The 71,408-nt window shown below is 42.0% G+C and overlaps 2 protein-coding genes across 3 annotated transcripts in view; one reads left to right on the top strand and one right to left on the bottom strand.

The window, feature by feature from the left end:
- Positions 1-2,246: 2,246 nt before the first annotated feature.
- Positions 2,247-40,634, bottom strand: LOC142374140 (microfibril-associated glycoprotein 4-like). Of its 2 annotated transcripts, none has more exons than XM_075457675.1 (7): positions 40,540-40,634; positions 40,357-40,451; positions 39,900-40,058; positions 38,040-38,078; positions 36,630-36,726; positions 34,762-34,932; positions 2,247-2,612 (listed from the first exon to the last, which is right to left on the bottom strand). In XM_075457675.1, the coding sequence occupies exons 2-7, from the start codon at positions 40,360-40,362 to the stop codon at positions 2,359-2,361; spliced, it is 726 nt and encodes a 241-aa protein (XP_075313790.1). In that variant the 5' UTR covers positions 40,363-40,451; positions 40,540-40,634; the 3' UTR covers positions 2,247-2,358. The 2 variants fall into 2 exon arrangements, with proteins under 2 accessions (XP_075313790.1, XP_075313789.1); XM_075457674.1 differs by having other exon boundaries at positions 40,357-40,454; positions 40,540-40,627.
- Positions 40,635-65,979: 25,345 nt separating this feature from the next.
- LOC142374301 (stonustoxin subunit beta-like) overlaps positions 65,980-71,408 on the top strand; it is an 8,584-nt gene continuing 3,155 nt past the window's right edge. The window contains exons 1-2 of the mRNA XM_075457908.1: positions 65,980-66,091; positions 69,371-70,834. Of these exons, the coding sequence (XP_075314023.1) occupies positions 66,001-66,091; positions 69,371-70,834 (1,555 nt within the window). The 5' untranslated portion in view covers positions 65,980-66,000. The remainder of the gene's footprint in view (positions 66,092-69,370; positions 70,835-71,408) is intronic.

The following is a 71,408-nucleotide window of genomic DNA, read 5'->3' on the forward strand; positions in this document are numbered from 1 at the left end:
TATTCTTAGTTTACTTGGTTTATTTCTCGGTTTATTCTTAGTTTACTTGGTTTATTTCTCAGTTTATTCTTAGTTTACTTGGTTTATTTCTCAGTTTATTCTTAGTTTACTTGGTTTATTTCTCAGTTTATTCTTAGTTTACTTGGTTTATTTCTTGGTTTATTCTTAGTTTACTTGGTTTATTTCTCAGTTTATTCTTAGTTTACTTGGTTTATTTCTCAGTTTATTCTTAGTTTACTTGGTTTATTTCTTGGTTTATTCTTAGTTTACTTGGTTTATTTCTCAGTTTATTCTTAGTTTACTTGGTTTATTTCTCAGTTTATTCTTAGTTTACTTGGTTTATTTCTTAGTTTATTCTTAGTTTACTTGGTTTATTTCTTGGTTTATTCTTAGTTTACTTGGTTTATTTCTCAGTTTATTCTTAGTTTACTTGGTTTATTTCTCAGTTTATTCTTAGTTTACTTGATTTATTTCTCAGTTTATTCTTAGTTTACTTGGTTTATTTCTCAGTTTATTCTTAGTTTACTTGGTTTATTTCTTGGTTTATTCTTAGTTTACTTGGTTTATTTCTCAGTTTATTCTTAGTTTACTTGGTTTATTTCTCAGTTTATTCTTAGTTTACTTGGTTTATTTCTCAGTTTATTCTTAGTTTACTTGGTTTATTTCTTGGTTTATTCTTAGTTTACTTGGTTTATTTCTCAGTTTATTCTTAGTTTACTTGGTTTATTTCTTAGTTTATTCTTAGTTTACTTGGTTTATTTCTCAGTTTATTCTTAGTTTACTTGGTTTATTTCTTGGTTTATTCTTAGATTACTTGGTTTATTTCTTGGTTTATTCTTAGTTTACTTGGTTTATTTGTCAGTTTATTCTTAGTTTACTTGGTTTATTTCTTAGTTTATTCTTAGTTTACTTGGTTTATTTCTCAGTTTATTCTTAGTTTACTTGGTTTATTTCTTGGTTTATTCTTAGTTTACTTGGTTTATTTCTCAGTTTATTCTTAGTTTACTTGGTTTATTTCTCAGTTTAATCTTAGTTTACTTGGTTTATTTCTTGGTTTATTCTTAGTTTACTTGGTTTATTTATCAGTTTATTCTTAGTTTACTTGGTTTATTTCTTGGTTTATTCTTAATTTACTTAGTTTATTTCTCAGTTTATTCTTAGTTTACTTGGTTTATTTCTCAGTTTATTCTTAGTTTACTTGGTTTATTTCTTAGTTTATTCTTAGTTTACTTGGTTTATTTCTCAGTTTATTCTTAGATTACTTGGTTTATTTCTTAGTTTATTCTTAGTTTACTTGGTTTATTTCTCAGTTTATTCTTAGTTTACTTGGTTTATTTCTTAGTTTATTCTTAGTTTACTTGGTTTATTTCTCAGTTTATTCTTAGTTTACTTGGTTTATTTCTCAGTTTATTCTTAGTTTACTTGGTTTATTTCTTAGTTTATTCTTAGTCTACTTGGTTTATTTCTTAGCTTATTGTTACTTTGTTATTTATCTACAAGTTTAATACTTATTTAGTTTATTCTTTTGCAGACTGGGAACTCCCTGCACGAGCTGCAGCTGTAAAAAGTCTAATTTCTTGTCAAAGTAACTCAAAAGTTAATATTTGACCTTTTTTTTTTACTTCTAACAAATGAACTTGAAGGACTGAATGTGGACCCACTGTTTTAAAGTTTTCCAAAATGTGATAAAAAGTTATATTTCGTAGTTTGTTTATTTATTTGAATCTCCTATGAACACATTTGAGCATGTTAGTGTGTTCAATGATTGGATTAAAGGAACTGCATTAGGCTGGTTTAAGTCATATTTATCTGATAGATTTCAGTTTGTTCTTGTAAATGAAGAATCTTCCTCACACACCAGAGTAAGTCATGGAGTTCCTCAGGGTTGTGTGCTTGGATCTTGTAATATTGTTAAAATCAGGAACATCTTGTCTCAGAGTGATGCAGAAAAACTAGTCCATGCATTTGTTACTTCAGGATTGGACTACTGTAATTCTTTATTATTGGGCTGTCCCACATATTCTCTGAAAAGCCTCCAGCTGATCCAAAATGCTGCAGCCAGAGTTCTGATGAGAACTAACAGGAGAGATCATATTTCTCCAGTTTTAGCTTCTCTTCATTGGCTCCCTGTTAAATTCAGAATAGAATTTAAGATTCTTCTCCTCACATATAAAGCTCTTAATGACCGAGCTCCATCATATCTTAAAGATCTCACAGTGCACAGAAAACTTTGCTCACACTCAATATTTGACTTTTGATTGATGCTTTAATTCCAAAGATTCTGTTGGGTTACATGATAGATGAGAGAACAGACACAGATCGACCTGTGACGATGTTCTGTTAGTTTGTCCCGCAGAGTTACTTCACAGGACGGATCTTCATGCTGATGGCCTTCAGGGAATAGTCATTCCCCTTCCAGTGTTCCCACTCCACTCCAACAGCATGGATGGTAGCATCAGCCCCCCAGCGGTAAACTCCGTTGGGGTTTGAATCGAGACAGTGCCCATACCACCATGCCCCCAGGTATTGCTTGGCACAGTTTCCAGACAAGGCGTCCTGGTCTTTGTCGAAGGTGGAGAATTTCCTTCCGTTGTGATGAAGCAGACTATCTCCTGCAGAAACAGGAAATATAAGAAGGGAATGTTTCAGTTTCTGCTGCAGAAACAGGAAATATAAGAAGGGAATGTTTCAGTTTCTGCTGCAGAAACAGCAAATATAAGAAGGGAATGTTTCAGTTTCTCCTGCAGAAACAGCAAATATAAGAAGGGAATGTTTCAGTTTCTCCTGCAGAAACAGGAAATATAAGAAGGGAATGTTTCAGTTTCTCCTGCAGAAACAGGAAATATAAGAAGGGAATGTTTCAGTTTCTGCTGCAGAAACAGCAAATATAAGAAGGCAATGTTTCAGTTTCTCCTGCAGAAACAGCAAATATAAGAAGGGAATGTTTCAGTTTCTCCTGCAGAAACAGGAAATATAAGAAGGGAATGTTTCAGTTTCTCCTGCAGAAACAGGAAATATAAGAAGGGAATGTTTCAGTTTCTCCTGCAGAAACAGGAAATATAAGAAGGGAATGTTTCAGTTTCTCCTGCAGAAACAGCAAATATAAGAAGGGAATGATTCAGTTTCTGCTGCAGAAACAGCAAATATAAGAAGGGAATGTTTCAGTTTCTCCTGCAGAAACAGCAAATATAAGAAGGGAATGTTTCAGTTTCTCCTGCAGAAACACAGCAAATATAAGAAGGGAATGTTTCAGTTTCTCCTGCAGAAACACAGCAAATATAAGAAGGGAATGTTTCAGTTTCTCCTGCAGAAACAGCAAATATAAGAAGGGAATGTTTCAGTTTCTCCTGCAGAAACAGGAAATATAAGAAGGGAATGTTTCAGTTTCTGCTGCTGAAACAGCAAATATAAGAAGGGAATGTTTCAGTTTCTCCTACAGAAACACAGCAAATATAAGAAGGGAATGTTTCAGTTTCTCCTGCAGAAACAGCAAATATAAGAAGGGAATGTTTCAGTTTCTCCTGCAGAAACAGCAAATATAAGAAGGGAATGTTTCAGATTCTCCTGCAGAAACAGCAAATATAAGAAGGCAATGTTTCAGTTTCTGCTGCAGAAACAGCAAATATAAGAAGGGAATGTTTCAGTTTCTCCTGCAGAAACAGCAAATATAAGAAGGCAATGTTTCAGTTTCTCCTGCAGAAACAGCAAATATAAGAAGGGAATGTTTCAGTTTCTGCTGCAGAAACAGCACATATAAGAAGGGAATGTTTCAGTTTATCCTGCAGAAACAGCAAATATAAGAAGGGAATGTTTCAGTTTCTCCTGCAGAAACAGCAAATATAAGAAGGGAATGTTTCAGTTTCTCCTGCAGAAACAGCAAATATAAGAAGGGAATGTTTCAGTTTCTCCTGCAGAAACAGCAAATATAAGAAGGGAATGTTTCAGTTTCTCCTGCAGAAACAGCAAATATAAGAAGGGAATGTTTCAGTTTCTCCTGCAGAAACACAGCAAATATAAGAAGGGAATGTTTCAGTTTCTACTGCAGGAACAGCAAATATAAGAAGGGAATGTTTCAGTTTCTCCTGCAGAAACAGCAAATATAAGAAGGGAATGTTTCAGTTTCTCCTGCAGAAACAGCAAATATAAGAAGGCAATGTTTCAGTTTCTCCTGCAGAAACAGCAAATATAAGAAGGGAATGTTTCAGTTTCTCCTGCAGAAACAGGAAATATAAGAAGGGAATGTTTCAGTTTCTCCTGCAGAAACACAGCAAATATAAGAAGGGAATGTTTCAGTTTCTCCTGCAGAAACAACAAATATAAGAAGGGAATGTTTCAGTTTCTGCTGCAGAAACAGCAAATATAAGAAGTGAATGTTTCAGTTTCTCCTGCAGAAACAGCAAATATAAGAAGGCAATGTTTCAGTTTCTCCTGCAGAAACAGCAAATATAAGAAGGGAATGTTTCAGTTTCTCCTGCAGAAACAACAAATATAAGAAGGGAATGTTTCAGTTTCTCCTGCAGAAACAGCAAATATAAGAAGGCAATGTTTCAGTTTCTCCTGCAGAAACAGCAAATATAAGAAGGGAATGTTTCAGTTTCTCCTGCAGAAACAGCAAATATAAGAAGGGAATGTTTCAGTTTCTCCTGCAGAAACAGCAAATATAAGAAGGCAATGTTTCAGTTTCTCCTGCAGAAACAGCAAATATAAGAAGGGAATATTTCAGTTTCTCCTGCAGAAACAGGAAATATAAGAAGGGAATGTTTCAGTTTCTCCTGCAGAAACAGCAAATATAAGAAGGGAATGTTTCAGTTTCTCCTGCAGAAACAACAAATATAAGAAGGGGATGTTTCAGTTTCTCCTGCAGAAACAGCAAATATAAGAAGTGAATGTTTCAGTTTCTCCTGCAGAAACAGCAAATATAAGAAGGGAATGTTTCAGTTTCTCCTACAGAAACAGGAAATATAAGAAGGGAATGTTTCAGTTTCTCCTGCAGAAACAGGAAATATAAGAAGGGAATGTTTCAGTTTCTCCTGCAGAAACAGGAAATATAAGAAGGGAATGTTTCAGTTTCTCCTGCAGAAACAGCAAATATAAGAAGGGAATGTTTCAGTTTCTCCTGCAGAAACAACAAGTATAAGAAGGGAATGTTTCAGTTTCTCCTGCAGAAACAGCAAATATAAGAAGGGAATGTTTCAGTTTCTCCTGCAGAAACAGCAAATATAAGAAGGGAATGTTTCAGTTTCTCCTACAGAAACAGCAAATATAAGAAGGGAATGTTTCAGTTTCTCCTGCAGAAACAGGAAATATAAGAAGGGAATGTTTCAGTTTCTCCTGCAGAAACACAGCAAATATGAGAAGGGAATGTTTCAGTTTCTCCTGCAGAAACACAGCAAATATGAGAAGGGAATGTTTCAGTTTCTCCTACAGAAACAGCAAATATAAGAAGGGAATGTTTCAGTTTCTCCTGCAGAAACAGCAAATATAAGAAGGGAATGTTTCAGTTTCTCCTGCAGAAACAGCAAATATAAGAAGGGAATGTTTCAGTTTCTCCTGCAGAAACAGAAAATATAAGAAGGGAATGTTTCAGTTTCTCCTACAGAAACAGCAAATATAAGAAGGGAATGTTTCAGTTTCTCCTGCAGAAACAACAAATATAAGAAGGGAATGTTTCAGTTTCTCCTGCAGAAACAGCAAATATAAGAAGGGAATGTTTCAGTTTCTCCTGCAGAAACAGCAAATATAAGAAGGGAATGTTTCAGTTTCTGCTACAGAAACAGCAAATATAAGAAGGGAATGTTTCAGTTTCTCCTGCAGAAACAGCAAATATAAGAAGAGAATGTTTCAGTTTCTGCTACAGAAACAGCAAATATAAGAAGGGAATGTTTCAGTTTCTCCTGCAGAAACAGGAAATATAAGAAGGGAATGTTTCAGTTTCTCCTGCAGAAACAGCAAATATAAGAAGGGAATGTTTCAGTTTCTCCTGCAGAAACAGCAAATATAAGAAGGGAATGTTTCAGTTTCTCCTGCAGAAACAGCAAATATAAGAAGGGAATGTTTCAGTTTCTCCTGCAGAAACAGCAAATATAAGAAGGGAATGTTTCAGTTTCTCCTGCAGAAACAGCAAATATAAGAAGGGAATGTTTCAGTTTCTCCTGCAGAAACAGCAAATATAAGAAGGCAATGTTTCAGTTTCTCCTGCAGAAACAGCAAATATAAGAAGGGAATGTTTCAGTTTCTCCTGCAGAAACAGCAAATATAAGAAGGGAATGTTTCAGTTTCTCCTGCAGAAACAGCAAATATAAGAAGGGAATGTTTCAGTTTCTCCTGCAGAAACACAGCAAATATAAGAAGGGAATGTTTCAGTTTCTGCTGCAGAAACAGCAAATATAAGAAGGGAATGTTTCAGTTTCTCCTGCAGAAACAGCAAATATAAGAAGGCAATGTTTCAGTTTCTGCTGCAGAAACAGCATATATAAGAAGGGAATGTTTCAGTTTCTGCTGCAGAAACAGCAAATATAAGAAGGGAATGTTTCAGTTTCTACTGCAGAAACAGCAAATATAAGAAGGGAATGTTTCAGTTTCTCCTGCAGAAACAGCAAATATAAGAAGGGAATGTTTCAGTTTCTCCTGCAGAAACAGCAAATATAAGAAGGGAATGTTTCAGTTTCTCCTGCAGAAACAACAAATATAAGAAGGGGATGTTTCAGTTTCTCCTGCAGAAACAGCAAATATAAGAAGGGAATGTTTCAGTTTCTCCTGCAGAAACACAGCAAATATAAGAAGGGAATGTTTCAGTTTCTCCTGCAGAAACAACAAATATAAGAAGGGGATGTTTCAGTTTCTCCTGCAGAAACAGCAAATATAAGAAGGGAATGTTTCAGTTTCTCCTGCAGAAACAGCAAATATAAGAAGGGAATGTTTCAGTTTCTGCTGCAGAAACAGCAAATATAAGAAGGGAATGTTTCATTTCTCCTGCAGAAACAGCAAATATAAGAAGGCAATGTTTCAGTTTCTGCTGCAGAAACAGCATATATAAGAAGGCAATGTTTCAGTTTCTGCTGCAGAAACAGCAAATATAAGAAGGGGATGTTTCAGTTTCTCCTGCAGAAACAGCAAATATAAGAAGGGAATGTTTCAGTTTCTGCTGCAGAAACAGCAAATATAAGAAGGGAATGTTTCAGTTTCTGCTGCAGAAACAGCATATATAAGAAGGGAATGTTTCAGTTTCTACTGCAGAAACAGCAAATATAAGAAGGGAATGTTTCAGTTTCTCCTGCAGAAACAGCAAATATAAGAAGGCAATGTTTCAGTTTCTCCTGCAGAAACAGCAAATATAAGAAGGGAATGTTTCAGTTTCTCCTGCAGAAACAGCAAATATAAGAAGGGAATGTTTCAGTTTCTCCTGCAGAAACAACAAATATAAGAAGGGGATGTTTCAGTTTCTCCTGCAGAAACAGCAAATATAAGAAGGGAATGTTTCAGTTTCTGCTACAGAAACAGCAAATATAAGAAGGGAATGTTTCAGTTTCTGCTACAGAAACAGCATATATAAGAAGGGAATGTTTCAGTTTCTACTGCAGAAACAGCAAATATAAGAAGGGAATGTTTCAGTTTCTCCTGCAGAAACAGCAAATATAAGAAGGCAATGTTTCAGTTTCTCCTGCAGAAACAGCAAATATAAGAAGGGAATGTTTCAGTTTCTCCTGCAGAAACAGCAAATATAAGAAGGGAATGTTTCAGTTTCTCCTGCAGAAACAGCAAATATAAGAAGGGAATGTTTCAGTTTCTCCTGCAGAAACAACAAATATAAGAAGGGGATGTTTCAGTTTCTCCTGCAGAAACAGCAAATATAAGAAGGGAATGTTTCAGTTTCTGCTACAGAAACAGCAAATATAAGAAGGGAATGTTTCAGTTTCTGCTACAGAAACAGCAAATATAAGAAGGGAATGTTTCAGTTTCTCCTGCAGAAACAGGAAATATAAGAAGGGAATGTTTCAGTTTCTCCTGCAGAAACAGGAAATATAAGAAGGGAATGTTTCAGTTTCTCCTGCAGAAACAGCAAATATAAGAAGGGAATGTTTCAGTTTCTCCTGCAGAAACAGCAAATATAAGAAGGGAATGTTTCAGTTTCTGCTGCAGAAACAGCAAATATAAGAAGGGAATGTTTCAGTTTCTCCTGCAGAAACAGGAAATATAAGAAGGGAATGTTTCAGTTTCTCCTGCAGAAACAGCAAATATAAGAAGGGAATGTTTCAGTTTCTGCTGCAGAAACAGCAAATATAAGAAGGGAATGTTTCAGTTTCTCCTGCAGAAACAGCAAATATAAGAAGGGAATGTTTCAGTTTCTCCTGCAGAAACAGCAAATATGAGAAGGGAATGTTTCAGTTTCTGCTGCAGAAACAGCAAATATAAGAAGGGAATGTTTCAGTTTCTCCTGCAGAAACAGCAAATATAAGAAGGGAATGTTTCAGTTTCTCCTGCAGAAACAGCAAATATAAGAAGGGAATGTTTCAGTTTCTCCTGCAGAAACAGCAAATATAAGAAGGGAATGTTTCAGTTTCTCCTGCAGAAACAGCAAATATAAGAAGGGAATGTTTCAGTTTCTCCTGCAGAAACAGCAAATATAAGAAGGGAATGTTTCAGTTTCTGCTACAGAAACAGCAAATATAAGAAGGGAATGTTTCAGTTTCTCCTACAGAAACAGGAAATATAAGAAGGGAATGTTTCAGTTTCTGCTACAGAAACAGCAAATATAAGAAGGGAATGTTTCAGTTTCTCCTACAGAAACAGCAAATATAAGAAGGGAATGTTTCAGTTTCTCCTGCAGAAACAACAAATATAAGAAGGGAATGTTTCAGTTTCTCCTGCAGAAACAGCAAATATAAGAAGGGAATGTTTCAGTTTCTCCTGCAGAAACAGCAAATATAAGAAGGGAATGTTTCAGTTTCTGCTGCAGAAACAGCAAATATAAGAAGGGAATGTTTCAGTTTCTCCTACAGAAACAGCAAATATAAGAAGGGAATGTTTCAGTTTCTCCTGCAGAAACAGCAAATATAAGAAGGGAATGTTTCAGTTTCTCCTGCAGAAACAGGAAATATAAGAAGGGAATGTTTCAGTTTCTGCTGCAGAAACAGCAAATATAAGAAGGGAATGTTTCAGTTTCTCCTGCAGAAACAGCAAATATAAGAAGGGAATGTTTCAGTTTCTCCTGCAGAAACAGCAAATATAAGAAGGGAATGTTTCAGTTTCTGCTGCAGAAACAGCAAATATAAGAAGGGAATGTTTCAGTTTCTCCTGCAGAAACACAGCAAATATAAGAAGGGAATGTTTCAGTTTCTCCTGCAGAAACAGCAAATATAAGAAGGGAATGTTTCAGTTTCTCCTGCAGAAACAGCAAATATAAGAAGGGAATGTTTCAGTTTCTCCTGCAGAAACAGCAAATATAAGAAGGGAATGTTTCAGTTTCTCCTGCAGAAACAGCAAATATAAGAAGGGAATGTTTCAGTTTCTCCTGCAGAAACAGCAAATATAAGAAGGGAATGTTTCAGTTTCTGCTACAGAAACAGCAAATATAAGAAGGGAATGTTTCAGTTTCTCCTGCAGAAACAGGAAATATAAGAAGGGAATGTTTCAGTTTCTCCTGCAGAAACAGGAAATATAAGAAGGGAATGTTTCAGTTTCTCCTGCAGAAACAGCAAATATAAGAAGGGGATGTTTCAGTTTCTCCTGCAGAAACAGAAAAAATAAGAAGGGAATGTTTCAGTTTCTCCTGCAGAAACAGGAAATATAAGAAGGGAATGTTTCAGTTTCTCCTGCAGAAACAGGAAATATAAGAAGGGAATGTTTCAGTTTCTGCTACATAAACAGCAAATATAAGAAGGGAATGTTTCAGTTTCTCCTACAGAAACAGGAAATATAAGAAGGGAATGTTTCAGTTTCTGCTACAGAAACAGCAAATATAAGAAGGGAATGTTTCAGTTTCTCCTACAGAAACAGCAAATATAAGAAGGGAATGTTTCAGTTTCTCCTGCAGAAACAGCAAATATAAGAAGGGAATGTTTCAGTTTCTCCTGCAGAAACAGCAAATATAAGAAGGGAATGTTTCAGTTTCTCCTGCAGAAACAGCAAATATAAGAAGGGAATGTTTCAGTTTCTCCTGCAGAAACAGGAAATATAAGAAGGGAATGTTTCAGTTTCTCCTACAGAAACAGCAAATATAAGAAGGGAATGTTTCAGTTTCTCCTGCAGAAACAGCAAATATAAGAAGGGAATGTTTCAGTTTCTCCTGCAGAAACACAGCAAATATAAGAAGGGAATGTTTCAGTTTCTGCTGCAGAAACAGCAAATATAAGAAGGGAATGTTTCAGTTTCTCCTGCAGAAACAGGAAATATAAGAAGGAAATGTTTCAGTTTCTCCTGCAGAAACAGCAAATATAAGAAGGGAATGTTTCAGTTTCTCCTGCAGAAACAGCAAATATAAGTAGGGAATGTTTCAGTTTCTCCTCCAGAAACAGCAAATATAAGAAGGGAATGTTTCAGTTTCTCCTGCAGAAACAGCAAATATAAGAAGGGAATGTTTCAGTTTCTCCTGCAGAAACAGCAAATATAAGAAGGGAATGTTTCAGTTTCTCCTGCAGAAACAGCAAATATAAGAAGGGAATGTTTCAGTTTCTCCTGCAGAAACAGCAAATATAAGAAGGGAATGTTTCAGTTTCTCCTGCAGAAACAGCAAATATAAGAAGGGAATGTTTCAGTTTCTCCTCCAGAAACAGCAAATATAAGAAGGGAATGTTTCAGTTTCTCCTGCAGAAACAGCAAATATAAGAAGGCAATGTTTCAGTTTCTCCTGCAGAAACAGCAAATATAAGAAGGGAATGTTTCAGTTTCTCCTGCAGAAACAGCAAATATAAGAAGGGAATGTTTCAGTTTCTCCTGCAGAAACAGCAAATATAAGAAGGGAATGTTTCAGTTTCTCCTGCAGAAACAGCCAATATAAGAAGGGAATGTTTCAGTTTCTCCTACAGAAACAGCAAATATAAGAAGGGAATGTTTCAGCTTCTGCTACAGAAACAGGAAATATAAGAAGGGAATGTTTCAGTTTCTCCTACAGAAACAGCAAATATAAGAAGGGAATGTTTCAGTTTCTCCTGCAGAAACAGGAAATATAAGAAGGGAATGTTTCAGTTTCTCCTGCAGAAACAGGAAATATAAGAAGGGAATGTTTCAGTTTCTCCTGCAGAAACAGCAAATATAAGAAGGGGATGTTTCAGTTTCTCCTGCAGAAACAGAAAAAATAAGAAGGGAATGTTTCAGTTTCTCCTGCAGAAACAGGAAATATAAGAAGGGAATGTTTCAGTTTCTCCTGCAGAAACACAGCAAATATGAGAAGGGAATGTTTCAGTTTCTCCTGCAGAAACACAGCAAATATGAGAAGGGAATGTTTCAGTTTCTCCTACAGAAACAGCAAATATAAGAAGGGAATGTTTCAGTTTCTCCTGCAGAAACAGCAAATATAAGAAGGGAATGTTTCAGTTTCTCCTGCAGAAACAGCAAATATAAGAAGGGAATGTTTCAGTTTCTCCTGCAGAAACAGAAAATATAAGAAGGGAATGTTTCAGTTTCTCCTACAGAAACAGCAAATATAAGAAGGGAATGTTTCAGTTTCTCCTACAGAAACAGCAAATATAAGAAGGGAATGTTTCAGTTTCTCCTGCAGAAACAGCAAATATAAGAAGGGAATGTTTCAGTTTCTCCTGCAGAAACAGCAAATATAAGAAGGGAATGTTTCAGTTTCTGCTACAGAAACAGCAAATATAAGAAGGGAATGTTTCAGTTTCTCCTGCAGAAACAGCAAATATAAGAAGAGAATGTTTCAGTTTCTGCTACAGAAACAGCAAATATAAGAAGGGAATGTTTCAGTTTCTCCTGCAGAAACAGGAAATATAAGAAGGGAATGTTTCAGTTTCTCCTGCAGAAACAGCAAATATAAGAAGGGAATGTTTCAGTTTCTCCTGCAGAAACAGCAAATATAAGAAGGGAATGTTTCAGTTTCTCCTGCAGAAACAGCAAATATAAGAAGGGAATGTTTCAGTTTCTCCTGCAGAAACAGCAAATATAAGAAGGGAATGTTTCAGTTTCTCCTGCAGAAACAGCAAATATAAGAAGGGAATGTTTCAGTTTCTGCTGCAGAAACAGCAAATATAAGAAGGGAATGTTTCAGTTTCTCCTGCAGAAACAGCAAATATAAGAAGGGAATGTTTCAGTTTCTCCTGCAGAAACAGCAAATATAAGAAGGGAATGTTTCAGTTTCTGCTGCAGAAACAGCAAATATAAGAAGGGAATGTTTCAGTTTCTCCTGCAGAAACAGCAAATATAAGAAGGGAATGTTTCAGTTTCTCCTGCAGAAACAGCAAATATAAGAAGGCAATGTTTCAGTTTCTCCTGCAGAAACAGCAAATATAAGAAGGGAATGTTTCAGTTTCTCCTGCAGAAACAGCAAATATAAGAAGGGAATGTTTCAGTTTCTCCTGCAGAAACAGCAAATATAAGAAGGGAATGTTTCAGTTTCTCCTGCAGAAACACAGCAAATATAAGAAGGGAATGTTTCAGTTTCTGCTGCAGAAACAGCAAATATAAGAAGGGAATGTTTCAGTTTCTCCTGCAGAAACAGCAAATATAAGAAGGCAATGTTTCAGTTTCTGCTGCAGAAACAGCATATATAAGAAGGGAATGTTTCAGTTTCTGCTGCAGAAACAGCAAATATAAGAAGGGAATGTTTCAGTTTCTACTGCAGAAACAGCAAATATAAGAAGGGAATGTTTCAGTTTCTCCTGCAGAAACAGCAAATATAAGAAGGAATGTTTCAGTTTCTCCTGCAGAAACAGCAAATATAAGAAGGGAATGTTTCAGTTTCTCCTGCAGAAACAACAAATATAAGAAGGGGATGTTTCAGTTTCTCCTGCAGAAACAGCAAATATAAGAAGGGAATGTTTCAGTTTCTCCTGCAGAAACACAGCAAATATAAGAAGGGAATGTTTCAGTTTCTCCTGCAGAAACAGCAAATATAAGAAGGGAATGTTTCATTTCTCCTGCAGAAACAGCAAATATAAGAAGGCAATGTTTCAGTTTCTGCTGCAGAAACAGCATATATAAGAAGGGAATGTTTCAGTTTCTGCTGCAGAAACAGCAAATATAAGAAGGGAATGTTTCAGTTTCTGCTGCAGAAACAGCATATATAAGAAGGGAATGTTTCAGTTTCTACTGCAGAAACAGCAAATATAAGAAGGGAATGTTTCAGTTTCTCCTGCAGAAACAGCAAATATAAGAAGGCAATGTTTCAGTTTCTCCTGCAGAAACAGCAAATATAAGAAGGGAATGTTTCAGTTTCTCCTGCAGAAACAGCAAATATAAGAAGGGAATGTTTCAGTTTCTCCTGCAGAAACAGCAAATATAAGAAGGGAATGTTTCAGTTTCTCCTGCAGAAACAACAAATATAAGAAGGGGATGTTTCAGTTTCTCCTGCAGAAACAGCAAATATAAGAAGGGAATGTTTCAGTTTCTGCTACAGAAACAGCAAATATAAGAAGGGAATGTTTCAGTTTCTGCTACAGAAACAGCATATATAAGAAGGGAATGTTTCAGTTTCTACTGCAGAAACAGCAAATATAAGAAGGGAATGTTTCAGTTTCTCCTGCAGAAACAGCAAATATAAGAAGGCAATGTTTCAGTTTCTCCTGCAGAAACAGCAAATATAAGAAGGGAATGTTTCAGTTTCTCCTGCAGAAACAGCAAATATAAGAAGGGAATGTTTCAGTTTCTCCTGCAGAAACAGCAAATATAAGAAGGGAATGTTTCAGTTTCTCCTGCAGAAACAACAAATATAAGAAGGGATGTTTCAGTTTCTCCTGCAGAAACAGCAAATATAAGAAGGGAATGTTTCAGTTTCTGCTACAGAAACAGCAAATATAAGAAGGGAATGTTTCAGTTTCTGCTACAGAAACAGCAAATATAAGAAGGGAATGTTTCAGTTTCTCCTGCAGAAACAGGAAATATAAGAAGGGAATGTTTCAGTTTCTCCTGCAGAAACAGGAAATATAAGAAGGGAATGTTTCAGTTTCTCCTGCAGAAACAGCAAATATAAGAAGGGAATGTTTCAGTTTCTCCTGCAGAAACAGCAAATATAAGAAGGGAATGTTTCAGTTTCTGCTGCAGAAACAGCAAATATAAGAAGGGAATGTTTCAGTTTCTCCTACAGAAACAGGAAATATAAGAAGGGAATGTTTCAGTTTCTCCTGCAGAAACAGCAAATATAAGAAGGGAATGTTTCAGTTTCTGCTGCAGAAACAGCAAATATAAGAAGGGAATGTTTCAGTTTCTCCTGCAGAAACAGCAAATATAAGAAGGGAATGTTTCAGTTTCTCCTGCAGAAACAGCAAATATGAGAAGGGAATGTTTCAGTTTCTGCTGCAGAAACAGCAAATATAAGAAGGGAATGTTTCAGTTTCTCCTGCAGAAACAGCAAATATAAGAAGGGAATGTTTCAGTTTCTCCTGCAGAAACAGCAAATATAAGAAGGGAATGTTTCAGTTTCTCCTGCAGAAACAGCAAATATAAGAAGGGAATGTTTCAGTTTCTCCTGCAGAAACAGCAAATATAAGAAGGGAATGTTTCAGTTTCTCCTGCAGAAACAGCAAATATAAGAAGGGAATGTTTCAGTTTCTGCTACAGAAACAGCAAATATAAGAAGGGAATGTTTCAGTTTCTCCTACAGAAACAGGAAATATAAGAAGGGAATGTTTCAGTTTCTGCTACAGAAACAGCAAATATAAGAAGGGAATGTTTCAGTTTCTCCTACAGAAACAGCAAATATAAGAAGGGAATGTTTCAGTTTCTCCTGCAGAAACAACAAATATAAGAAGGGAATGTTTCAGTTTCTCCTGCAGAAACAGCAAATATAAGAAGGGAATGTTTCAGTTTCTCCTGCAGAAACAGCAAATATAAGAAGGGAATGTTTCAGTTTCTGCTGCAGAAACAGCAAATATAAGAAGGGAATGTTTCAGTTTCTCCTACAGAAACAGCAAATATAAGAAGGGAATGTTTCAGTTTCTCCTGCAGAAACAGCAAATATAAGAAGGGAATGTTTCAGTTTCTCCTGCAGAAACAGGAAATATAAGAAGGGAATGTTTCAGTTTCTGCTGCAGAAACAGCAAATATAAGAAGGGAATGTTTCAGTTTCTCCTGCAGAAACAGCAAATATAAGAAGGGAATGTTTCAGTTTCTCCTGCAGAAACAGCAAATATAAGAAGGGAATGTTTCAGTTTCTGCTGCAGAAACAGCAAATATAAGAAGGGAATGTTTCAGTTTCTCCTGCAGAAACACAGCAAATATAAGAAGGGAATGTTTCAGTTTCTCCTGCAGAAACAGCAAATATAAGAAGGGAATGTTTCAGTTTCTCCTGCAGAAACAGCAAATATAAGAAGGGAATGTTTCAGTTTCTCCTGCAGAAACAGCAAATATAAGAAGGGAATGTTTCAGTTTCTCCTGCAGAAACAGCAAATATAAGAAGGGAATGTTTCAGTTTCTCCTGCAGAAACAGCAAATATAAGAAGGGAATGTTTCAGTTTCTGCTACAGAAACAGCAAATATAAGAAGGGAATGTTTCAGTTTCTCCTGCAGAAACAGGAAATATAAGAAGGGAATGTTTCAGTTTCTCCTGCAGAAACAGGAAATATAAGAAGGGAATGTTTCAGTTTCTCCTGCAGAAACAGCAAATATAAGAAGGGGATGTTTCAGTTTCTCCTGCAGAAACAGAAAAAATAAGAAGGGAATGTTTCAGTTTCTCCTGCAGAAACAGGAAATATAAGAAGGGAATGTTTCAGTTTCTCCTGCAGAAACAGGAAATATAAGAAGGGAATGTTTCAGTTTCTGCTACATAAACAGCAAATATAAGAAGGGAATGTTTCAGTTTCTCCTACAGAAACAGGAAATATAAGAAGGGAATGTTTCAGTTTCTGCTACAGAAACAGCAAATATAAGAAGGGAATGTTTCAGTTTCTCCTACAGAAACAGCAAATATAAGAAGGGAATGTTTCAGTTTCTCCTGCAGAAACAGCAAATATAAGAAGGGAATGTTTCAGTTTCTCCTGCAGAAACAGCAAATATAAGAAGGGAATGTTTCAGTTTCTCCTGCAGAAACAGCAAATATAAGAAGGGAATGTTTCAGTTTCTCCTGCAGAAACAGGAAATATAAGAAGGGAATGTTTCAGTTTCTCCTACAGAAACAGCAAATATAAGAAGGGAATGTTTCAGTTTCTCCTGCAGAAACAGCAAATATAAGAAGGGAATGTTTCAGTTTCTCCTGCAGAAACACAGCAAATATAAGAAGGGAATGTTTCAGTTTCTGCTGCAGAAACAGCAAATATAAGAAGGGAATGTTTCAGTTTCTCCTGCAGAAACAGGAAATATAAGAAGGAAATGTTTCAGTTTCTCCTGCAGAAACAGCAAATATAAGAAGGGAATGTTTCAGTTTCTCCTGCAGAAACAGCAAATATAAGTAGGGAATGTTTCAGTTTCTCCTCCAGAAACAGCAAATATAAGAAGGGAATGTTTCAGTTTCTCCTGCAGAAACAGCAAATATAAGAAGGGAATGTTTCAGTTTCTCCTGCAGAAACAGCAAATATAAGAAGGGAATGTTTCAGTTTCTCCTGCAGAAACAGCAAATATAAGAAGGGAATGTTTCAGTTTCTCCTGCAGAAACAGCAAATATAAGAAGGGAATGTTTCAGTTTCTCCTCCAGAAACAGCAAATATAAGAAGGGAATGTTTCAGTTTCTCCTGCAGAAACAGCAAATATAAGAAGGCAATGTTTCAGTTTCTCCTGCAGAAACAGCAAATATAAGAAGGGAATGTTTCAGTTTCTCCTGCAGAAACAGCAAATATAAGAAGGGAATGTTTCAGTTTCTCCTGCAGAAACAGCAAATATAAGAAGGGAATGTTTCAGTTTCTCCTGCAGAAACAGCCAATATAAGAAGGGAATGTTTCAGTTTCTCCTACAGAAACAGCAAATATAAGAAGGGAATGTTTCAGCTTCTGCTACAGAAACAGGAAATATAAGAAGGGAATGTTTCAGTTTCTCCTACAGAAACAGCAAATATAAGAAGGGAATGTTTCAGTTTCTCCTGCAGAAACAGGAAATATAAGAAGGGAATGTTTCAGTTTCTCCTGCAGAAACAGGAAATATAAGAAGGGAATGTTTCAGTTTCTCCTGCAGAAACAGCAAATATAAGAAGGGGATGTTTCAGTTTCTCCTGCAGAAACAGAAAAAATAAGAAGGGAATGTTTCAGTTTCTCCTGCAGAAACAGGAAATATAAGAAGGGAATGTTTCAGTTTCTCCTGCAGAAACAGGAAATATAAGAAGGGAATGTTTCAGTTTCTGCTACATAAACAGCAAATATAAGAAGGGAATGTTTCAGTTTCTCCTACAGAAACAGGAAATATAAGAAGGGAATGTTTCAGTTTCTGCTACAGAAACAGCAAATATAAGAAGGGAATGTTTCAGTTTCTCCTACAGAAACAGCAAATATAAGAAGGGAATGTTTCAGTTTCTCCTGCAGAAACAGCAAATATAAGAAGGGAATGTTTCAGTTTCTCCTGCAGAAACAGCAAATATAAGAAGGGAATGTTTCAGTTTCTCCTGCAGAAACAGCAAATATAAGAAGGGAATGTTTCAGTTTCTCCTGCAGAAACAGGAAATATAAGAAGGGAATGTTTCAGTTTCTCCTACAGAAACAGCAAATATAAGAAGGGAATGTTTCAGTTTCTCCTGCAGAAACAGCAAATATAAGAAGGGAATGTTTCAGTTTCTCCTGCAGAAACACAGCAAATATAAGAAGGGAATGTTTCAGTTTCTGCTGCAGAAACAGCAAATATAAGAAGGGAATGTTTCAGTTTCTCCTGCAGAAACAGGAAATATAAGAAGGAAATGTTTCAGTTTCTCCTGCAGAAACAGCAAATATAAGAAGGGAATGTTTCAGTTTCTCCTGCAGAAACAGCAAATATAAGTAGGGAATGTTTCAGTTTCTCCTCCAGAAACAGCAAATATAAGAAGGGAATGTTTCAGTTTCTCCTGCAGAAACAGCAAATATAAGAAGGCAATGTTTCAGTTTCTCCTGCAGAAACAGCAAATATAAGAAGGGAATGTTTCAGTTTCTCCTGCAGAAACAGCAAATATAAGAAGGGAATGTTTCAGTTTCTCCTGCAGAAACAGCAAATATAAGAAGGGAATGTTTCAGTTTCTCCTGCAGAAACAGCAAATATAAGAAGGGAATGTTTCAGTTTCTCCTGCAGAAACAGCAAATATAAGAAGGGAATGTTTCAGTTTCTCCTCCAGAAACAGCAAATATAAGAAGGGAATGTTTCAGTTTCTCCTGCAGAAACAGCAAATATAAGAAGGCAATGTTTCAGTTTCTCCTGCAGAAACAGCAAATATAAGAAGGGAATGTTTCAGTTTCTCCTGCAGAAACAGCAAATATAAGAAGGGAATGTTTCAGTTTCTGCTGCAGAAACAGCAAATATAAGAAGGGAATGTTTCAGTTTCTCCTGCAGAAACAGCAAATATAAGAAGGGAATGTTTCAGTTTCTCCTGCAGAAACAGCAAATATAAGAAGGGAATGTTTCAGTTTCTCCTACAGAAACAGCAAATATAAGAAGGGAATGTTTCAGCTTCTCCTGCAGAAACAGGAAATATAAGAAGGGAATGTTTCAGTTTCTCCTGCAGAAACACAGCAAATATGAGAAGGGAATGTTTCAGTTTCTCCTGCAGAAACAGCAAATATAAGAAGGGAATGATTCAGTTTCTCCTGCAGAAACAGCAAATATAAGAAGGGAATGTTTCAGTTTCTCCTGCAGAAACAGCAAATATAAGAAGGGAATGTTTCAGTTTCTCCTGCAGAAACAGGAAATATAAGAAGGGAATGTTTCAGTTTCTCCTGCAGAAACAGCAAATATAAGAAGGGAATGTTTCAGTTTCTGCTACAGAAACAGCAAATATAAGAAGGGAATGTTTCAGTTTCTCCTGCAGAAACAGCAAATATAAGAAGAGAATGTTTCAGTTTCTGCTACAGAAACAGCAAATATAAGAAGGGAATGTTTCAGTTTCTCCTGCAGAAACAGGAAATATAAGAAGGGAATGTTTCAGTTTCTCCTGCAGAAACAGGAAATATAAGAAGGGAATGTTTCAGTTTCTGCTGCAGAAACAGCAAATATAAGAAGGGAATGTTTCAGTTTCTCCTGCAGAAACAGCAAATATAAGAAGGGAATGTTTCAGTTTCTCCTGCAGAAACAGCAAATATAAGAAGAGAATGTTTCAGTTTCTCCTGCAGAAACAGCAAATGTAAGAAGGGAATGTTTCAGTTTCTCCTGCAGAAACAGCAAATATAAGAAGGGAATGTTTCAGTTTCTCCTGCAGAAACAGCAAATATAAGAAGGCAATGTTTCAGTTTCTCCTACAGAAACAGCAAATATAAGAAGGGAATGTTTCAGTTTCTCCTGCAGAAACAGCAAATATAAGAAGGGAATGTTTCAGTTTCTCCTGCAGAAACAGCAAATATAAGAAGGGAATGTTTCAGTTTCTCCTGCAGAAACAGCAAATATAAGAAGGGAATGTTTCAGTTTCTCCTGCAGAAACAGCAAATATAAGAAGGGAATGTTTCAGTTTCTCCTGCAGAAACAGCAAATATAAGAAGGGAATGTTTCAGTTTCTCCTGCAGAAACACAGCAAATATAAGAAGGGAATGTTTCAGTTTCTACTGCAGAAACAGCAAATATAAGAAGGGAATGTTTCAGTTTCTCCTGCAGAAACAGCAAATATAAGAAGGCAATGTTTCAGTTTCTCCTGCAGAAACAGCAAATATAAGAAGGCAATGTTTCAGTTTCTCCTGCAGAAACAGCAAATATAAGAAGGGAATGTTTCAGTTTCTCCTGCAGAAACAACAAATATAAGAAGGGGATGTTTCAGTTTCTCCTGCAGAAACAGCAAATATAAGAAGGGAATGTTTCAGTTTCTGCTACAGAAACAGCAAATATAAGAAGGGAATGTTTCAGTTTCTGCTACAGAAACAGCAAATATAAGAAGGGAATGTTTCAGTTTCTCCTGCAGAAACAGGAAATATAAGAAGGGAATGTTTCAGTTTCTCCTGCAGAAACAGCAAATATAAGAAGGGAATGTTTCAGTTTCTCCTGCAGAAACAGCAAATATAAGAAGGGAATGTTTCAGTTTCTCCTGCAGAAACAGCAAATATAAGAAGGGAATGTTTCAGTTTCTCCTGCAGAAACAACAAATATAAGAAGGGAATGTTTCAGTTTCTCCTGCAGAAACAGCAAATATAAGAAGGGAATGTTTCAGTTTCTCCTGCAGAAACACAGCAAATATAAGAAGGGAATGTTTCAGTTTCTCCTGCAGAAACAGCAAATATAAGAAGAGAATGTTTCAGTTTCTCCTGCAGAAACAGCAAATATAAGAAGGGAATGTTTCAGTTTCTGCTACAGAAACAGCAAATATAAGAAGGGAATGTTTCAGTTTCTCCTGCAGAAACAGGAAATATAAGAAGGGAATGTTTCAGTTTCTCCTGCAGAAACAGCAAATATAAGAAGGGAATGTTTCAGTTTCTCCTGCAGAAACAGCAAATATAAGAAGGGAATGTTTCAGTTTCTGCTGCAGAAACAGGAAATATAAGAAGGGAATGTTTCAGTTTCTCTTGCAGAAACAGAAAATATAAGAAGGGAATGTTTCAGTTTCTCCTACAGAAACAGCAAATATAAGAAGGGAATGTTTCAGTTTCTCCTGCAGAAACAACAAATATAAGAAGGGAATGTTTCAGTTTCTCCTGCAGAAACAGCAAATATAAGAAGGGAATGTTTCAGTTTCTCCTGCAGAAACAGCAAATATAAGAAGGGAATGTTTCAGTTTCTCCTGCAGAAACAGCAAATATAAGAAGGGAATGTTTCAGTTTCTCCTGCAGAAACAGCAAATATAAGAAGGGAATGTTTCAGTTTCTCCTGCAGAAACAGCAAATATAAGAAGGGAATGTTTCAGTTTCTCCTGCAGAAACAGCAAATATAAGAAGGGAATGTTTCAGTTTCTCCTGCAGAAACACAGCAAATATAAGAAGGTAATGTTTCAGTTTCTACTGCAGAAACAGCAAATATAAGAAGGGAATGTTTCAGTTTCTCCTGCAGAAACAGCAAATATAAGAAGGCAATGTTTCAGTTTCTCCTGCAGAAACAGCAAATATAAGAAGGGAATGTTTCAGTTTCTCCTGCAGAAACAGCAAATATAAGAAGGGAATGTTTCAGTTTCTCCTGCAGAAACAGCAAATATAAGAAGGGAATGTTTCAGTTTCTCCTGCAGAAACAACAAATATAAGAAGGGGATGTTTCAGTTTCTCCTGCAGAAACAGCAAATATAAGAAGGGAATGTTTCAGTTTCTGCTACAGAAACAGCAAATATAAGAAGGGAATGTTTCAGTTTCTGCTACAGAAACAGCAAATATAAGAAGGGAATGTTTCAGTTTCTCCTGCAGAAACAGGAAATATAAGAAGGGAATGTTTCAGTTTCTCCTGCAGAAACAGCAAATATAAGAAGGGAATGTTTCAGTTTCTCCTGCAGAAACAGCAAATATAAGAAGGGAATGTTTCAGTTTCTCCTGCAGAAACAACAAATATAAGAAGGGAATGTTTCAGTTTCTCCTGCAGAAACAGCAAATATAAGAAGGGAATGTTTCAGTTTCTCCTGCAGAAACACAGCAAATATAAGAAGGGAATGTTTCAGTTTCTCCTGCAGAAACAGCAAATATAAGAAGAGAATGTTTCAGTTTCTCCTGCAGAAACAGCAAATATAAGAAGGGAATGTTTCAGTTTCTGCTACAGAAACAGCAAATATAAGAAGGGAATGTTTCAGTTTCTCCTGCAGAAACAGGAAATATAAGAAGGGAATGTTTCAGTTTCTCCTGCAGAAACAGCAAATATAAGAAGGGAATGTTTCAGTTTCTCCTGCAGAAACACAGCAAATATAAGAAGGGAATGTTTCAGTTTCTACTGCAGAAACAGCAAATATAAGAAGGGAATGTTTCAGTTTCTCCTGCAGAAACAGCAAATATAAGAAGGCAATGTTTCAGTTTCTCCTGCAGAAACAGCAAATATAAGAAGGGAATGTTTCAGTTTCTCCTGCAGAAACAGCAAATATAAGAAGGGAATGTTTCAGTTTCTCCTGCAGAAACAGCAAATATAAGAAGGGAATGTTTCAGTTTCTCCTGCAGAAACAACAAATATAAGAAGGGGATGTTTCAGTTTCTCCTGCAGAAACAGCAAATATAAGAAGGGAATGTTTCAGTTTCTGCTACAGAAACAGCAAATATAAGAAGGGAATGTTTCAGTTTCTGCTACAGAAACAGCAAATATAAGAAGGGAATGTTTCAGTTTCTCCTGCAGAAACAGGAAATATAAGAAGGGAATGTTTCAGTTTCTCCTGCAGAAACAGCAAATATAAGAAGGGAATGTTTCAGTTTCTCCTGCAGAAACAGCAAATATAAGAAGGGAATGTTTCAGTTTCTCCTGCAGAAACAGCAAATATAAGAAGGGAATGTTTCAGTTTCTCCTGCAGAAACAACAAATATAAGAAGGGAATGTTTCAGTTTCTCCTGCAGAAACAGCAAATATAAGAAGAGAATGTTTCAGTTTCTCCTGCAGAAACAGCAAATATAAGAAGGGAATGTTTCAGTTTCTGCTACAGAAACAGCAAATATAAGAAGGGAATGTTTCAGTTTCTCCTGCAGAAACAGCAAATATAAGAAGGGAATGTTTCAGTTTCTCCTGCAGAAACAGCAAATATAAGAAGGGAATGTTTCAGTTTCTGCTGCAGAAACAGGAAATATAAGAAGGGAATGTTTCAGTTTCTCTTGCAGAAACAGAAAATATAAGAAGGGAATGTTTCAGTTTCTCCTACAGAAACAGCAAATATAAGAAGGGAATGTTTCAGTTTCTCCTGCAGAAACAACAAATATAAGAAGGGAATGTTTCAGTTTCTCCTGCAGAAACAGCAAATATAAGAAGGGAATGTTTCAGTTTCTCCTGCAGAAACAGCAAATATAAGAAGGGAATGTTTCAGTTTCTCCTGCAGAAACAGCAAATATAAGAAGGGAATGTTTCAGTTTCTCCTGCAGAAACAGCAAATATAAGAAGGGAATGTTTCAGTTTCTCCTGCAGAAACAGCAAATATAAGAAGGGAATGTTTCAGTTTCTCCTGCAGAAACAGCAAATATAAGAAGGGAATGTTTCAGTTTCTCCTGCAGAAACACAGCAAATATAAGAAGGGAATGTTTCAGTTTCTACTGCAGAAACAGCAAATATAAGAAGGGAATGTTTCAGTTTCTCCTGCAGAAACAGCAAATATAAGAAGGCAATGTTTCAGTTTCTCCTGCAGAAACAGCAAATATAAGAAGGGAATGTTTCAGTTTCTCCTGCAGAAACAGCAAATATAAGAAGGGAATGTTTCAGTTTCTCCTGCAGAAACAGCAAATATAAGAAGGGAATGTTTCAGTTTCTCCTGCAGAAACAACAAATATAAGAAGGGGATGTTTCAGTTTCTCCTGCAGAAACAGCAAATATAAGAAGGGAATGTTTCAGTTTCTGCTACAGTAACAGCAAATATAAGAAGGGAATGTTTCAGTTTCTGCTACAGAAACAGCAAATATAAGAAGGGAATGTTTCAGTTTCTCCTGCAGAAACAGGAAATATAAGAAGGGAATGTTTCAGTTTCTCCTGCAGAAACAGCAAATATAAGAAGGGAATGTTTCAGTTTCTCCTGCAGAAACAGCAAATATAAGAAGGGAATGTTTCAGTTTCTCCTGCAGAAACAGCAAATATAAGAAGGGAATGTTTCAGTTTCTCCTGCAGAAACAACAAATATAAGAAGGGAATGTTTCAGTTTCTCCTGCAGAAACAGCAAATATAAGAAGGGAATGTTTCAGTTTCTCCTGCAGAAACACAGCAAATATAAGAAGGGAATGTTTCAGTTTCTCCTGCAGAAACAGCAAATATAAGAAGAGAATGTTTCAGTTTCTCCTGCAGAAACAGCAAATATAAGAAGGGAATGTTTCAGTTTCTGCTACAGAAACAGCAAATATAAGAAGGGAATGTTTCAGTTTCTCCTGCAGAAACAGGAAATATAAGAAGGGAATGTTTCAGTTTCTCCTGCAGAAACAGCAAATATAAGAAGGGAATGTTTCAGTTTCTCCTGCAGAAACAGCAAATATAAGAAGGGAATGTTTCAGTTTCTGCTGCAGAAACAGGAAATATAAGAAGGGAATGTTTCAGTTTCTCTTGCAGAAACAGAAAATATAAGAAGGGAATGTTTCAGTTTCTCCTACAGAAACAGCAAATATAAGAAGGGAATGTTTCAGTTTCTCCTGCAGAAACAACAAATATAAGAAGGGAATGTTTCAGTTTCTCCTGCAGAAACAGCAAATATAAGAAGGGAATGTTTCAGTTTCTGCTACAGAAACAGCAAATATAAGAAGGGAATGTTTCAGTTTCTCCTGCAGAAACAGCAAATATAAGAAGGGAATGTTTCAGTTTCTCCTGCAGAAACAGCAAATATAAGAAGGGAATGTTTCAGTTTCTCCTGCAGAAACAGCAAATATAAGAAGGGAATGTTTCAGTTTCTGCTACAGAAACAGCAAATATAAGAAGGGAATGTTTCAGTTTCTCCTGCAGAAACAGGAAATATAAGAAGGGAATGTTTCAGTTTCTCCTGCAGAAACAGGAAATATAAGAAGGGAATGTTTCAGTTTCTCCTGCAGAAACAGCAAATATAAGAAGGGAATGTTTCAGTTTCTCCTGCAGAAACAGCAAATGTAAGAAGGGAATGTTTCAGTTTCTCCTGCAGAAACAGCAAATATAAGAAGGGAATGTTTCAGTTTCTCCTGCAGAAACAGCAAATATAAGAAGGGAATGTTTCAGTTTCTCCTGCAGAAACAGCAAATATAAGAAGGGAATGTTTCAGTTTCTCCTGCAGAAACAGCAAATATAAGAAGGCAATGTTTCAGTTTCTCCTGCAGAAACAGCAAATATAAGAAGGGAATGTTTCAGTTTCTCCTGCAGAAACAGCAAATATAAGAAGGGAATGTTTCAGTTTCTCCTGCAGAAACAGCAAATATAAGAAGGGAATGTTTCAGTTTCTCCTGCAGAAACAGGAAATATAAGAAGGGAATGTTTCAGTTTCTCTTGCAGAAACAGAAAATATAAGAAGGGAATGTTTCAGTTTCTCCTACAGAAACAGCAAATATAAGAAGGGAATGTTTCAGTTTCTCCTGCAGAAACAACAAATATAAGAAGGGAATGTTTCAGTTTCTCCTGCAGAAACAGCAAATATAAGAAGGGAATGTTTCAGTTTCTGCTACAGAAACAGCAAATATAAGAAGGGAATGTTTCAGTTTCTCCTGCAGAAACAGCAAATATAAGAAGGGAATGTTTCAGTTTCTCCTGCAGAAACAGCAAATATAAGAAGGGAATGTTTCAGTTTCTCCTGCAGAAACAGCAAATATAAGAAGGGAATGTTTCAGTTTCTCCTGCAGAAACAGCAAATATAAGAAGGGAATGTTTCAGTTTCTCCTGCAGAAACACAGCAAATATAAGAAGGGAATGTTTCAGTTTCTCCTGCAGAAACAGCAAATATAAGAAGGGGATGTTTCAGTTTCTCCTGCAGAAACAGCAAATATAAGAAGGGAATGTTTCAGTTTCTCCTGCAGAAACAGGAAATATAAGAAGGGAATGTTTCAGTTTCTCCTGCAGAAACAGGAAATATAAGAAGGGAATGTTTCAGTTTCTGCTACAGAAACAGCAAATATAAGAAGGGAATGTTTCAGTTTCTCCTACAGAAACAGGAAATATAAAAAGGGAATGTTTCAGTTTCTCCTACAGAAACAGGAAATATAAGAAGGGAATGTTTCAGTTTCTGCTACAGAAACAGCAAATATAAGAAGGGAATGTTTCAGTTTCTCCTACAGAAACAGCAAATATAAGAAGGGAATGTTTCAGTTTCTCCTGCAGAAACAGCAAATATAAGAAGGGAATGTTTCAGTTTCTCCTGCAGAAACAGCAAATATAAGAAGGGAATGTTTCAGTTTCTGCTACAGAAACAGCAAATATAAGAAGGGAATGTTTCAGTTTCTGCTGCAGAAACAGCAAATATAAGAAGGGAATGTTTCAGTTTCTCCTGCAGAAACAGGAAATATAAGAAGGGAATGTTTCAGTTTCTCCTGCAGAAACAGCAAATATAAGAAGGGAATGTTTCAGTTTCTCCTGCAGAAACAGCAAATATAAGAAGGCAATGTTTCAGTTTCTCCTGCAGAAACAGGAAATATAAGAAGGGAATGTTTCAGTTTCTCCTGCAGAAACAGCAAATATAAGAAGGGGATGTTTCATTTTCTCCTGCAGAAACAGCAAATATAAGAAGGGAATGTTTCAGTTTCTCCTGCAGAAACAGCAAATATAAGAAGGGAATGTTTCAGTTTCTGCTACAGAAACAGCAAATATAAGAAGGGAATGTTTCAGTTTCTCCTGCAGAAACAGCAAATATAAGAAGGGAATGTTTCAGTTTCTCCTGCAGAAACAGCAAATATAAGAAGGGAATGTTTCAGTTTCTCCTGCAGAAACAGCAAATATAAGAAGGGAATGTTTCAGTTTCTCCTGCAGAAACAGCAAATATAAGAAGGGAATGTTTCAGTTTCTCCTGCAGAAACAGCAAATATAAGAAGGGAATGTTTCAGTTTCTCCTGCAGAAACAGGAAATATAAGAAGGGAATGTTTCAGTTTCTCCTGCAGAAACAGCAAATATAAGAAGGGAATGTTTCAGTTTCTCCTACAGAAACAGCAAATATAAGAAGGGAATGTTTCAGTTTCTCCTACAGAAACAGCAAATATAAGAAGGGAATGTTTCAGTTTCTGCTGCAGAAACACAGCAAATATAAGAAGGGAATGTTTCAGTTTCTCCTGCAGAAACAGCAAATATAAGAAGGGAATGTTTCAGTTTCTCCTGCAGAAACAGCAAATATAAGAAGGGAATGTTTCAGTTTCTCCTGCAGAAACAGCAAATATAAGAAGGGAATGTTTCAGTTTCTGCTACAGAAACAGCAAATATAAGAAGGGAATGTTTCAGTTTCTCCTGCAGAAACAGGAAATATAAGAAGGGAATGTTTCAGTTTCTCCTGCAGAAACAGCAAATATAAGAAGGGAATGTTTCAGTTTCTACTGCAGAAACAGGAAATATAAGAAGGGAATGTTTCAGTTTCTGCTACAGAAACAGGAAATATAAGAAGAGAATGTTTCAGTTTCTCCTGCAGAAACAGCAAATATAAGAAGGGAATGTTTCAGTTTCTCCTGCAGAAACAGCAAATATAAGAAGGGAATGTTTCAGTTTCTCCTGCAGAAACACAGCAAATATGAGAAGGGAATGTTTCAGTTTCTCCTGCAGAAACAGCAAATATAAGAAGGGAATGATTCAGTTTCTCCTACAGAAACAGCAAATATAAGAAGGGAATGTTTCAGTTTCTCCTGCAGAAACAGCAAATATAAGAAGGGAATGTTTCAGTTTCTCCTGCAGAAACACAGCAAATATAAGAAGGGAATGTTTCAGTTTCTGCTGCAGAAACAGCAAATATAAGAAGGGAATGTTTCATTTTCTCCTACAGTAACAGCAAATATAAGAAGGGAATGTTTCAGTTTCTCCTGCAGAAACAGCAAATATAAGAAGGGAATGTTTCAGTTTCTCCTGCAGAAACAGCAAATATAAGAAGGGAATGTTTCAGTTTGTCCTGCAGAAACAGCAAATATAAGAAGGGAATGTTTCAGTTTCTCCTACAGAAACAGCAAATATAAGAAGGGAATGTTTCAGTTTCTCCTGCAGAAACAGCAAATATAAGAAGGGAATGTTTCAGTTTCTCCTGCAGAAACAGCAAATATAAGAAGGGAATGTTTCAGTTTCTCCTGCAGAAACAGGAAATATAAGAAGGGAATGTTTCAGTTTCTCCTGCAGAAACACAGCAAATATAAGAAGGGAATGTTTCAGTTTCTCCTGCAGAAACAGCAAATATAAGAAGGGAATGTTTCAGTTTCTCCTGCAGAAACAGGAAATATAAGAAGGAAATGTTTCAGTTTCTCCTGCAGAAACAGCAAATATAAGAAGGGAATGTTTCAGTTTCTCCTGCAGAAACAGCAAATATAAGAAGGGAATGTTTCAGTTTCTCCTGCAGAAACAGCAAATATAAGAAGGGAATGTTTCAGTTTCTGCTGCAGAAAAAGCAAATATAAGAAGGGAATGTTTCAGTTTCTCCTGCAGAAACACAGCAAATATAAGAAGGGAATATTTCAGTTTCTGCTGCAGAAACAGCAAATATAAGAAGGGAATGTTTCAGTTTCTCCTGCAGAAACAGCAAATATAAGAAGGGAATGTTTCAGTTTCTCCTGCAGAAACAGCAAATATAAGAAGGGAATGTTTCAGTTTCTCCTGCAGAAACAGCAAATATAAGAAGGGAATGTTTCAGTTTCTCCTGCAGAAACAGCAAATATAAGAAGGGAATGTTTCAGTTTCTCCTGCAGAAACAGCAAATATAAGAAGGGAATGTTTCAGTTTCTCTTGCAGAAACAGCAAATATAAGAAGGGAATGTTTCAGTTTCTCCTGCAGAAACAGCAAATATAAGAAGGGAATGTTTCAGTTTCTCCTGCAGAAACAGCAAATATAAGAAGGGAATGTTTCAGTTTCTGCTGCAGAAAAAGCAAATATAAGAAGGGAATGTTTCAGTTTCTCCTGCAGAAACACAGCAAATATAAGAAGGGAATATTTCAGTTTCTGCTGCAGAAACAGCAAATATAAGAAGGGAATGTTTCAGTTTCTCCTGCAGAAACAGCAAATATAAGAAGGGAATGTTTCAGTTTCTCCTGCAGAAACAGCAAATATAAGAAGGGAATGTTTCAGTTTCTCCTGCAGAAACAGCAAATATAAGAAGGGAATGTTTCAGTTTCTCTTGCAGAAACAGCAAATATAAGAAGGGAATGTTTCAGTTTCTCCTGCAGAAACAGCAAATATAAGAAGGGAATGTTTCAGTTTCTCCTGCAGAAACAGCAAATATAAGAAGGGAATGTTTCAGTTTCTCCTGCAGAAACAGCAAATATAAGAAGGGAATGTTTCAGTTTCTCCTGCAGAAACAGCAAATATAAGAAGGGAATGTTTCAGTTTCTCCTGCAGAAACAACAAATATAAGAAGGGAATGTTTCAGTTTCTGCTACAGAAACAGCAAATATAAGAAGGGAATGTTTCAGTTTCTCCTACAGAAACAGGAAATATAAGAAGGGAATGTTTCAGTTTCTCCTACAGAAACAGGAAATATAAGAAGGGAATGTTTCAGTTTCTGCTACAGAAACAGCAAATATAAGAAGGGAATGTTTCAGTTTCTCCTACAGAAACAGCAAATATAAGAAGGGAATGTTTCAGTTTCTGCTAAAGAAACAGCAAATATAAGAAGGGAATGTTTCAGTTTCTCCTACAGAAACAGCAAATATAAGAAGGGAATGTTTCAGTTTCTCCTGCAGAAACAGGAAATATAAGAAGGGAATGTTTCAGTTTCTCCTGCAGAAACAGGAAATATAAGAAGGGAATGTTTCAGTTTCTCCTGCAGAAACAGCAAATATAAGAAGGGGATGTTTCAGTTTCTCCTGCAGAAACAGAAAAAATAAGAAGGGAATGTTTCAGTTTCTCCTGCAGAAACAGGAAATATAAGAAGGGAATGTTTCAGTTTCTCCTGCAGAAACAGGAAATATAAGAAGGGAATGTTTCAGTTTCTGCTACAGAAACAGCAAATATAAGAAGGGAATGTTTCAGTTTCTCCTACAGAAACAGGAAATATAAGAAGGGAATGTTTCAGTTTCTGCTACAGAAACAGCAAATATAAGAAGGGAATGTTTCAGTTTCTCCTACAGAAACAGCAAATATAAGAAGGGAATGTTTCAGTTTCTCCTGCAGAAACAACAAATATAAGAAGGGAATGTTTCAGTTTCTCCTGCAGAAACAGCAAATATAAGAAGGGAATGTTTCAGTTTCTCCTGCAGAAACAGCAAATATAAGAAGGGAATGTTTCAGTTTCTCCTGCAGAAACAGCAAATATAAGAAGGGAATGTTTCAGTTTCTCCTGCAGAAACAGCAAATATAAGAAGGGAATGTTTCAGTTTCTCCTGCAGAAACAGCAAATATAAGAAGAGAATGTTTCAGTTTCTCCTGCAGAAACAGGAAATATAAGAAGGGAATGTTTCAGTTTCTCCTGCAGAAACAGCAAATATAAGAAGGGAATGTTTCAGTTTCTCCTGCAGAAACAGCAAATATAAGAAGGGAATGTTTCAGTTTCTGCTACAGAAACAGCAAATATAAGAAGGGAATGTTTCAGTTTCTCCTGCAGAAACAGCAAATATAAGAAGGGAATGTTTCAGTTTCTGCTACAGAAACAGCAAATATAAGAAGGGAATGTTTCAGTTTCTCCTACAGAAACAGCAAATATAAGAAGGGAATGTTTCAGTTTCTCCTGCAGAAACAACAAATATAAGAAGGGAATGTTTCAGTTTCTCCTGCAGAAACAGCAAATATAAGAAGGGAATGTTTCAGTTTCTCCTGCAGAAACAGCAAATATAAGAAGGGAATGTTTCAGTTTCTGCTGCAGAAACAGCAAATATAAGAAGGGAATGTTTCAGTTTCTCCTACAGAAACAGCAAATATAAGAAGGGAATGTTTCAGTTTCTCCTGCAGAAACAGCAAATATAAGAAGGGAATGTTTCAGTTTCTCCTGCAGAAACAGCAAATATAAGAAGGGAATGTTTCAGTTTCTCCTGCAGAAACAGGAAATATAAGAAGGGAATGTTTCAGTTTCTGCTGCAGAAACAGCAAATATAAGAAGGGAATGTTTCAGTTTCTCCTGCAGAAACAGCAAATATAAGAAGGGAATGTTTCAGTTTCTCCTGCAGAAACAGCAAATATAAGAAGGGAATGTTTCAGTTTCTGCTGCAGAAACAGCAAATATAAGAAGGGAATGTTTCAGTTTCTCCTGCAGAAACACAGCAAATATAAGAAGGGAATGTTTCAGTTTCTCCTGCAGAAACAGCAAATATAAGAAGGGAATGTTTCAGTTTCTCCTGCAGAAACAGCAAATATAAGAAGGGAATGTTTCAGTTTCTCCTGCAGAAACAGCAAATATAAGAAGGGAATGTTTCAGTTTCTCCTGCAGAAACAGCAAATATAAGAAGGGAATGTTTCAGTTTCTGCTACAGAAACAGCAAATATAAGAAGAGAATGTTTCAGTTTCTCCTACAGAAACAGCAAATATAAGAAGGGAATGTTTCAGTTTCTCCTACAGAAACAGCAAATATAAGAAGGGAATGTTTCAGTTTCTCCTGCAGAAACAGGAAATATAAGAAGGGAATGTTTCAGTTTCTCCTGCAGAAACAGGAAATATAAGAAGGGAATGTTTCAGTTTCTCCTGCAGAAACAGCAAATATAAGAAGGCAATGTTTCAGTTTCTCCTGCAGAAACAGCAAATATAAGAAGGAAATGTTTCAGTTTCTCCTGCAGAAACAGCAAATATAAGAAGGGAATGTTTCAGTTTCTCCTGCAGAAACAGCAAATATAAGAAGGGAATGTTTCAGTTTCTCCTACAGAAACAGCAAATATAAGAAGGGAATGTTTCAGCTTCTCCTGCAGAAACAGGAAATATAAGAAGGGAATGTTTCAGTTTCTCCTGCAGAAACACAGCAAATATAAGAAGGGAATGTTTCAGTTTCTCCTGCAGAAACAGGAAATATAAGAAGGGAATGTTTCAGTTTCTCCTGCAGAAACACAGCAAATATAAGAAGGGAATGTTTCAGTTTCTCCTACAGAAACAGCAAATATAAGAAGGGAATGTTTCAGTTTCTCCTACAGAAAGAGCAAATATAAGAAGGGAATGTTTCAGTTTCTCCTGCAGAAACAGGAAATATAAGAAGGGAATGTTTCAGTTTGTCCTGCAGAAACAGCAAATATAAGAAGGGAATGTTTCAATTTCTCCTACAGAAACAGCAAATATAAGAAGGGAATGTTTCAGTTTCTCCTGCAGAAACAACAAATATAAGAAGGGAATGTTTCAGTTTCTGCTGCAGAAACAGCAAATATAAGAAGGGAATGTTTCAGTTTCTCCTGCAGAAACAGCAAATATAAGAAGGGAATGTTTCAGTTTCTCCTGCAGAAACAGCAAATATAAGAAGGGAATGTTTCAGTTTCTCCTGCAGAAACAGCAAATATAAGAAGGGAATGTTTCAGTTTCTCCTGCAGAAACAGGAAATATAAGAAGGAAATGTTTCAGTTTCTCCTGCAGAAACAGCAAATATAAGAAGGAAATGTTTCAGTTTCTCCTGCAGAAACAGCAAATATAAGAAGGGAATGTTTCAGTTTCTGCTGCAGAAACAGCAAATATAAGAAGGGAATGTTTCAGTTTCTCCTGCAGAAACACAGCAAATATAAGAAGGGAATGTTTCAGTTTCTCCTGCAGAAACAGCAAATATAAGAAGGGAATGTTTCAGTTTCTCCTGCAGAAACAGCAAATATAAGAAGAGAATGTTTCAGTTTCTCCTGCAGAAACACAGCAAATATAAGAAGGGAATGTTTCAGTTTCTCCTGCAGAAACAGGAAATATAAGAAGGGAACGTTTCAGTTTCTCCTGCAGAAACAGCAAATATAAGAAGGGAATGTTTCAGTTTCTCCTGCAGAAACAGCAAATATAAGAAGGGAATGTTTCAGTTTCTCCTGGAGAAACAGCAAATATAAGAAGGGAATGTTTCAGTTTCTCCTGCAGAAACAGGAAATATAAGAAGGGAATGTTTCAGTTTCTCCTGCAGAAACAGCAAATATAAGAAGGGAATGTTTCAGTTTCTGCTGCAGAAACAGCAAATATAAGAAGGGAATGTTTCAGTTTCTCCTGCAGAAACAGCAAATATAAGAAGGGAATGTTTCAGTTTCTCCTGCAGAAACAGGAAATATAAGAAGGGAATGTTTCAGTTTCTCCTGCAGAAACAGCAAATATAAGAAGGGAATGTTTCAGTTTCTCCTGCAGAAACAGCAAATATAAGAAGGCAATGTTTCAGTTTCTCCTGCAGAAACAGCAAATATAAGAAGGGAATGTTTCAGTTTCTCCTGCAGAAACAGCAAATATAAGAAGGGAATGTTTCAGTTTCTCCTGCAGAAACAGCAAATATAAGAAGGGAATGTTTCAGTTTCTCCTGCAGAAACAGCAAATATAAGAAGGGAATGTTTCAGTTTCTCCTGCAGAAACAGCAAATATAAGAAGGGAATGTTTCAGTTTCTCCTGCAGAAACACAGCAAATATAAGAAGGGAATGTTTCAGTTTCTCCTGCAGAAACAGCAAATATAAGAAGGGAATGTTTCAGTTTCTCCTGCAGAAACAGCAAATATAAGAAGGGAATGTTTCAGTTTCTGCTGCAGAAACAGCAAATATAAGAAGGGAATGTTTCAGTTTCTCCTGCAGAAACAGCAAATATAAGAAGGGAATGTTTCAGTTTCTCCTGCAGAAACAGCAAATATAAGAAGGGAATGTTTCAGTTTCTGCTGCAGAAACAGCAAATATAAGAAGGGAATGTTTCAGTTTCTCCTGCAGAAACAGCAAATATAAGAAGGGAATGTTTCAGTTTCTCCTGCAGAAACAGCAAATATAAGAAGGGAATGTTTCAGTTTCTCCTGCAGAAACACAGCAAATATAAGACGGGAATGTTTCAGTTTCTCCTGCAGAAACAGCAAATATAAGAAGGGAATGTTTCAGTTTCTCCTGCAGAAACAGCAAATATAAGAAGGGAATGTTTCAGTTTCTCCTGCAGAAACAGCAAATATAAGAAGGGAATGTTTCAGTTTCTGCTGCAGAAACAGCAAATATAAGAAGGGAATGTTTCAGTTTCTCCTGCAGAAACAGCAAATATAAGAAGGGAATGTTTCAGTTTCTCCTGCAGAAACAGCAAATATAAGAAGGCAATGTTTCAGTTTCTCCTGCAGAAACAGCAAATATAAGAAGAGAATGTTTCAGTTTCTCCTGCAGAAACAGCAAATATAAGAAGGGAATGTTTCAGTTTCTCCTGCAGAAACAGCAAATATAAGAAGGGAATGTTTCAGTTTCTCCTGCAGAAACAGCAAATATAAGAAGGGAATGTTTCAGTTTCTCCTGCAGAAACAGCAAATATAAGAAGGGAATGTTTCAGTTTCTGCTGCAGAAACACAGCAAATATAAGAAGGGAATGTTTCAGTTTCTCCTGCAGAAACAGGAAATATAAGAAGGGAATGTTTCAGTTTCTCCTGCAGAAACAGCAAATATAAGAAGGGAATGTTTCAGTTTCTCCTGCAGAAACAGCAAATATAAGAAGGGAATGTTTCAGTTTCTCCTGCAGAAACAGCAAATATAAGAAGGGAATGTTTCAGTTTCTCCTGCAGAAACAGCAAATATAAGAAGGGAATGTTTCAGTTTCTCCTGCAGAAACACAAGTGAAGTGAATTGATACCAAAGTATTCTTATTGTTTTTATTTGATAGAAATCAAAGTAAAAAGGAAAAAGTGATCGGCTCCTTTCAGATTGAAACCATGACAAAGACAGCTGACATTAAACTCCACAGCAGGAGTAACCATGGTAACTCACCAGCCCCTCCCTCATTGGAGAATCCAGCCACATTCAGACGGTAACCGTCACACTCAGCATCCACCTTAAAGGAGGAGTAACGAGCAAACGCCTTTCTCCCTTCAAAGTCCTCCATGTCCACCAGCAGCTCGTAGTTTCCCTTGCGAGTCATCTGATGGATGTCCTCAAGACCTACACACACACACACACACACACACACACACACACACACACAGAAACATACACAGAAACAAAAACACAGACACAGACACAGACACACAGACACACAGAAACACACACAGAAACACACACAGAAACAAACACAGAAACACACACAGAAACAAAAACACAGACACAAACACACAGACACACAGAAACACACACAGAAACACACACAGAAACAAACAAACACAGACACAGACACACAGAAACACACACAGAAACAAACAAACACAGACACAGACACACAGAAACACACACAGAAACAAACAAACACACACACAGACACACACACACACACACACACACACACACAGACACACAGACACACACACACACACAGAAACACAGACACACACACACACACACAGACACACAGACACACACACACACACAGAAACACAGACACACACACACACACACAGACACACACACACACACACACAGACACACACACACACACACACACACACAGACACACACACACACACACACACACAGAAACACAGACACACACACACACACACAGAAACACACAGAAACACACAGAAACACACAGAAACACACACACAGAAACACACACAGAGAAACACACGCACACACAGAAACACACAGAAACACACAGAAACACACACACAGAAACAAACAAACACAGACACAGACACACAGAAACACACACAGAAACAAACAAACACAGACACAGACACACAGAAACACACACAGAAACAAACAAACACACACACAGACACACACACACAGAAACACACACAGAAACAAACAAACACAGACACAGACACACAGAAACAAACAAACACACACACAGACACACACACACACACACACACACACACACACACACACACACACACACACAGACACACACACACACACACAGAAACACAGACACACACACACACACACACACAGAAACACACAGAAACACACAGAAACACACACACACACAGAGAAACACACACACACAGACACACACACACGCACACAGAAACAAACACACACACACACAAAGAAACACACACACACACAGAGAAACACACACACACACACACAGAGAAACACACACACACACACAGACACACACACACACACACACACACAGAGACACATACACACCCACACACACACACACAGAGACACATACACACACACACACACACACAGACACACAGACACACACAGACACACACACACACACACACACACACACACACACACACACCGGTTTTTGTGTGTTATTAGTACGCTTGTCAGACCGGTTCTGGGGGTGTATTACAGGGACACCACTTTCTGAATGTTCTACAGAGCTGCTGAAGATATCAACAATTAGATTTCAAGCCACAGAACAGAGAAGTCACTTCAAAATATGTTTACACTCAACTGAAAAATATCCCAACCTGATTTATTACCGACTCATGAGGACATAGATAATTAGAAGAATAAGGATTTAAACCTACATAATAAGGACCAACAAGGGTACCTTAACTTTATATCCTCACTTTACTCAGACCCGCTCCAGCTGGACATTATCACCTTAAAAGGCATTAAAACCTGTGGAGGTTTGTCATTCCTCCCCTGACCTGTAGGGGGAGCTAACGCCACACATGTTACGCTACAGTCAAAGAACACGGACAGCCAGCAAAGTCCCGTCTCACCGAGCCAGTACTCCCCGGCAGCGTTCCCAAAGCCCGTGCTGTACTGATCCCAGGGCCTGTAGAAGTTCACCGAGCCGTCCATCCTCCTCTGGAACACCTGGAAGCAAAGAATGGTTTAATGAGTGGACTGTGAGGAGCCTGCAGCTCTGCTGGGTCTACGGTGGCGACTGGTCGTTCGGGGCAGAGCCCGACCTGCTGTCAGTCCCATTAACTGTGGGAACCCCAAGAAGTTTCTACCATCAGTTAGAAGTATCGTTTACAAACTCAGCATTTTCTGTCCTGTGCAGCATTTCTGATAATAGTGTAGAACATAAATGGGTCATGGCAGAACCAGTGTTGTATAGTAACGAAGTAAAAATACTTCACTACTGTACTTAAGTATATGTTGGAATACTTTGTACTTTCCTCGAGTTTAAATTTTTTTGACATCTTTCACTTTTACTTCACTATATTTCCGAACCTAATTGCATGCTTTTACTCCGATACATTTTCATTGTTCGGTTTAGTTACTCGTTACAAAAAAAAGAGAGAGAGAAAAAAGGCAGCGGTGTTGTGACCCCATGCATGTTCTGCCTGCCCAAAGACGTGGAAATTCTGTCTTACAGAAACTCCCCTTTTTTAGGTTTTACGGTAGTTTTCCTCTTCAGATGCCAGATGAGCTGCAGTTCCCTCCCAGTTCTTTGTTTCTTTTGTATAATGAGCGGTTGTGTGTGCACCTCCTACAGCTTGTGAAGTACAGTAACCGTAACAGCTTTTTTTCTTGATGTTGGCCGCATTTTCTGTACTGAGTTATTTTATTTATTTTTTAGAAAGGTTTACAAAAGGCGTTTCAAACTGGACTCCCTCTTCAGATGCCAGATGAGCTGCAGTTTTTCTTTAAATTTTGTTTCTAATGATGGCAATAACAGCAGCAGCCTCTTTTGTTTCATTTTTTTCTTAATGGTGTAATGTACGCCTCATTTTCAGCACTGACCTTACATGAAGAAGAAAAACTTAAAGGTTCACAAAGTTTGTATTTTATGTCTAAATGTTGCCTGCACTTGGTTGTGTGCAGATTTTAAGTGTATTTGACCTTCAAAGTTTACCAAAATATAAAAAATGTCATTCAAACTGCATTTGCCTTGTTTACTTTTTACTTCTACTTTTCATTACATTACTTAAGCACATCTGGTTTTACAGTAATTCTCATACTACAGAACAAGACGTTTCGGATACTTTAAGACTTTAACTCAAGTAATATTTCAGTCAGTGACTTGGACTTTTACCAAAGTCATATTTTGGAGGGGTACCTGTACTTTTACTTGAATGTGAGATTTCAGTACTTTATACAACACTGGGCAGAACCTCAGAGAACACTCAGAGAACTGAGGTTCTCCGTTAGCCGGCCGTGACTTCAGGTGGAGAACTCACCGTCCAGCCTCCTCCCAGAGAGTCCATGTCGCAGTACACCTGCACTCACACACACACACACACACACACACACACACACACAGACACACACACACACACAGACACACACACACACACAGACACACACACACACACACACACACACACACATACACACACACACACAGACACACACACACACACAGACACACACACACACACACACACACGCACGCACACACAAACACCCACACACACACACACACACACACACACACACACAGACACACACACAGACACGCACACAGACACACACACACAGACACGCACACAGACACACACACACACACACACACACACAGACACGCACGCACACACACACACACACACACACACACACACACACACACACACACAGACACGCACACACACATACACAGACACACACACACACACACACACACACACACACACACACACACACACACATACACAGAAACACATCAGTTCATGTGATCCAGACTTCATGGAGATTTTACACGTTTTTATGAGACAAAGGACCCAACGGACCCTAAAGGACCCCAAAGAACTCCAAAGAGACCCCAAAGGGCCCCAAAGAGACCCCAAAGAGACCCTAAAGGACCCCAAAGAGCCCCAAAGAGACCCCAAAGGACCCCAAAGAGACCCAAAGAGACCCCAAAGGGCCCCAAAGAGACCCTAAAGGACCCCAAAGAGACCCAAAGAGACCCCAAAGGACCCCAAAGAGACCCAAAGAGACCCCAAAGGGCCCCAAAGACACCCTAAAGGACCCCAAAGAGCCCCAAAGAGAACCCAAAGGGCCCCAAAGAGACCTAAAGAGACCCCAAAGGACCCCAAAGAGCCTCAAAGAGCCCCAAAGAGAACCCAAAGGGCCCCAAAGAGAACCCAAAGGGCCCCAAAGAGACCCTAAAAAGCCCAAAAAAGCCCCAAAGAGACCCCAAAGGACCCCAAAGAGCCTCAAAGAGCCCCAAAGAGACCCTAAAGAGCCCAAAAAAGCCCAAAGAGTCTCAAAGGGCCCCAAAGAGCCCCAAAGTACCCCAAAGAGCCCTAAAGCAGGGGTCCCCAATCTTTTCAGCACCAAGGACCGGTTTGGTTCTGCAATTTGTTACTTTTTTTTTTTGATTGTGTTTTACGTTCAACAGACATTACATTTAGCAGACGCTTTTACAAATTAGGATATGATGACAGACAGACAGTCATCATTGAAAAAACTAAACGTGCACAATCGGCCTCCTATAATGCAATCTATGCAGTTTCCAAGTATAGAATCTAGCGAGTGAAATTAAAGTATTCCCGATTTCCATGTCTTTTTAAAAAAATAAAAAACTAATAATAATTTTTTATTATTTTTTTTTTCCCCCAATCTCACGGCCCGGTTTGGAATGTCTCGCGGACCGGTACCGGTCCGCGACCCGGTGGTTGGGGACCCCTGCCCTAAAGAACCCCAAAGGACCCCAAAGGACCCCAAAGGACCCCAAAGAACCCCAACGGACCCAACGGACCCCAAAGGACCCTAAAGGACCCCAAAGAGCCCCAAAGAGACCCTAAAGAGCCCCAAAGAGCCCCAAAGAGCCTCAAAGAGTCTCTAAGGGCCCCTAAAGGACCCCAATGAGCCCCAAAGAGCCCCAAAGAGCCTCAACAAGTCTCTAAGGGCCCCTAAAGGACCCCAAAGAGCCCCAAAGAGCCCTAAAGAGCCCAAAAAGCCCCAAAGAGCCCCTACCGCCCCTACAGGAGTATGAACTCACAGACTGAAAGCAGAAGGGAGGTTTGGGCTGTTGTGGCCCTTAGACGGGCCCCTCGGCCCAGCCCCTGCCTGGGCTTCACAGACAGGATGAGGGGTACCTCGAAAGCAGACTTGGATCCGATGGGGTAGATGGTGTACACTCCGCTGGGTGTGTTCTTGTCCTGGCGGTGGATGTCGCTGCAGTCGACCGGCTGGAAGACGGTTTCACAGCTGATCATGGGCGGAGCCAGGAGGAGGAGGAGGAGGACCGATGGGAGCTGGAACAGAGGACATGAGGAGATTCTTACTGTCTGCCATTCTTAAAGTCAGACCTCACAACCGCTTGGCCCTATTTTCTCTCCCTTCGTATCACTGCCTGCTGTGCAGACCGAAGTGCAGACCGAGCAGCAAACAGCGTAACAGGCGCGGCTGTCGGCATCAGGCAGTGCTACGAAGGGAGAGAAAATAGGGCCAGGAGATTGTGAGGTCTGATGATGCTGCTGATATGGGATGTCCTGGAAGCTTCTGAAATATTTTCCCGAGGCTTTACAAACGCTCAGTAAGGTCCAAACTCACCTTCATCGTCTCAGCTGTGTGGAAGTGACGGAGGCGGATGTCAGTCTGGATCTCTGCTGAATAGTCTCTGCTGAATGATCTCTGCTGAATGATCTCTGCTGAATGAATCCACAACATAAAGCAATGATCAGGGCTCAGAGACAGACTGCCACTCTGTGGAAAGTCATCCCGCTCGGGGCTCACCTGTGTGAATTCACCTGCGGCTGGCACTGAACTCTCCACACGAATGCCTGTCAGCTCTCAGACTTCACTGCTTATACCTGCAGATGGTGGCCAGGTGGCACCGCGTCCGACCAATCAGAAGCGAGGTGCATCATCTGTACAAACAACATCTACGGAAACGAAGAGATTATTCAGTGAAATGTCACAACCACAAAGTCCTGTTTCTGCACCAGTGCAAACTAAAGTTTACTTGGTGGTAAGTTTCCACTGAGTAAACTAAGGTTTACCACAAAGTCCTGTTTCTGCACCAGTGCAAACTAAAGTTTACTTGGTGGTAAGTTACCACCGAGTAAACTAAGGTTTACCAGAAAGTCCGGTTTCTGCAGGACTTTGTGGTAAGCTAAAGTTTACTTTAGGAGCTAAAGTAAACCAAAGTCCCACCTTTGAGTTAGAATGCCATGACTGAAGGAAGTAAACTGATGTTCAGAGTAAGGCACGTGGACTGCAGGTGCTTTCCCGTGAGACGGTTTATCTGTGAGTGTTTGAGAAGCGAGGTGTGTCGTCTGTCCAACCTGAGCATCATCTGTAAAAACAACATCTGCAGAAATCAAATCAAATCAAATCAAATCAAATCAAATTTATTTATATAGCACATTTCATGTACAAACAGTTCAAATTGCTTCATATAAAATAAAAGCATTGCAGCAGGGAGTGGAAGAAGCATTAAAAATACATAAAAGAATATAAAGAGAAACAAATAAAATTATTTAAATGAATTTAAAAACAGGCAACAGTCCAGATAAGTTTAAAGATATTTCATGCATAGACACATGAGAACAGAAATGTTTTTAACCTGGATTTAAAAATGTCTCCATGTGGTGAAAGTTTAATCTCCACTGGCAGTTTGTTCCACTTGTTTGCAGCATAACAGCTAAATGCTGCTTCTCCATGTTTAGTCTGGACTCTGGACTGGACCAGCTGACCTGAGTCCTTGGATCTAAGAGCTCTGCTGGCTTTATATTCTCTGAACAGATCACGGACTGTAAACCATCAGAAAGCTTTTAAAATCTATTCTGTGACTGACTGGAAGCCTGTGAAACCAAGAGATTATTAAATGAAATGTTTCCTGGTTCACCTCTCAGTGTTTAGTTTAATTGGTTCTGGTTCAGATCCCCTGGTTCGGATCCCCTGGTTCGGTTCCCCCTGGTTCGGTTACCCTGGTTCGGATCTCCTGGTTCGGGTCCCCTGGTTCGGATCCCCTGGTTTGGATCCCCTGGTTCCCCCTGGTTCGGATCCCCCTGGTTCGGATCCCCCTGGTTCGGTTCCCCCTGGTTCGGTTCCCCCTGGTTAGGATCCACTGGTTCAGTTCCCCTGGTTTGGATTCCCTGGTTCAGTTCCCCCTGGTTAGGATCCCCTGGTTCGGATCCCCCTGGTTCGGATACCCTGGTTCAGTTCCTCATAGTTCGGATCCCCCGGTTCAGATCCCCTGGTTCGGATCCCCCTGGTTCGGATCCCCTGGTTCAGTTCCCCCTGGTTCGGATCCCCTGGTTCGGTTCCCCTGGTTCGGATCCCCCTGGTTCGGATCCCCCTGGTTCGGATCCCCTGGTTCAGTTCCCCCTGGTTTGGATCCCCTGGTTCGGATCCCCTGGTTCAGTTCCCCCTGGTTCGGATCCCCTGGTTCGGATCTCTTGGTTCAGTTCCCCCTGGTTCGGATCCCCTGGTTTGGATCCCCTGGTTCGGATCACCTAGTTCGGATCCCCCTGGTTCGGATCCCCTGGTTCAGTTCCCCCTGGTTCGGTTCCCCTGGTTAGGATCCCCTGGTGCCCCATGGTTCGGATCCCCTGGTTAGGATCCCCTGGTTAGGATCCCCTGGTTCGGATCCCCTGGTGCCCCATGATTTGGATCCCCTGGTTCAGTTCCCCCTGGTTCGGTTCCCCTGGTTAGGATCCCCTGGTTAGGATCCCCTGGTTCGGATCCCCTGGTGCCCCATGATTTGGATCCCCTGGTTCAGTTCCCCCTGGTTCGGTTCCCCTGGTTAGGATCCCCTGGTTAGGATCCCCTGGTTCGGATCCCCCTGGTTCGGATCCCCAGGTTCAGTTCCCCCTGGTTCGGCTCCCCTGGTTCCCGTGGTTCGGATCCCCCGGTTCCCCTGGTTCGGATCCCCTTGCTCCTTCTGGTTCGGTTCCCCCCCGTTCGGATCCCCTGGTTCGGATCCCCCCGGTTCGGATCCCCCGGTTGGGATCCCCCCGGTTCGGATCCCCCGGTTGGGATCCCCTGGTTCGGATACCCCGGTTCGGTTCCCCTGGTTAGGATCCCCTGGTGCCCCATGGTTCGGATCCCCTGGTTCGGTTCCCCCTGGTTCGGTTCCCCTGGTTAGGATCCCCTGGTGCCCCATGGTTCGGATCCCCTGGTTCGGTTCCCCCTGGTTCGGTTCCCCTGGTTAGGATCCCCTGGTTAGGATCCCCTGGTTAGGATCCCCTAGTTCGGATCCCCCTAGTTCGGATCCCCAGGTTCAGTTCCCCCTGGTTCGGATCCCCTGGTTCCCCTGGTTCGGATCCCCTGGTTCCTCCTGGTTTGGTTCCCCCCGGTTCCCCTGGTTCGGATCCCCTGGCTCCTCCTGGTTCGGTTCCCCCCAGTTCGGATCCCCCTGGTTCGGATCCCCTGGTTCCCCCTGGTTTGGTTAGCCCCGGTTCGGATCCCCTGGTTCGGATCCCTCCGGTTCGGATCCCTCTGGTTCGGATCCCCTGGTTCGGATCCCCTGGTTCGGATCCCCTGGTTCGGATCCCCCGGTTCGGATCCCCCGGTTAGGATCCCCCGGTTCAGATCCCCCGGTTCGAATCCCCTGGTTCGAATCCACTGGTTCAGATCCCCTGGTTCGGATCCCCTAGTTCGGATCCCCTGGTTCGGATCCCCTGGTTCGGATCCCCTGGTTCAGATCCCCTGGTTCGGATCCCCTGGTTCAGATCCCCTGGTTCGGATCCCCCGATTCGGATACCCATGTTCGCATCCCCCGGTTTTGATCCCCCGGTTTAGATCCCCTGGTTAGGATCCCAAGGTTCCCCCTGGTTCAGATTCCCTGGTTCGGATCCCCCTGGTTCGGATCCCCTGGTTCGGATCCCCCTGGTTTGGATCCCCCTGGTTCGGATCCCCCTGGCTCCTCCTGGTTCGGTTCCCCCCCGTTCGGATCCCCTGGTTCGGATCCCCCCGGTTCGGATCCTCTGGTTCGGATCCCCTGGTTCGGATCCCCCGGTTCGGATCCTCTGGTTCGGATCCGCTGGTTCAGATCCCCCGGTTCGGATCCCTCTGGTTCGGATCCCCTGGTTCCCCCTGGTTCGGTTCCCCCCGGTTCGGATCCCCTGGTTCGGATCCCCCCGGTTCGGATCCTCTGGTTCGGATCCCCCAGGTTCGGATCCCCTGGTGCAGCATGGTTCGGATCCCCTGGTTCAGTTCCCCCTGGTTCGGTTCCCCTGGTTAGGATCCCCTGGTTAGGATCCCCTGGTTCGGATCCCCAGGTTCAGTTCCCCCTGGTTCGGATCCCCTGGTTCCCCTGGTTCGGATCCCCTGGTTCCTCCTGGTTCGGTTCCCCCCGGTTCCCCTGGTTCGGATCCCCTGGCTCCTCCTGGTTCGGTTCCCCCCAGTTCGGATCCCCCTGGTTCGGATCCCCTGGTTCCCCCTGGTTCGGTTAGCCCCGGTTCGGATCCCCTGGTTCGGATCCCCTGGTTCGGATCCCTCCGGTTCGGATCCCTCTGGTTCGGATCCCCCTGGTTCGGATCCCCCTGGTTCGGATCCCTTGGTTCAGTTCCCCCTGGTTAGGATCCCCTGGTTTGGATCTCCCCGGTTCGGATCCTCTGGTTCGGATCCCCTGGTTCGGATCCCCTGGTTCGGATCCCCCGGTTCGATTCCCCCGGTTCGGTTCCCCCGGTTCGGATCCCCCGGTTAGGATCCCCCGGTTCAGATCCCCCGGTTCGAATCCCCTGGTTCGAATCCACTGGTTCAGATCCCCTGGTTCAGATCCCCTGGTTCGGATCCCCTAGTTCGGATCCCCTGGTTCCCCCTGGTTCGGATCCCCTGGTTCGGATCCCCTGGTTCAGATCCCCTGGTTCGGTTCCCCCTGATTCCCCCTGGTTCGGATCCCCCGATTCGGATACCCATGTTCGCATCCCCCGGTTTTGATCCCCCGGTTTGGATCCCCTGGTTCGGATCCCAAAGTTCCCCCTTGTTCAGATTCCCTGGTTCGGATCCCCTGGTTTGGATCCCCCCGGTTCGGATCCTCTGGTTCGGATCCCCTGGTTCGGATCCCCCGGTTCGGATCCTCTGGTTCGGATCCGCTGGTTCGGATCCCCCGGTTCGGATCCCTCTGGTTCGGATCCACTGGTTCCCCCTGGTTCGGTTCTCCCCGGTTCGGATCCCCTTGTTCAGATCCCCCCGTTCGGATCCCCTGGTTCGGATCCCCTTGTTCCCCCTGGTTCGATTAGCCCCGGTTCGGTTCTCCCGGTTCGGATCCCCTGGTTCGGATCCCATGCTTCGGATCCCCTGGTTCGGATCCCCCTAGTTCGGATCCTCTGGTTCCCCCTGGTTCAGATCCCCTGGTTCAGTTCCCCCTAGTTTGGTTCTCCTGGTTAGGATCCCCTGGTGCCCCGTAGTTCGGATCCCCTGGTTCGGTTCCCCCTGGTTCAGTTCCCCCTGGTTCGGTTCCCCTGGTTAGGATCCCCAGGTTAGGTCCCCCTGGTTAGGTCCCCCTGGTTCAGTTCCCCCTGGTTCGGTTCCCCTGGTTACGATCCCCTGGTTAGGATCCCCTGGTTACGATACCCTGGTTCCCCTGGTTCGGATCCCCTGGTTCCTCCTGGTTCGGTAACCCCTGGTTCGGTTCTCCCCGGTTCGGAACCCCTGGTTCAGATCCCCTGGTTCGGATCCTCTGGTTGGGATCCTCTGGTTCCGATCCCCTGGTTCCGATCCTCTGTTTCAGATCCCCTGGTTCTCCCTGTTCGGTTCCCCCCGGTTCGGATCCCCTTGTTCTGATCCTCTGGTTCGGATCCCCCTTGTTCGGATCCCCTGGTTCAGATCCCATGATTCGGATCCCCTGGTTCGGATCCCCCTGGTTCGGATCCTCTGGTTCCCCCTGGTTCAGATCCCCTGGTTCCCCCTGGTTCGGATGCCCTGGTTCAGATCCCCTTGTTCGGTTCCCCTGGTTCAGATCCCCTGGTTCGGATCCCCTGGTTCGGATCCCTCTGGTTCGGATCCCTCTGGTTCGGATCCCCTGGTTCGGATCCCCTGGTTCGGATCCCCTGGTTCGGATCCCCCGGTTCGGATCCCCCGGTTCAGATCCCCCGGTTCGGTTCCCCCTGGTTCAGATCCCCTGGTTCGGATCCCCCGGTTTTGATCCCCCGGTTTGGATCCCCTGGTTCGGATCCCCTGGTTCGGATCCCCTGGTTCGGATCCCCTGGTTCCCCCTGGTTCGGATCCCCTGGTTCGGATCCCCTGGTTCGGATCCCCCGGTTCGGAGCCCCCTGGTTCGGATCCCCTGGTTCGGATCCCCTGGTTCGGATCCCTTGGTTCGGATCCCTCTGGTTCGGATCCCCTGGATCGGATCCCCTGGTTCGGATCCCCTGGTTCGTTTCCCCCTGGTTCGGATCCCTGGATCCCCCTGGTTCGGTTCCCCCGGGTTCGGATCCCCCGGTTCGGATCCCTCTTGTTCGGATCCCCTGGTTCGGATCCCCCGGTTCGGATCCCCTGGTTCGGATCCCCCGGTTCGGATACCCCGGTTCGGATACCCCGGTTCGGATACCCCGGTTCGGATCCCCTTGTTCGGATCCCCCGGTTCGGATCCCCCGGTTCGGATCCCCCGGTTCGGATCCCCCGGTTCGGATCCCCCTGGTTCGGATCCCCTGGTTCCCCCTGTTTCGGATCCCCTGGTTCCCCCTGGTTTGGATCCCCTGGTTCCCCCTGTTTCGGATTCCCTGGTTCATATCCCCTGGTTCGGATCCCCTGGTTCGGATCCCCTGGTTCGAATCCCCTGGTTCGGATCCCCCGGTTCGGATCCCCTAGTTCGGATCCCCTGGTTCCCCCTGGTTCGGATCTCCTGGTTCGGATTCCCCGGTTTGGTTCCCCCTGGTTCCCCCTGGTACGGATCTCCTGGTTCGGATCCCCCGGTTTGGTTCCCCCTGGTTCGGATCCCCCGGTTCGGTTCCCCCTGGTACGGTTCCCCTGGTTCCCCTCTCTGGGAGCTTTTGGATCTCTGTGGAGCTTCACTGCAGCACTTTGTTTTTGGCTTTGCTGGTTAATTAGTAAAGCAAATGTAGTTCTTATCCTCCTGCCTGTGAGTCCAACTCTTATCAGAACCGTGGGACCCCTGTTGCACGCCTCCCCCTCCGGTCCTGCTCCATCTGCAGCCTGCACCCAACAGAGAGACTCCGCCCACTGATGCTGGGATGGGTTTTATGTCCATGGGCTCAGAGGGGGTTTCACTTTTCAGCTATTGTTTTCTTTAAAAGAAATTCTGCATGAACTCTAAAGACGCTGCTTTTCTCAGAAACTGCGTCAGATCTGACCGGCACGAAGAGTTCGGTCTGGGTTGGGCGGGTTCCTGATGCCCGAGAGGCCGAGCTGCAGATTCCAGGAGCCACAGGAAGCCTCAGCAGAGGGTCAAACATCCCAAACCTCCAGCTAACACCAGAGGGCTCATTTAGCCGACACTTTGGAAGAATTCTCAGTCAGAAACCATCTCCTGGGGCGGTCCGTGGCGTAGTGGGTACAGCAGGCGCCCCATGTACAGAGGCTAAAGTCTCAGCAAAGGGCCGCATTGGACGGTCCTTTGCTGTGTGTTGTTTCCCCCTCTCTCTGCTTCCTGTCTCTCTATACTGGCCTATACAATAAAGGCATAAAAAGCCCCCAAAAAATTCATTAAAAAGAAAAGAAACCATCTCCTCACCGCTGTGACTGTAAAGGTGCGACTTTAGTTTAGGAGCTAAAGTTTACTTTTACCTTCTGTCTGAACACAAAGTCCTGTTTCTGCATCAGTGGAAACCTTTGTTTACCAGAAAGTCCTGTTTCTGCATCAGTGGAAACCTTTGTTTATCAGAAAGTCCGGTTTCTGCAGGACTTTGTGGTAAGCTAAAGTTTACTTTAGGAGCTAAAGTAAACCAAAGTCCCACCTTTGAGTTAGAATGCCATGACTGAAGGAAGTAAACTGATGTTCAGAGTAAGGTACGTGGACTGCAGGTGCTTTCCCGTGAGACGGTTTATCTGCGAGTCTTTGGGAAGCGAGGTGTGTCGTCTGTCCAACCTGAGCATCATCTGTAAAAACAACATCTGCAGAAATCAAATCAAATCAAATCAAATCAAATTTATTTACATAGCACAAAATGTCTCCATTTGGTGAAAGTTTAATCTCCACTGGCAGTTTGTTCCATTTGTTTGCAGCATAACAGCTAAATGCTGCTTCTCCATGTTTAGTCTGGACTCTGGACTGGACCAGCTGACCTGAGTCCTTGGATCTAAGAGCTCTGTTGGCTTTATATTCTCTGAACACATCACAGACTGTAAACCATCAACAGGCTTTTAAAATCTATTCTGTGACTGACTGGAAGCCTGTGAAACAAAGAGATTATTCAGTGAAATGTTTCCTGGTTCTGTCAGAGTATCAGCTGACTGACTGCACACACCTGTCTGTGTGGTCTTCCCCTCTCAGTGTTTAGTTTAATTGGTTCTGGTTCAGATCCCCTGGTTCGGATCCCCCGGTTCGGATCCCCCGGTTCTGATCCCCCAGTTCGGATCCCCCGGTTCTGATCCCCCAGTTCGGATCCCCCGGTTCTGATCCCCCAGTTCGGATCCCCCGGTTCGGATCCCCATGTTCGGATCCCCTGGTTCAGATCCCCTGGTTCGGATCCCCCGGTTCGGATCCCCCGGTTCTGATCCCCCGGTTCGGATCCCCCGGTTCGGATCCTCTGGTTCGGATCCCGTGGTTCGGATCCCCTGGTTTGGTTCCCCTGGTTCCCCCTGGTTCGGATCCCCTGGTTCCCCCTGGTTCGGTTCCCCCTGGTTCGGTTCCCCCTGGTTCGGATCCCCTGGTTCGGATCCCCTGGTTCGTATCCCCTGGTTCGGTTCCCCAGGTTGCCCCTGGTTCGGATCCCCTGGTTCGGATCCCCTGGTTTGGTTCCCCTGGTTGCCCCTGGTTCGGATCCCCTGGTTCGGATCCCCTGGTTCCCCCTTGTTCTGTTCCCCCTGGTTTGGATCCCCCGGTTCGGATCCCCTGGTTCGGATCCCCTGGTTCGGATCCCCTGGTTTGGTTCCCCTGGTTCCCCCTGGTTTGGATCCCCTGGTTCCCCTTGGTTCGGTTCCCCCTGGTTCGGTTCCCCCTGGTTCGGTTCCCCCTGGTTCGGATCCCCTGGTTCGGATCCCCTGGTTCGGTTCCCCTGGTTGCCCCTGGTTCGGATCCCCTGGTTTGTATCCCCATGTTCGGATCCCCTGGTTCAGATCCCCTGGTTCGGATCCCCCGGTTCGGATCCCCCGGTTCTGATCCCCCGGTTCGGATCCCCCGGTTCGGATCCTCTGGTTCGGATCCCGTGGTTCGGATCCCCTGGTTCGGTTCCCCTGGTTCCCCCTGGTTCGGATCCCCTGGTTCCCCCTGGTTCGGTTCCCCCTGGTTCGGTTCCCCCTGGTTCGGATCCCCTGGTTCCCCCTGGTTCGGATCCCCTGGTTCGGATCCCCTGGTTCGTATCCCCTGGTTCGGTTCCCCAGGTTGCCCCTGGTTCGGATCCCCTGGTTCGGATCCCCTGGTTTGGTTCCCCTGGTTGCCCCTGGTTCGGATCCCCTGGTTCGGATCCCCTGGTTCCCCCTTGTTCTGTTCCCCCTGGTTTGGATCCCCCGGTTCGGATCCCCTGGTTCGGATCCCCTGGTTCGGTTCCCCTGGTTCCCCCTGGTTCGGATCCCCTGGTTCCCCTTGGTTCGGTTCCCCCTGGTTCGGTTCCCCCTGGTTCGGTTCCCCCTGGTTCGGATCCCCTGGTTCGGATCCCCTGGTTCGGTTCCCCTGGTTGCCCCTGGTTCGGATCCCCTGGTTTGTATCCCCTGGTTCGGATCCCCTGGTTCCCCCTGGTTCGGTTCCCCCTGGTTCGGATCCCCCGGTTCGGATCCCCTGGTTCGGTTCCCCTGGTTCCCCTGGTTTGGTTCCCCCTGGTTCGGATCCCCCGATTCAGATCCCCTGGTTCGGTTCCCCTGGTTGCCCCTGGTTCGGATCCCCTGGTTCGGATCCCCTGGTTCCCCCTGGTTCGGTTCCCCCTGGTTCGGATCCCCCGGTTCGGATCCCCTGGTTCGGTTCCCCTGGTTCCCCTGGTTTGGATCCCCTGTTTCGGATCCCCTGGTTCGGATCCCCTGGTTCCGTTCCCCCTGGTTCGGATCCCCCAGTTCGGATCCCCCGGTTCGGATCCCCCTGGTTCGGATCCCCTGGTTCGGATCCCCCGGTTCGGATCCCCTGGTTCGGATCCCCTGGTTCCCCCTGGTACGGATCTCCTGGTTCGGATCCCCCGGTTTGGTTCCCCCTGGTTCGGATCCCCTGGTTCGGATCCCCTGGTTCGGATCCCCTGGTTCAGATCCCCTGGTACGGATCCCCTGGTTCGGATCCCCTGGTTCAGATCCCCTGGTTCCCCCTGGTTCGGATCCCCTGGTTCGGATCCCCTGATTCGGATCCCCTGGTTCAGATCCCATGGTTCGGATCCCCCTGGTTCGGATCCCCTGGTTCGGATCCCCCGGTTCGGATCACCCGGTTCGGATCCCCCTGGTTCGGATCCCCTGGTTCGGATCCCCCGGTTCGGATCCCCTGGTTCGGATCCCCTGGTTCCCCCTGGTACGGATCTCCTGGTTCGGATCCACCGGTTCGGATCCCCTGGTTCGGATCCCCTGGTTCAGATCCCCTGGTACGGATCCCCTGGTTCGGATCCCCTGGTTCAGATCCCCTGGTTCCCCCTGGTTCGGATCCCCTGGTTCGGATCCCCTGGTTCGGTGCCCCCTGGTTCGGATCCCCTGGTTCGGATCCCCTGGTTCAGATCCCATGGTTCGGATCCCCCTGGTTCGGATCCCCTGGTTCAGATCCCCTGGTTCCCCCTGGTTCGGATCCACTGGTTCGGTTCCCCCTGGTTTGGTTCCCCCTTGTTCGGATCCCCTGGTTCCCCCTGGTTTGGTTCCCCCTGGTTCGGATCCCCTGGTTCCCCCTGGTTTGGTTCCCCCTGGTTCGGATCCCCCGGTTCGGTTCCCCCTGGTTCGGTTCCCCTGGTTCCCCTCTCTGGGAGCTTTTGGATCTCTGTGGAGCTTCACTGCAGCACTTTGTTTTTGGCTTTGCTGGTTAATTAGTAAAGCAAATGTAGTTCTTATCCTCCTGCCTGTGAGTCCAACTCTTATCAGAACCGTGGGACCCCTGTTGCACGCCTCCCCCTCCGGTCCTGCTCCATCTGCAGCCTGCACCCAACAGAGAGACTCCGCCCACTGATGCTGGGATGGGTTTTATGTCCATGGGCTCAGAGGGGGTTTCACTTTTCAGCTATTGTTTTCTTTAAAAGAAATTCTGCATGAACTCTAAAGACGCTGCTTTTCTCAGAAACTGCGTCAGATCTGACCGGCACGAAGAGTTCGGTCTGGGTTGGGCGGGTTCCTGATGCCCGAGAGGCCGAGCTGCAGATTCCAGGAGCCACAGGAAGCCTCAGCAGAGGGTCAAACATCCCAAACCTCCAGCTAACACCAGAGGGCTCATTTAGCCGACACTTTGGAAGAATTCTCAGTCAGAAACCATCTCCTGGGGCGGTCCGTGGCGTAGTGGGTACAGCAGGCACCCCATGTACAGAGGCTATGGTCTCAGCAAAGGGCCCCATCGGACGGTCCTTTGCTGCGTGTTATTCCCCCTCTCTCTGCTTCCTGTCTCTCTATACTGGCCTATATAATAAAGGCATAAAAAGCCCCCAAAAAATTCATTAAAAAGAAAAGAAACCATCTCCTCACCGCTGTGACTGTAAAGGTGCGACTTTAGTTTAGGAGCTAAAGTTTACTTTTACCTTCTGTCTGAACACAAAGTCCTGTTTCTGCATCAGTGGAAACCTTAGTTTATCAGAAAGTCCGGTTTCTGCAGGACTTTGTGGTAAGCTAAAGTTTACTTTAGGAGCTAAAGTAAACCAAAGTCCCACCTTTGAGTTAGAATGCCATGACTGAAGGAAGTAAACTGATGTTCAGAGTAAGGCACGTGGACTGCAGGTGCTTTCCCATGAGACGGTTTATCTGTGAGTGTTTGAGAAGCGAGGTGCGTCATCTTTTTTTTTTTTCCCTTGTCCTGTCCAGCATTATGGCAGCAGAATTGTAATCTGAATACCGTTTCTGCTAAACACATTTGCTATGCCAAGGGAAGCTTTATGAATGTAAAGCTCCCCTTGACGCCCATCAACTCCTCATTTTTATTTATTTATTTTTGTTACAATATTTAACATGATATGATAATAGTGCCGAACCGGACCGGTGGACAGAGAGAGAGGGAGAGCGAAGAAGAGAAAAAAAGAACAGAAACATGAAGAGACAAACATAAAAAACAATGAAAAATCCGACAACCAGCTGCTACACCTGTAAAAACAAAACTGAAGACGATTCACGGCTTTTGTGGGGAATCCAACCTTAGAAGCACCAGGAGCACCTGTAAGCAGACAAGCAGAGAACAAACACACAGACAAAAAAACAAAAAAACACAAGCAGCAGCAATCTCATATAATACACAGGTGACCTTAAACCACAGGACAGCACAACAACTGCATAGTGAGCATGCTACTGGGCTAATGAATGTGTGAGTGTGAGAGTGTGAGTGTGAGTGTGTGTGCATGAACATGCAATACACGTAGATGGTCCCACATAATAACCATGCTTAAATATCAGTGTATAGTCTCACAATCCCCCCCCCGGAGAGGGCCCCCAGACCCAGGCCACCAACAGCCCCCAAGGAGCACAGAACCCGGGAAGCCCACCATAGGGACGACCACGCATCCCCCCAGAAGACAGCAGAGGAAGCCCCCGGACAGAGCCCCCACAAGCATCGGGCAGAGCCCCCCCGGCGACCAGAGGCGGCAGCCTACCAGCCCCGCCAGGCCCCCGCCACCCAGACACGGGCCTTGCGCCGGAACCGGCCCCCGCGAGCCCGAGCGCCACCAACACCCCCCGGCAGAGACCCCGCCCAACACCCGAGAGGGCCAGGCGCCCCCAGACAGCCAACCGCAGTGGGCCAGCGCCTGCCCCAGTGCCCCTGGGCAAGCGCCCCGGGAGTCAAGACGTGCCCACAGGTGGGTGAGGCCGCGAGCAGGGGGGAGAAGCAATGCCCCCCCCCCCATCAGGAACAGCACAAGCAGGCCAGAGGACAGCAGGACCCAGACCCAGACCCAGTCACCCCATAAATCACATAAGAGAAACAAATATAATAATAACAATAATAATGATAATAACTGTAATAAAATAAATAAATACATAAAGAGGGAAAAAAAACACATCCACAAACACTCGCACAGCACATGCATCCATCCCCCCCTCCGCTGGAGTGTGGCCCCCCAGCCACCACAGACCCCGAACCAGCAGGACAACTCCTCCTCCTGGCCCCCCCGCCCCAGGCAGCAACCAGGCAACAGGGGTGCGGGAAGACCCCTCCCCTCCCCCCTCTGGCTCTTTGATATTTTCTAATAGTGAGCATTATTATTATTATTATTGTATTTTAAACTGAGTACTGTGTGTATTATGTGTACACCTGGGTGGGGGGGATTTGGGTTGCTATTTGTATAATTGTGAAAACCTATAAATAAAGTTACAAAAAAAAAAAAAGCTTCTATTTGGGGCTGATAAAAATACTTTATGGAGAGTCTGATGCTTACAAAGTGTGCAAAGGAGTTTTAGGAAAGGATAAGAAATATGTAGTGGCTGATAACCACCAGCTGTGTCGGGGGTCTCGGGCTAAATGAGGACATTTTGAGAACAACACACTCCCCAGTTAGTGTGTCCAGAGGAGGCTCAACAGATACGCACACTCTGTATCCGGGCTTTGGGCCTGTTGATGGGAACAATGCAACATCTTCAAGGTCACCAACATAGGCAGATTCTACTGAATGAAAAGCTCAGCCACAGTGAGAGGGATTCTGGGAGATCTGGGGATGAAGGATCCTCTCCAGATTGATGCATCATTCTCTCATTCTGATACGGACCTGGTTGACAATAAAGGTTTCTGAGTTCCACCGAGTCTGAAACATCATTATTTAGAAATAATGTCTGCTGTTTAACTTTGGGTCCCTTCAGACTCCTCTGAGAGTTCCCCACGCCTCGGTGTCAGCGCCCCCAGCTGGCTAACCAGCTAAACGACAGCTTTCCAGCTCACTGACAGCTGCTGAATGTTGATATCAGTTGCTGTCGGTGTTCAAACTGTTTGATAGTTACCTTGATGTGATACAACTCAATGACCAAGAGCTGCGCGGTGATAAATGTCCTTAAATATCCGTTAAAGACTCCATGTCTGCAGCTCCATGATGTTGTTTTCATGAATCAGGCGTTTCTGAAGGAGGTGATGAGGAGGTCTCACTCTGACTTATTTTCACCATCCGAGGAACGGAAGCTTGTCTGAACCAGGCGGAACCGTCAATATAAAGACATCCTCCTACAAATACACCATCTTTGCTGCAAGACGGTGCCTTACGAGGGTCAAAAGTCACGCGGGTCTTCATTGAAAGAGATATGGCGCAGAGGAGGAAAGAATGACATGAAATAATGTAAAATTTAAAGTATTTATGAATATAAAAAACAGTTATTCAAAGATTATGAAATAAAAAGTCAATTGAAAAGGAAAAGAATAAAATGTAATATAATGAAATCAAATTTCTGAAAATAAAAGACAACCTGATGCAGGGATAGAACAAAGAAATAAAAAAGGAATGAAATGAAAACAAATCAAAGGGAAATAAACAGAAATGTATTAAAATGAAAACGATCTGACAACAAAATATTAAAATGCATCAACTTAAAAATCATTAAATAGTCAGACTAAATAAAGATAAATACAAATAAAAAGGACAAAAATGGTGCCATCCAGTAAAAAACGTCTGCTATCATTGCATGGATGTATTTACAGTAGATGTTATCATTAATATTGTTTCTAAATGTCATGGTGAGACTGTTTAGACTTTGAAGACAAAAAGGTTTTTTCCAAAAACTATTTCATTAGTATACTATGACAGATTGAACAAGAAATAAAAACAGAAAACAAACTCTTTGCCACTATCCTTGTGAACTTACTTCATGTTTAATCCTGTCAACTTCAACTTCAACGAAAATAAAAGACAACCTGATGCTGAGAAAGCTTCAGGTAACATTGTTGAACTACTGACACCTAGTGGTCAGAGCTGGAGATAGCAGTCATCTCACTGGAACTCCAAACTGCATCTGTATACATTGTGTAATACGAGCGTTCTGCTGGGAAGAAGTCAGAAATGCTTCTTGCCGAGCTGCTCCTCAGTGTGAACGCGCTCGTGAAGCGTGCGCTGACCTGCTGATGGGAAGCTTTTCTCACAGTGTCCACAGCTGAAGGATTTCTGTCTGCGCTGGATTGTTTGCGGTCTTCTGAGGTCCGCTGCAGTGGTGAATGATGAGCCACCCTGCTGACAGCAGTCCTGTTCACCACTGGGACGGTGCCCACAGGGCTCAGAACTGGCTCCATCTGAGCCGCTCTGCTTCTGAAACAACAACGACACAAAGACAGGGAAGGTCAGGGTTTCCTGCTGCTTTTTACAATGAACACACCGGCTCTGAACTCAACCAATACCACCAAAGAAGAAGACAGAAATCTGCCAGTGTTGTAGGAAACTGAAAGCTAAGAGTTTGATTTCAGTCTAATATCTGGAGGTTAAAACTAGAAGTTCAGTTAGAAAACAGATCACAGTTTGATGCCTGACGAAGTCGAATTCCTTCTTAGCACAAAGAACAAATACTTTCCACAATTTTTCTGAGGAAATGTCCTGATTTCTGCACTTTGGGCCGTGTTTACTTTACTGATTTAGCTAAATGAAAACAAACTGTGGTGCTTCTGCTCTGTTAGTGCCAATAATCTGGCATTGAAATCCTAAACCAAACCAAACAAGCAAACAGAGACCGCTGGAAGAGGCGTTTTAGTCGAGATCGAGATATGAAAGCAGCACGGTCCTTAGACGTCCAGGAGTTTAGAAACATCTCTAGGATGCGCTGGGATGCATCATCAGTGATCTCCCTGGGGTCATAGTTAGCTCCAACATGATCACCCGCTTGGTGGCGTCTGAGTGAATAAGTCTGTCTGGGTGATGTGTTCAGGGACCTTTAACTGTTTTCCAAGGTCCACTTTCAGGTTGATGACCATGAATAAACCAGGATCAACTGGAGGGAAAGCTGACAGATGCAAACCTGCATTAAAAACTCCCAAAGAAACATAACCCAAAGAGAGGCCAAGAGGAGATGAAATGGAGCACCTCGAAAGACAGATAAGCAGGCAACAAGCCATGCGATCACACAAATTACATCAAAACAACTTAATGTATCTGGCAAGACCTCCAAACACTCCCAAGGCCTGAAATCCACCAGGTCGAGATGAAAGGGGGATGGACAACGATCTCAACACCACCTACAGAAACTAAACTATGGAGAAAGACCTCAGAGAATACAAAGTCCTGATCAGTCCACCTGCACCAACCACAGACCTTAATATCAAAGGAGTTAACTGAAAGGAAATCCAATCAGTGGTCAAGACTGTTAGAACAAGCTCAATGCCAGGACCCTATGGACTGCTATACCAGATGTATAAGAGCTGTTCTAAACTATAAGTGCATCTGTGGAAGATCCTGAGGAGGATTCGGAGAAGGGGAAAGGTGGTCCTTCAGTGAGTAGTCAAGCAGAGAAAATTTAAAGCCTGGATATACCAACATGACATCCTACTCAGGAAATTGTGCCCACTGCTGGTATGACTTTCCACTGTGGATCAACTAAAGAGTGTTGCCGTATAAGCCATACTCGTACCACATTCACTCACAGTCACTCACATTCCTTCAGTCAAAATATGTTTCAGGGTGTCAAATGTACATCAAGTGTAATGTAAAAAAAATCCAACAATGTAATGTCAATGAAAATATCATGTAAATAAATCAAAAGCTTGTTGCATCTTGTTTCATTATTGACATTGTTAAGCACTTATGATGAGTAAAAATGCTGCATGACAATGCTTTATAAATAAAAGTTTTATTCAATGATCACATAATAGCAGCACTTTATTCAGAAATACAAACAGCCACCACAACACGAAACAAGATCAAAGCAGCTCCATCACCAAAGAAAGCAGCCACCATACAATGATGCTATTAAATGAAAGGATGAAGGATAAAATAAATTTGAGATGAAGAACTCACTGTGTTAAATCACTCAGACTTAGCCTGCAGATCAGCTGTTTAAGCTAGCAGGGAGAGGGAGGAAGAAGAGGAGAAAAAGAGGAGAAAAACGAGGAAAAAGAGGAAAAGAGGAGGAGGAGGAGAAAGAGGGAAAGAGAAAGAGATTCAGATCATAATCTATGGAGCTGCTGAGCCGGCGCCTCGCAGAAAACAGTTCACTTACAGTGAACAAAATATCCATGAAACACACAAGAGGAGAATTTTTTTAAAGAATCTAGACAACAAAGTCCATCTATATAGCACGATAAATCCATCCTTTAGCGCAAATGTTCCCAACCTACTTCAGAGAATGCAAAACAACTTCAAAGCACATAGTCTAAGCCCAAATCAACATGCCGCGGCGGGCAAAATGAATAACCAGATGGCCTACCTTAAAACGCTGTCTTGATCACAGGATTCTTGCAATTATTCCACTTTAATCCACACGGTTTAACGCACCCAACACTGCTAGCAAGCAACTAGGGTCCTATGTGCTAACTGTAGAATCTATATCAGAACCGGAACTGTGTATGCTAATATTTTCTTCCGTTTTTTCAGACATTATCCACATCCAAAATGTGTTTTTTTTTTTTATTTTAGTGCTTCAACCACAACCCACCCGAATTTAATTAAAATACGATTTTTCGGCGTGTCATCCGCCCGATCCGCGGTTGAATCCGTGGGCTCTGCGGATTCAACCGCCAACCGCGCATCTCTAATGCCCAAGGCTCTGTGTCAGCTACCAATCAGAAAGCTGCAGGCTGCGCGTGACCAGATGACGTGTACTCCACACCAATCAGTGTGTAGCTCGTCATTCAATTTCAAGCATGGCTGAAGCGGGAGCAGAAGCGGAGCCGATGAAATTAATATCCAAGAAAAACAGCACGTCGGTGATTTGGCAGTATTTTAGATTTGAGGCCCCTGATGAACACCAGAAACGGGTGCTGTGCCAAACATGTCGTGTAAAAGTGGCTACATCGGCTGGCAATACCACCAATTTACAATCGCCACTTGAGAGTTCACCACCTGAACTTGTATGAGGAGTGCATGGCGAAAAAGAGCCGTGAAACATCAAGCAGCAGCGATACTTCGGCAAAACAGCCAACAATAACATCATCGTTCGCCAGTGTGACGCCGAAGACACAAGGAGATTACCGCTGCCGTAACGACTTACATATCGAAGGACATGGTGTCTGTAAACACAGTGACCAAAGACGCATTTAAAAGTTTGCTACACACAATGGATAAGAGGTATGTTCTGCCCTCCCGCACATACTTCAATCAAGTTGCCATCCCACAGCTCTAGGCAGAATGTAAGGCCAAAGTTGTAAATGAGCTGGAAAACACGGAGCTTTATGCATCAACTACTGATCTGTGGTCAAGCAGAACGACCGAGCCTTTTCATTTTTATGTAGCCTACGTTATTTTACAAAAGTGCAATTATTTTTGATGCTGCTGAGCCATTGATCTTTTTAATGCTTGATATTTTTATGGGAAATGTAAAATAAGCAAAAGTTTACTTAAGAAAGAAGGTTCTCTTTTTATTTTAATTTTTTGGTTAATAACTGATGTTTCTCAGGAACATTGCATTTGAAATCTGTTGCCAGCAGTTTCATTCTTGCATTATCTTAATGAAATTCATTGTTCGAATTAATTTACACTGAAACTTGATTTAAAGAAAATAAATTGTGGTTGAAATCGAAAACGCCAGAAAAATTGCAATTTCAATTTTTTCCTAAAATCGTTCAGCCCTAATCTCATACTTATAAGATGGTATTTCTAAATTCATTTCTATTAATTGGCGGAAACGGGCTTCCATTGTATTCAGCCGGGAAATCTCGACAAACGCAGACCAGAGGTCCGTTTCACGTAGCAGGTTTAGTGAAAACTCTGAGTTTATTAACCCTGAAATGAGGGAAACTCTGAGTTTTCCGTTTCACAAAGGGAGGTAACTCAACCCCGAGAAAGAGGGGTAACTCTAGCCTGTTTCACAAAGAGAGGTAACTTAACCTCACGGTCAGTTACCGGAGTAACAGACTCTCTGAACCTAACCTGGTCGGGACCAGGTTTTATTCAAGAAACCTCGAGTTTCTTTCTGCCCTCTTTCAGCCACACGCCATTTGATTTCCTCATTCATTCAGTCAGCAGAGCGAGTTCTTCTACTTCTAGAAGTCCATTAGGCACAGCAGGAGGCGACTTTTTTCACCAACATGTCCTTTTGACAACGATCCCGTGGATGAAGGAGCAGCATTATTGTGCAGAGAATTAAATATTAATCAGGAGATGGTTATCATAAATGTTTTTGCATTTACAGATAATTATCTTTTTGAGCGGCACCATCAGAATTTTGTTGGGACAAAAGAAAAAAAAGACATAAAAGACATAAACATCTGTATGAATAGACTTAAAAAAGATATCTATAGGCCTATTATATTTTATAAAGGCACTTGACAATGTTTTTATATTTCATCTTGAACTGCTTCCAAGAGCGCTTCTCCCCCGCGAGATTGCACCTAAATGAAATAAATGAATGGGCTACCATTCAAGCAGTTTCCCTGTAATATTATTGTGATTGCAAAGGACTACATTTAAACTTACACTTTTGCAGCTGCAACGGTGTTGCACTTCTTTCCAAAAACGTGTTGAAACTCGCCGTATGAGCGCATTAAGATTTCCAATTCGAGGTTGGTGAAAAACGTAGCCCCTCGTCTTCCCCATTGCCATGGTGATGCTGGCTTTTTAAAGTTGTGGCGCACACGCAAAACTCAAGGTGAACCTACTCAGAGTTGATTAAACTCACTCAAATCAGCGTTTCTGGAACCGAAAACTCAGAGTTTTCTATCTCAGAGTAGATCAACTCAGAGATCAGGAACAGACTCAGAGTTGGTTGAACCTGCTTTGTGAAACGGACCCCTGGTTAGTCAAGGATGTGTTATGTTGGCAGTTGGGCTACAGAGCTCGAGATTCAAGCTGCAGCGGACTGTTTAGGTGTGAGTATTTTCACATATCACAATGAGCGTTGGCTTGAATATGGTTGTCACAAACATCAATTCTCCAAACAGGCAGTTTATGTAAAGAATTGCAATGGTAACCATTATGAAAACGTAGTGTGTGTTCAACAGCCTGAAACACAGGCGTGTTATGGTTATTGTGAAGTGCAGACATGTGATGGATACAATTTCAGACACCAAACACCGTATGTATTTAACGAGCAACCTGCAGAACAGGCAAGACAAAGAGTGTTTACATATACAGGAAAGCTTTGGCGGAAGGAAAGCCAGAAGGAAAGAAGTAAAAGTAATTATGCTCAAAATAGTTTGTATAAGGAAAAGCATAAGGCTATGAGTCAATTGAAATATAGGTTACATAGACAGAGTGTCAAGGAAATGAGTAGGACCATGTACAGGACTAATGTCACGTATCAAGCCAAGAAGAAGGAAATGAGTAGGACCATGTACATGACTAATGTCACGTATCAAGCCAAGAAGAAGGAAATGAGAAGGACCATGTACATGACTAATGTCACGTATCAAGCCACGAAGAAGGAAATGAGTAAGAACATGTGCAGGACTTATGTCACGTATCAAGCCACGAAGAAGGAAATGAGTAAGAACGTGTGCAGGACTTATGTCACGTATCAAGCCACGAAGAAGGAAATGAGTAAGGCCATGTACACAGGCCCGTTGCGTTAAGGTAGGCAATGTAGGCAATTGCCTAGGGCCCCCGAGTAGGAGGGGGGCCCCCAAGGATGACAGGTTAATTTTTTAATTTTTTATTTTATTATTGAAAGAAAAGTCTGATACAAATGCAACATGAATCAAACAACATGCATAACATCAAATAGCTTTATAATAATGCACAGTCATCTGTATGGCTATGAGTCAATTGAAATATAGGTTACATAGACAGAGTGTCAAGGAAATGAGTAGGACCATGTACATGACTAATGTCACGTATCAAGCCAAGAAGAAGGAAATGAGTAAGGCCATGTACACAGGCCCGTTGCGTTAAGGTAGGCAATGTAGGCAATTGCCTAGGGCCCCCGAGTAGGAGGGGGGCCCCCAAGGATGACAGGTTAATTTTTTAATTTTTTATTTTATTATTGAAAGAAAAGTCTGATACAAATGCAACATGAATCAAACAACATGCAAAACATCAAATAGCTTTATAATAATGCACAGTCATCTGTATGAAGGGCTCTGCTGCGAGGGTAGCAAGAGCGCCTCCCTAGAGCATGCGATGGCCGAAAAGCGCAACAACAGTGTAGTCGAAATACCCCAGCTCGAGGGGCCCCCCCTTCCCATTGGTTGGTTGCTTCAGCGACAGCGTCAAGTCAAGTGCAAATACCTAGAACTGACAATGAAGCGAAATTATCTCTCTGGGAACCAAAAAAGGAAGAGGAGGAGAAAAAAACGTATTTTGCAAGAGTAGTAACGATGACTAGCTAGGAACTGTGGAAACTAGCTTACCTGAGCTGTCCCACAGCGTGGGAAAGTTCATGCACTTGTAGCATGGAACGTGCTTATCAAAAATGTCAATAGGAACTGAGGTATTATTCATTATGTGCATTATTATAGCTCGTCTCTTGTGTCGAGGGCACATTCAAATTGCTCCCATACCGAGCCAATCATAACTATTTTAAACAAACGGCAAATAAGTTTATGACCATGTTCAGATATTACCAATCTATTACCACCTATTACCATCTAATTCGGTTTTAGTTCTGTCATACAACAGGTCTGCATGGTAGGCTAATAGTTTTCTGGTAAGCTTTATTTGTTAGCAGTCTTTAGCAGTTGGTGAACACATTTCTTGTGACCCCATTGGCTTTGTAATGGTGCGTCTGATCTATGATCATGTGACCAATATCTGCCACATCCCTATGAAACACTTACTTTATTTTTTTTTTAAATAAAGGCTACTTTTCAGAGTATGTTTGACTTCTTTTGTGGTTAAAATGACTGAAATTGCATGTAGGAAATACAAAATTTCAAAAACAACCCCTTTGCCTAGGGCCCCCAAAATCCTAGAAATGGGCCTGCATGTACAGGACTAATGTCACGTATCAAGCCAAGAAGAAGGAAATGAGAAGGACCATGTACAGGACTAATGTCACGTATCAAGCCAAGAAGAAGGAAATGAGAAGGACCATGTACAGGACTAATGTCACGTATCAAGCCACGAAGAAGGAAATGAGAAGGACCATGTACAGGACTAATGTCACGTATCAAGCCACGAAGAAGGAAATTAGTAAGAACATGTGCAGGACTTATGTCACGTATGAAGCCAAGAAGAAGGAAATGCGTAGGACCATGTTGAATATTAATGTGCAGAAAATGTTGAATATAAACAGCGTGTTGCAGCAGGTATGAAGCTGAATACGCAGCAGTTGGAAGAAAAGCGCCTGTAATTTGACTTTGTTATGCAGCAGTTTTTAGATAAAGTCAGAGATGGACCAGATTTTGTGTGTTGTGTTTGCCACAGGTTGTTGTTTAAACATCAGGTTTTAACCTGTAAAAGGGCAGATTATCATAAGACTGAAAAAAATAATACAGAATTATATGAACATTCACATTTACACATATATAAACATTGATACCTTCCTGATTATGGCATTTATATCATGTGCAAATTTTACAATACATATTTATGGATAAATAAAAAATGCATTTTGACAGATTTGGCTTTTCTTGGTTGTTGAACCTAGAGTCCAACATTGAAGCACTTAAAATTGTCTCCTGCCTTGTAGTGGACACCTGTTCAGGGTGTACCTGCCTCTTGCCCGATGGCAGCAAGGATAGACTAGTATAAAGTCAATTATTTGTACAAATATATACACACTGAAGCTCATATATTTTTAATCATGCACTCTTTGCATAATTATAACAGCTTTGAGTTGCAATTTCACTAAAATGTAGTAGCAGCATACCATAGAACTGTAAACTAAAGTGTATTAATTTAAGGTGCTGGATACACTAAAATCTTGCTGAATTATCTCAAAAGCAGAAATTAATTCTTATTTTCTGAATAAATCCACATAATTAAGTATGATGTAAAAAGATGCTTATGTCAGTTCTTAGGAAAGGTGTCTGTGGGAAAATGGTTCAATTTTAGACTTATGAATCATACTTAATAAAAGAACAAAGTTGTTCAGGAATATAAAACATAAGTAAAATAACTTCTGTCCTGTTTTCACATGTTGGTCCAGTCCAGTCACTCTGTTCCATTGTCTGTTCTCACCTTTCTGGATGGCAATATTTACGCTGTTGCATTCATTCTATGATCTACTTGAACTACAAAATGAAATGCAGAGTCAGGCAATAAGAGCGTTGATGTATTGACGGGGCTGATAAACACACATTTAGTTAATGTAACTGCGCTGCGTGAACTGCATGAAGAAGACTTTGGGTTGTGGATGAAGTAGATTTATTTGGCTGCACATTGGGTCAGCAAATAAACAACCTTTAGGATGGGCATTCACACAGGTGGTCCGTGTAAGACAGTAAATATCGCATTATAGACTGCTCTAAAATGAAAATGTCAGCCCAAATTAAAGTTACAAAACAGTGCAAAATATGAGAGTTTATAGCTGACTTTATAGATAAGCTTTAAGTAGAGACATACATTGTATAAACAGATAGCAGTTTGAGTTCTTCAAAAAATTATTCACATACATGTATTATAAAGTTTGCATATGATATAAATGCCATAGTCAGGAAGGTGCCAATGTATATATATGTGTTTATATTAATATAATTCTGTATTTTTGCTCTTTCTGTAAGTCATGTGACTTCTGAGAAATTGGTCTGATCCTCCTTTGGGAGGAGTTGGTGGGCGGGTCTCTCTCACAGGTGATATAAGTGTTGAAGTGCAGCATTCTCTCAGAGGCTGTGAGGTGGTTCTGCTGTAAGTAACAATCTTCTTTTGATTATATTTAGTTTCCTGCAGTGCTGGGTATCTGTTTTGTGTAATCTGACCTCTGCTGATGCTCCTTATTTCTGTGTAAAGTTTGCATATGATATAAATGCCATAATCAGGAAGGTGTTAATGAATGTCATGTGTAATGTAGTGGTTTGAATCTCTGTTATATTCATGTTTCTGAAAGAAAGATTATAATTAAGATGATAGCATATATTATTCCTGGGCAAAGGAATGACTGATTCCATGAATCAGGAACAAAAACTGCTATAAAGGGCGCTGGTTCTGACAGGAGTTGTGCTCCTCTAGTTCATGTGTCCAATGGAATAGTTTATTTAAGTCAGCTGTTTAACTTAATGTGTGTAAAAGACTCCCCATGTTGTCCAAAGAACTGATCAAGGTAAGATCATGAGTATTGTTAATTTAGGAAACATGTAATAAACATTTCTCATTTTAATTTGAATCGAATGAGAATCACACCAGAAAGAGATGCAATGTCCGTTTATATTTCTCATCCTCTTGGTCTAACTGGAATATTTCCCCCTCTTCTAAACAGAGTTTTATGAGCATCTTTAACTCATCATTCAGCTTATATGAAAAAATAATCTTTTCAGAGCACATTCAGCAGCATTGTTCTTTGAATGGAAATTTCCTTCCTGAAGTCACTCCCTGAATGTAACGGAGATATAGCCTAACAATAGATATTATTATAGATATAATAGCCTCAAGGGTAAAGGCCCTTAGACATGTTGCTGGTCCACCACAGTTCTGTCACTAAAAGACAACCAGACACACTCACAGTTTAATTTCAATTTAGAATCCCCATATAAGGAAGACCGTTCCCCTCCCCTTTAGAATTTTCCATCAGTTGTTTGTTCACGAGTCAATAACAAGTTAAACTAGAAAGCTGCAAGCAACTGTATGCGGGACCGAGATGTGCGTACGTTGGGGCATGCGCTGGACGCCGTAGTCGATTAGCTCTGCCCACACGCACGATACCCTCTGCGTGCGTACGAGCACATAATAACCCCAATGCGGAGGGTTTTTTGAAAATGTTTAGGGGGCGCCACTGAGCCATTTTGCTCCGCCCACACACGATTCCCTTTACATACGTATGAGGTCGTCAGGGTGGACGTGTGTGCCAAGTTTCATGACTTTGAGATGATAATAAGGCTTTCATATTGCAAACGCCATCACACGATTTTCCCCGCCTGGCCACGCCCACACCGTTCAGAGTTTGGAAAAATTTCTCCATGATTTTTTCCCCCGTGTCTTAAGAGTAACCTGGCCAAGTTTGAAGCTGTTACCATTAAATCTGTAGGAGGAGTTTGATAAAATGCGAGTTGTGGAAAAAAAAGACGTTTCCAACCACCAGCAGGTGGCGCTATAGGTGGATGTCACTATGTTATATGTGAGCGTTCAGGCTGGGTCCAGCAATCACCGTATGAAGTTTGGGACAGATTGGATAATGTATGTGGAAGTTATAAGCGACTTCATTTTTTGTGTCGAGTGATGGCGAGTCATCAAACTTTGAGGCCACGGCCACACCCTTTAAGTTTTGAAAAAGTTTCTCCATGATTCTTTCCCCCCATGTCTTAAGAGTAACCTGGCCAAGTTTGAAGTCTGTAGCATTAAATCTGTAGGACAAGTTCGACCTTATGCAAGGCGTGGAATCGGTCAAAAATGGCACCAAAACGCACTTTCCATCCAAAATGGCCGCCTTCCTGTGGACGTGGGACCACTCCCAAAAATATAAAGTTTAGATTGTTTCATGTTGTCGACTGACAGGTGGCGCTCGCAAAATTTCATGAGTTTTCGCATACCTTTTGCAAAGAAGAAGAAGAAGAAGAAGAAGAAGAAGAGGAGTATAATAATAAACCTTACAGATACAATAGGGTCCTTGCAGTTTCACTGCTCGGTCCCTAAATATTAAAATCAGGGTAACCGGGTTGGACTGCACCAGACTGCGTTATATCCCAGACTCTGAAGGCTGGTTCAGTAAAGACCTCGCTCATCTTGAACATGCTTAATTTTTTATTTCTGTTCTTGATATGAAATCAGAAACACCGCATGCTGAATGGTAATCATCAAACTCGTACAATCGGATGTTTTCCTTTCTGTAGGAGACATGGCTTCAGGGATGATGGAAGTGGCTGCGCTGGGTCGACCTTTTACCATTGGGATGCTCTACGATGCTCGGAAGGATCAACTTATCACAGGTAAGATGAGGTTTATAATCATGGTAGGCCTACAATATATTACATTTACTCCTACAAGACACATTTCTCTTTCCTTGCCAAAGTGCTCCAAAGTTTTAATTTGTCATTTAAAAAAATAGCACATTTGCTCTGACCAAAAAGACATTAGATTTATTTTATTCATTTTTGATGACATGTAAAATCTTCTGCTGAGATCCTGTGAGTGCAGAAGTGTGAGTTGCAGGAAAGCACCAGAATCTGCTGATGGCTCCTGAAGTTAGCAGCTGGTTCAATCAAAGAAGCAGGTTCATGACACTGAATGACTGAACATGCCCGTATAATTCCACAAAGTGACCCGTCACACGTTTTCTACAAAACTCTGCTGCAAGTGTTGTGGAAGTGGGTTCACTGAGGTTTGACTGATGCAAAGTCGTGTTATGATACAGTTACAGAACTGCAGCAGGTCAAATTAACAACAGTTCATGTTTCACTTCATTTAAAAGTAAATTTTATTCACAGTAAATCATAAAAACAGAATGCAATAACTTGCATAGGTCCCACCTGGCTGTTTAGTAGGCCTCAGGGTCCTCTTAGTTGAAGACAGAGCGATCAGGCTTTAAGCTTAGCACTGATGTCTCCATCAATCCAGGGTTTGTGGTTTGGATAAGTGCTGACAATGGCTTTGGGCCACTTTCTTATGTAGTCCAAAGCTATCGTCTCTGTGAGCGCATTAACATTTCCATCAGCTGCATCCTCAAACCTCCGTTAGTCTGTTGTTTCAGAGCAGTCTGGTAACCCTCCAAACAAGAAGGCAGAATAGAAACAAACAGACAAGAAAAAACAAATCTTAACAGCGAATTGACGACTGACCATAACTCCAAGAGCGCTGTTAGCCCGATTCTTTTATTGGAAGCCCAAGAACAAGCTGGAGAAGTCTTAAGTGAAACAAAGTACTTATTGGAGGTCACAAGTCAAGTATCAGCGCTGGACTTGGAGAGACAGAGTTCTCGCATGAAATCCGTCCGACCAAGTCCCGATTTCCGGAAACATTTCATATTTATGTTCACCTTTATCTCAGAGGTTGTACCTACACTTGACAACGTATCATTGAATATTTATGATGTGAGCAGGCCATCCACCGTCTCCGTCATGTTCTTTGGATGTGATAAGCGATGTGTGTGTGTGAGTGTTGTTTCAGGCGTGCATCTACTGCACCAGACCTAGGAACATAGATTATTTAGTGAACTACAGAATATGAATACATAAAGTCTAAGAATAAAGCCAATTTATAACAGCGCTTCCTGCTCGGACTGAATGTATCCTCAAACTATGTGCACCACAAAACTCTGTAAAAGAAGGTCATGTAGAAGGTAAATAAACACCCTTATGGCTCGGAGCTCTCGTTCGTTAATAACCGGAAGTTAAAAACAGTTTCAGTTTTTTATCCACCCACATTTCTGCAAACACACTGAATAATAATTTAAGGTAAACACAAGAAACTTGTGGCCAAAATTCCTATCTATCCGCCGAGGGGAGATTCGCGGAGACCGCAAGGGCTGTGATTGATCACTTTTCCGGTTTAGCTCCTTCCTCTCAGAACAACAACACCGCCATTTTTGAAAGAGTTTACTGTGTGCCGGTCAACATTTGGTCAAAATAATTTGCCTTTCAATATCAATAAACTCCAACAACAGTCTTTCTCTCTCGGTCGCCATCGTTCACTGTGAGGAGTGGAACGGAGCCGGAAGGTGAACAATCAGTCAACCACTTTCACCATAGACGTTGCGAGGTTAGGTCGTCTAGCATAGCGACGCCTAGTGAGCGGGAGGTGAATTGCCTTGCGTATCCAATATTCCGACGGAGAACTTCGAAAGGTTTAATAGCCTCTGCGTGACCAGTCAGATTGGCGGATAGTGACGGAGAAGCATACCGAGGCCTTTAGAGTTGCAGTACCTGAACCAAAACCTGAGATAATACTAATAATAATTAATAATAATTAATGTGGACGGAAGAATAAATATATCTATAAATAGATATACCTATAAATAAAGAGACACGTTTTCAATGTTAAATCCCATAGACTTTTGCCAACGGAATAGTAATAGGTGCCTGGCCATGCATTTGCATGGAGGCACTGCATAGCATAATTAAAATCACTAAGATCAAAGAGAGTTAGAGGCAGTAGACCTGTTTAAAAAGGTGGGTTTTCAGATGGGATTTGAAAGTGGAGAACGAGTCAATGTTCCTGATGCTGGGGGGGGGTTCCAGAGACGGGGGGCAGAGCGGCTGAAGGCTCTGGCCCCCATGGTGGACAAACGGGCCGGAAGGGACAATGAGGCTGATAGAAGAGGTTGACCTAAGTGTCCGGAAAGGGGTGATGATGTGGAGGTCAGAGAGGTTAGGGGGAGAAAGGTTATGGATGGCCTTGAAGGTATGAAGCAGAAAAGACCATGTGAAATTTGACGAGAAGCCAGTAATGTAATGTGATTGATGGATGGAATCCTGGTGATGGTGCGGGCGGTAGAGTTCTGGACCAATTGGAGTTTATGGATGGACTTGTGGGGGTGACTAAACAGCAGGGAGTTGCAATAATCCAGGCAGGATGTGACCAGAGTGTGTACCAGGATGGCAGTGGAGTTGGAAGTAAGGGATGGACGGAGATGGTTGATTATGCGTAGATGGTAATAGGCTGACCGGGTAATGTTATTGATGTGGGTATGAAATGAGAGAGTACTGTCAAGGACGACACCCAGACTCTTAACCTGTAGGGAGGGGGAAACAGAGGAGTTATCGATGGGGACAATGAAACTTAAGAGTTTTAGTAAGGGTGGATTTAGAACCAATGAGGAGAAGCTCTGTTTTATCACTGTTGAGTTTCAGAAAATTAGAAGAGAACCAGGTTTTGATTTCTTGTAAGCAGTCACAGATGGAGGAAGGCGGGAAAGTGGAGGTGGGTTTGGTAGAAAGGTAGAGCTGGGTGTCGTCTGCGTAATAATGGAAGTTGATGTTGAATCTACGGAAAATCTGACCAAGGGGAAGGAGATAGATGATGAACAGCACAAGGCCGAGTACAGAGCCTTGGTGAACACCAGAGAGGAGGGGAGATGGTTGGGATGTGAAGGTTTTCAACTGTATGAACTGAGTGCAGCCAGAGAGATAAGATTTATGAATTTCTGAATGTTCAGTGCAGTGAGTGCATAAAAGTTGAATAGAAAACACTGAGATTAAATGGGTGCAATAATGTTTTCTGAGGCTGTGTTGTTTTCCTTTTAACAAATGAGTTGATCTGCTGTTTTAAAGGTGTCACATTGTGGGATGAGAAAACTCTACAAGAGAAGATTGTACAGGAAAATAAGTGCAGCAGTCAGTTTAAAATCGCTACATCTGACTCCTTTGAAGAGAAGTCCTCTCTGCTGGATGTTGATGCCTCCCTGAAAGCCAGTATTCTATCCGGACTGATTGAAGTTGAAGGATCTGCAAAGTATCTGAAAGATATGAAGAAATCCCACAACCACAGTCGAGTGACGTGTCAGTACAAAGGTACCACCGTCTTCAAACAGCTGAGATCTTTCGAAACAAAGAGCACCCAGAAAGTAAAAGATGCTGTGACGAGTTCGGCCACACACGTAGTCACTGGCATCCTTTATGGGGCAAATGCCTTTTTTGTGTTTGACGGTGAGAAGGTAGAAGCTGGCGATGTTCAGAAGATCGAGGGCAGCATGAAAGCTGTGATGAATCCGATCCCCTCATTTAATGTTGACGGTAAAGTTAACATCAAGCTGAGTGATGAGGAAGAAGCTCTGACTAACAAATTCACCTGCAAGTTCTATGGAGACTTCATCCTCCAAAGCAACCCTGCAACATTTGAAGATGCAGTGAAGACATACACACAACTTCCAAAACTCCTGGGAGAAAACGGAGAAAATGTTGTTCCACTGAAGGTCTGGATGATGCCCCTGAAGGATTTAGATCCATCAGCTGCTAGTGTGGAGCTTGGGGTCAGCTCTGGGCTTTTAATAAAGGTCCAAGCTTTTATGGAAGGATTTCAGGATCTGAAAATGAGTTGTAATGATTGTCTGGAGCACACCAACAATTTCCCAAAGATTCGTGACAGGCTGACCAGTTTCCAGAAACTGTGTAATATTTACACAGCTGCAGTCCTAGAGAGGATGAAGAAGAATCTTCCGTTGATGAGGGCCGGCAAGCAAGACGAGAAGGTGTTGGAATCCTTCTTTGATGACAGAGAGAAGACTCCGTTCAATCCTGAGAAACTGAAGAAGTGGATGAATGACATGGAGAGAGAAGTTAACGTCGTCAGGTCCTGTGTAGACATGATGGAAGGAGCAAAGATAGTCCAAAACCAGAAAGAGTTGGACAGAGAGGTTCTAAATCCTGAGGCAGATGATGTTCTTTGCTTTGTTTTCACCTCTCTGGAAACTACTGACCCTTATCTTCAGAAAATGTCCGACTGCCTGGATTCAGTGGACTTAAAAGGTGCTGAGGATCTCAGTCCATCCACCCAGGACGCCTGTTACTTCTCAGAAGAAGTGATAACAACAATGAGAGAAAAAGCCAGACAGTTTGGTCACATTGCCAGAGCTCTGAAAAGCAACAGCAGATACAGATTCCTCATAGCAGCCGTTACCAATGAGAACCACAAAGAAGCAAGCATCTACCACTACAGGAATGCGGTCCGACTCACTGACAACTTCTCTGATATCTCTGAGGTGGAAAAAGTAGAAGACAGAAAAGATCTGCTGTGGTGTAAGTCATTCTTAATTTTTCACTGTTCACACAAACCTGTTTCATAAATTTTGCTGCACTCAGGGTCCAGTTAGGCTTTCCTTGGGAAGATTCTGTTCTTAAACTGTAAAAGCAGACCTTTCTTTTGAGCTACTTGGAGAAAAAAGTTGTGAACATATTTCTCAATAAGGGGCAACTATTCATTCTGCCTGGGCAGTAATTATGCCGAAGGCATTAGACACACATACTAATCTGTTGCCAGACTCTTATTATTCTCCCGTTTTCCGCCCTAAAGTTCGGCGCGCTACTAGTCTAGCAGCGATGGTCCGACCGGCATAAAAAGCACACCGCTGCGTGCACAACGACCTGGATCAGTGTGCTATTATGTTTGGCTCTCATTAGTCGAAAGGAATTCCGGCAAAATGGCAAAATGTGGGAAAATTGTGGATGGGAAAATGCATAGAAAAGCACTTAACGAGGGCATTTTGGGGCTCAACTAGCGTCAAAATGCCCTATTTTAGATGCCTTATAACTCAGCCATAAAGCATAACACAGACCTCATTCAAAGTTTATATGTGACAGGAGACTCTTGGCT

This window comes from Odontesthes bonariensis, chromosome 23, assembly GCF_027942865.1.
Source record: "Odontesthes bonariensis isolate fOdoBon6 chromosome 23, fOdoBon6.hap1, whole genome shotgun sequence".
In the NCBI taxonomy this organism is placed as follows: Eukaryota; Metazoa; Chordata; class Actinopteri; order Atheriniformes; family Atherinopsidae; genus Odontesthes; species Odontesthes bonariensis.

Excerpts from the sequence above, each read along its gene's own strand:
- LOC142374140 (XM_075457675.1), bottom strand. Across the intron at positions 36,727-38,039 it reads CTCTGGGAGGAGGCTGGACG|GTGTTCCAGAGGAGGATGGA; the intron begins GTGAGTTCTCCA and ends CTTTGCTTCCAG. Across the intron at positions 2,613-34,761 it reads CTCCAATGAGGGAGGGGCTG|GAGATAGTCTGCTTCATCAC; the intron begins GTGAGTTACCAT and ends CTGTTTCTGCAG.